Here is a 72,089-nt window from a genome sequence, read left to right on the forward strand (position 1 = left end):
GTCTGACTTTGAAGCTGGGGAGCCAGGTTCAAGTCTGGCAAGAGGCTCAAACATCCTGTGATTCTGGGCAAATCTCTTAATTTCCCAGTGGTGGCTGGCTTGTCAGGAGGGCGGTGTGACAAAAATAAAAGTAAAAAACAAGTAAAAAAATGTAAAAAATCCCACTAACCTTCCTGGCGCGATGTCCTCCTCCTCGCTCGGGTCTTCTCTAGGCTGGCAGGCAGGCTCCAGGAAACTACAGTAACCAATCCTAGTGCTGCTCTCATGCTGCATAAGAGCAGCGCCAGGGTTGGAGGAAGCAGCCTCTCTCCCGCCCCCGAGGACACTGAGCCGTATGCTGTCTCTAACTGGGTTATAGAAGTTTAAAATGCGCATATCTGGTTGGCCGTCATAAGACGGCCGGCCAAAAAGACATGCGCACTTTAAACTTTAAGTGCCCTGCCCATCACTGCTTTCTACTGCTGCCTGACTGGCAGTGGCAGAAATCAGAAAGCCCCGCCCCGGTCCTGCGGCTGGACTGGGGATGGGATTTTGAAAAATAAAATGGTAATGAAATAACTTTTCTTACCATTTTATTTTTCCATCTCTGGAGGCAATTTTTTAATGGGGCGACGCTCCTCCGCCTTAACGGAGGAGCAGCCCCTGTAATTTCCCCGTGCCTAAAAATGAATGTGTCTGTTTGTAATGCAACTGGTGCTTATGTAATGCACTGTGATACCTTCAGTTCCAATTCCCGCTATATAAATCTGCAAAAAAAAAGCAAAAAACGTTCTTTCTGCTTCTATTGGTTTAATTGATACTTATATTGTCAGTGTGGAGGAAAGACTTGTGGCACACAATGTGCAGTCAGTGAGGCTCAATTGATTAACAAGCAACACTTCAGAAGGACCAAGTAAGTCTCCCGAAATCACATACCCCGAAATTATAAAATCAAAGGCCAGCGATAATCCTCGTGCTATAACTGCCCCATTGGATGATATCACATACTCCCCTCGGGACGGCCATCATGAAGTTTGGTTCCATAGAAACTAACCGCACGCAGTAAGTTATCGAGTGGTTTACTTCCTCTAGTTTTTAGAGTCCTGGGAAGTTGGTGCATTGTGCTCTTGCTGGATCTCTGGTGCAAGCTGGATTGAGCATACATGGAGACTTCTGATGAGGGGGAAGGCCCTTTTACCAACCCTCTATGGAATACATTCAGGCTAAGATTGAAGCTGTGGTGGGGGTAGCGTTTAGGGGTCAAGATGGACAGCCCCCACCTAAGGTTCCAAGGCACAATTGAGATGATCCTGGGGCTGACACTGTTAAAGATAACAGTAGTCGTTATATTCAGGGGTCCAGTGCTTTAAATGGAAAAAAAGAAGTGGAGGTACTCACCAAAAATAAACAGTGGATTGGGGGTGGAGTTTGGGGCGAGGCAAGGGGCGGGGCTATGTTTTTTACCTTTCTAAGCTTTGTATGCAAAAAATATGCATACATTGTAAAAATGTCTAACCATTTACATAGTACTTACCTAAGTTTATGGTTATAAAACAAATGTTCATCAATAAATGGCACACTGACGAAACAGTACTAGTGCTGCAGTTTAAAACAAAAAAAAGCATGAATGCATTGATTTAATCTAGAGGGCAGGGATTTTGTTTCATGCAAATCCCTTTCATTTAAATTGTTGATGGGCGAAGATTTGCGGGCGTTTAAAAGAGTGGGCATGCTAACAAGCTGCATGCCTTGAACAATGTGGCCCACACTCGCACCTTGTTGCCCCGCTTGTCTGATGGAGTGGATTCTCCAACTGTTTTGTTGCTCGTGGAGCAGCAGGTATGTTTTCTTTTGGATTTGTCGTTTAACAATCTGTGTGCATCAGCAGTGACATCTGGGGTCGTTGTTGCTGTGCATCGACGTTTCTGGACGCGTTCCTGGAAGGCGGATGCTGCTCAAAGGGCATTCATATGAAGCTGCTCTTTGAGGGTTCCAAAGTCTTTGGCCAGCAGTTAGAGCAAGAAATCGGTGGAGAGTAAAAAATTGCGACTCAAGCTCGTCCCTTTCCTGGGGTAAAGGTTTTGCTTATAAAAAAACTTTTCCTCCCAGGCATCCAAGTGGTATGTCCCAGCCCTTTCGGGGTAGGGTTTGGGGCTGGAGCACCCCAAATTTTGACAAATACTGGTTCCAACTCTCCACCACGGCCCTCACCCCTCCTACTCCAAAAGCATGATTATCATGGGTCTTCTCCAGTTGGGGGGTGCCTTTGGTAGCTTCAGGACCAGTGGCGACAGGACATCTTGGATGACTGGGCGATTCAAGTAGTCCAATGGGTGTCGTTTGGAATTTTTGGAACACCAGGGTAGTCTTTCCGAAGCTCTCTTTCTAAGAGATCCAGTGTGGCTCTTTTCAACGACATTCAGCAACTGCTTGACAAGCAAGCAATTCTCCTGTCCCTCAGTGGAAGCAGGGGCAAGTGTCTTATTCTAGTCTATTCCTGGTGAAAAAGGTGTTGGGGGGCTATTGTCCAGTGTTGTACTTAAAAGTATTATATTGATTCCCTGTTCATCTCTCTCGTTCAAGATGGTCACGCTATAAAGTATCTTTTCTTTGTTGACACAGGGACAGTACCTGGCATCTTTGGACATGTTTAATGCGTATTGCATGCCTCAAATTTTCCTCTCCAACTGCAGGTTCTGAGTTTTTCAGTGGCCAGCCAGCATTTCCAGTTTCAGCTCTTCCGCTTGGCCTTGCTTGGCACCCAGAATCTTTGGAAAACGTCTGACTCCGTTGGTGTATATTTTACATTCTCAGGGTATTCAGGTGTTTCTTTATCTCAATGACGGGTTAATTGCTTCTTCTTCTCTCTCCAAGGCTTTCCAGGACATCAGGAGTTCTGTACCCTCCTTTTCAAGCATCTCTTTCTGCTAAACTACGCCAAGTCCAACCTGCATCCTTCCCTGTCTCTACAATTCATGGGAGCCCTGTTCAGGATGGACTTGGGAGAGGTCTTTCTGGCCCCCACTTGGACATACAGACTGATGCTTCATTTATCTGTTCTTTTGCCGCTTCCGGAGGCTGCGTAATATTTTCGCTCAGAAGTCAGTCATTGCAACATACGTTTAATAAGAATCTTAGTGTAGCACTAAGTCTCTCGCATTGCATGATAGTGATGGAGCAAGGACTCGTAGAAAAAAGACTTGCTCGGAAGCAATCCGCTCCTTTAACTCACTAATAAGTTATTAAATTCGTTTTGTGTAAAACTAATACGCACCACATAAATACGGGGTTAGTGAAGCTTGCTTATGTGTTTACTAATAAGGATAACATGAACGAAGGACTAAAACCGTTTTAATGGGGAAACTTTTACTGCGCTTGCGTCAACTGCATCTACGCAATATGACGAGTTAACGTTTGGAGGGAAATTCATGCGCATGAGCAGAAGGCACTAAAATGGAGTCTTGAAGACTCGCGTGCATTGCACCTGCTTAGCTGAAGCGAAAATGAGCTCTTTTTCTAATGCTTATGCGGGGAAAGTATTAATAAGTAAAGGGGGACAGAGTAGAGATGGGTGGTAAACAGTACGATCATTTATTTGTGAAAGTAACATTTGTTCTTTTGACTTTATTACTAGTGCACATTTGGGCCTCTCATGTATAACTGAAGTAAGCTGAGTCATGTAACGACTGCGCATTTCTACTGAAAGTGAACCCGGTAAGGTGACTCGGAGTTTGAACAAAAGCCAAGGTCGCAAAGTTTCCTAGCCTGAGAACGGATGGTGAAGAGTTCAACAGAGTGGACTTACATATTGGACTATTAACAAATGTTTCAAATGAAATATGAATGTGGGTGGGAAATAAAATTATGAATAAAAATTAAGGGGATGGGTTTGTGAACAACGGTTTAACTGAATTAGATGACATTTAAGCATGGTGTGATGATCTCCCCCCCTTGCCTGACCAATTAGATTTCGTATTTTTAAGATATTGAAACTTTAGTGGGTGGAACATGAAGAACGAAAGGTATAATTGAGATAGCTTTAGTGAGTTAGTTAGTCCAGATGCTGTGAGCTTGGAGCGGGAGATGCTGATGCGGGAGAGATGCTGATGAAGAAGGTGAATGCAGAACCTTTTTATCCTAATTTAATTGGGTTAGATAAGAAGATCGCGGAAGAATCTTGAGGAGGAAGAGAGTGTCAGAGAGGGGTGCGACGCAACCGTCGGTATTTAGAGAGGTCATCTATCCGGTCCTGATTCCTGTCCTGAAGTCTTTGTCTCCTGACCTTTCCCGGGGGACCCTTACCAGCCCTTTGGCCAGGGGGTTGGTCTTCACACCATTCCTGGTAATTATATTTTCTCGTTATTTGCGAATTATCTTTTCTCTCTATCCTCTCCTTTCTGAGCATTGATCTTTGTGCGAGTCCATAGTATATGTTTTAATGATTAATCAAATGAATTTTCTCTTCTACGAATGATGGTGATTGTACTGTGTATTTGAGATGGTTCACATGCACTTGATATTTAGCTAAATATTTTAAACCTTCCTGAGTCTGTGATTATTTGTTTCAGAATTAAAGGTAAGAATTAAGGGTTAAGTTAATTTTCACCATCATCTAGTTCAACTAATGGTCCATCGACCAGAGGAAAGAACTTTTTGATCAGTGAAAGGTTAGTTAGGACTATTGAATAACTAATCCTGGATATTGTGATCACACACATATAAACTTTGACTCCAGCGGTTTACTAAATTTTGTGTGTTTATGGGCCCAGGTGAGTATATGATAGTAGAGCATCTGTTGTTGGTTCGCCCCTGGATCAATAGCACTTTTAAAATCTTGGATTCATGCCCACTTGAGGTTATTCTTAAAAAATCTGATTCCACAAATAAGCCACGATCTTGATGTCAAACACTGCTCCCAATTAAAGCATTACACACAATATGCAGAAACTGGAGAATATAAATTCCAGCAAGGCTATTTAAGTTTTATTTTAGTCCACTGGGTCCAACATTGTATTATCTTAATGTGGTTATGGATTTTACCATGAAACGTTTTGACTCCTAAATGGAATATATCATGCAGGTATGTGCGATCTGTGTGACGGAGGAGTGCAAGATTTATTACATGTACTGTTTGTATGTCCAAATTCGAACAGACGTCAGTATTTAAGTCCTATCTGTTTCAGATATAATATTACCACAATACATGGGCTTTTAATGCTTTGTAAATAACCACCTGATTAATATGTCTGTCATAATCTGTATACATTTTTAAAGAGTTTCTTTAAAAAAAAGACAAGTGGATGTAGTATAACTGTTTTTTAACAAATTGTATTTTCAATTATTTGTTGACCTCAGCAGAGGTCTAAATCAAATGAAATAAAATACTTTGAAAATACTCTCCACACATCCCCTAGGCCAAGAGCGAATGTGATTTGCGCCGGGCTTGTAGGTGCAGGTAGTTTTTCGGTATGGGGTATAGATCTATCTTTCCCTCTATCTAAGACATCAATGAAACCACCCCCCATTATGTGTCTCTCCGCACCAGATTGCAACAATTTGGGGCCTATGGCATTGAGAACCCTCTGCTGTAGTCTCCGGGAGGCATATACATTTAGGATCAGTATCTATTGCCAGCCCTATCTGGCCTGGAATCTGACATAACAGGGAGCCAGGCCCCCGAAACAGAGGACTCTCCCTCATTACAATTTCTACTGCTCTAGATCACTTGGTGAATCAAGTATGGGCCAGAGTCATAGGGATCCCGTTGGAGGCATTTTCAATTTGACACATGTCTCTTGCAGCAACAACATGTCCAGTGCCTGTCTACTGAGGTATTGGCCTATGACCCCTCTCCTATTTCTATGTACCAGGCCATTGACATTCCAGGAAAGGATCCTTGGTGCAGTGGGTTCTACCCCTTCCCTCAACATGGGACTATAAGTCTGACCAGGGCACATGGGGTCTTTGCCAGATCCTTCTATTGTGCTGTGAATGATATATGGATGACACCAAACTAAAAAAAACAACTACAACTGCACCCCATCCCCACATGTCCTACTTGTGGGCTCAAAACTACCCACTTCCTCAACTTTGGAAAGGTCTGTTGCCCACTCATGTTCCTCCCGCCTACCCCTCTCAACTATGTGCACAACTTAAATTATACCTATTGCAAATCCCTAGAAGCAAATCAAAGTAATAATGTATGGACCTCCTCTAACATTAGGATGCAGACTAACAATTAACAAGCAACATCCCACTGCTAATCATAATCCCTCTCCCTCCTCCCCCGCTGTAAAGGTGGATGCATTCTGTAGTTTGGCTTGCCATCATCTCCCAGGGTCCCTCTGCTCCTGCTTCACAGAGGACTATCCATCTCAGGGGTCCGAGGCCGTCAAGCAGCCGCCTCTGTCGTTCCCACAGGTGAACCCCTGCCGGCTCCATGCTCAACATGAGGGTGACTTTTATCAATCTCAGATGACTCCGTGGAGCCTTCAGGTTGCCCTCTGGCTTTGCGTGCATGGATCCATCATCGACTAGACCGGAGCCTACGACCCATGGGAGGGCTGTACTGTGGGCCACTGAGGGACAGCAGCAGGTATCATAGCATTTCAGCTCCCTCTTCTCAGACGTCCACTCCCATGCCACTTCCAGACTATCAAAAAAGTTAGCTTGGGCCCATAAACCACTCTGTGCTTATCAGGGCAGAGCAGTATGTAGGAAAGATTCATTTCACAGAGTTTCCGTTTCACTGCCTCAAATGATTTCAGCTGGTTCTGGACCTGACTAGTGTAGTCTGGGAAAATCATTATGGGGAAGATTGGTAAAGAAGTTCTCCTTTCTTATGCTCCTCTCTTAGAATCGTGAATCTGTCATGAATGTTAAATAAGCAGGTAATCAAGTTTTTGGCGTTTGCCTTGTTGGTGCACATTCAATGCATGGAGATACCTCTGCAGGGGTGAGTCCAGCGCTTTATAAATCTCAAATCAAATCAATGCGGGCACCCATTAGCAAAGCAGAGGAGTCGTGTACCCATCAATCAGTGTCTGCATTGTCAGGCTGGGACCTTTGGTTTTCCCCATCTGGCAGCCTGGTAGTCACGTGTATACAGTTCTAGGTCCCTGCCCTCCCTTGTTAGGCTTAACAGGTCACAAAGGCCAACCACTGGGTACAGGAACAGTCTCTAGTGCCCAGCAACTCAGGAGAGAAAGGTTTTGGTCCAATTCGCTTTCTCACAAGGTCACCAGGATGCAGTAGGCAGTGGCCGGCTGTCGAGAAGCCCAATACCCCGGGTCAGGATCCGAGATGAGTGACTGAGGTACCGTATTGACAGCCTGGCCCACTTGTGCCATCCACATGCTCCGGGACGGGCAGCATGAGCAAGCATGGGGTGGCCAGTAAGTCCAGTCCTAGGAAACAACCTTCAAAGTGAGTCATGCCTCTGCCACGACCCCTGCAGAACCCCGCAGCCCCAGTGTTCCCCAATAATACCAGCAAAATGCTACTGTGGGGTTCAGAGGGCAGCTTGAAATGTCACCATCTGCCTCTCAATCCCCTGGGAGGTGCAGTGTCAGCAGTCTGTCCTCATGCCAAGGGGTGGTTCTCTCAGCTGGCGCAACCTGCTGAGTCACGCTGCTGAAGTGTCCATTGTAGACCTCAGGACAGGGAGGTTGGTCACCGCTCCACCCACTAGGCCCCATGCCCGGGGAATGGTATGCCTGCAGAGGCTGACACCCTCTGCCTTTGTCGCATTGGCGAGTGGAGCCCCACCCGGTGTAGAATCTACATGGCCCCCTCGACAGGCGCAGAACATTGGTAGCTTTGAGTGGCCTCCAAAATGGGGCTTTGGTCTGGAACCTCTCAGAATGGAGGAATCGTCCTCTCGTCTTGCCGGAAATCACTGGTTCGCCCCATCAGCCCACAAATCACCGACTGGGGCTTTACTGGCAGCAGGGTGTCAAAGCATTCGTTCGGGAGAAGGTCCAGAAGTGCAATCACAGTGCACCCGCCATCTTGGCCGGTTCGAACACACCCTAGGGGCTTGTGGGTTACCCATAGAGGCGGGTTTTGAGCCCATTTTGCTATGTTTTTATAACCCCTAGCTTGGTACTCAGGTGGTCTGGATCTTGATCCTTTCCTTTAGAAACAGATAAAAGAATATGAATTTATGATAATCAATGATCCAAAGGGCAGTGATTTAAAGCATCTTATTTAATTATAAATCACTTTTGAGTTTGAATATCGTTTTACATTAATTCATTACCTATAGTAATACATATTACAAAGGACAGGTGATCTCTAGCTCAGGCTTCTTTAACGAGTAGCTCCCCAGCTACCGGTAAGTAGCTTTCCTGTGTCCAGCTCAGACTACTAAAGTACAGCCCGCCTCTTGGACAGGACTCCTAGGTACCTTCTTTGGCCACAGCCCTTTTAGAGAGAGACACCTCCCGTTGCCTATCTTCCGGTTCTGCTCTTTGCTTTCCGGTTTCCCGCGTCGCCTGTCTTCCTGTCCGGTCTGCCTAAAGTTCTCTTTTTCTTGCGGCCGGGGAGCGGCGGAATCAGTTGTTTACATGCATTAAACCCCCCCCCAATCCCCCGGCCGTCCTGACATAGCTGCCGAGAGAACCTGCGTATGGGTTTCAAGATTGGATATCAGAAAACAAATCCGTGAAGGACAAGACCAGAGAACTGGAGGGCCAAAGCGGTCCCTCCGTGACTGATCCCTTGTTGCAAGTGCCGGATTCAATTCTGACCAGGCTCTGTGATTCCTGATTTCCTGCGTGAGTGGTGTTTCCCGTACCTGGTGACTTCAAACTGGGGCTGGCGAGTTTCCACTGCGGCACCTGCTTCTTCCTTCCCGCTGTCGCAGAGGCATACACGGCGACCGCTGGGTGGAAGGATTGGTGGACTTCATTACCCAGGCTCCCCCACTGCAGAGACCGGAACCGGACACCCGCCGGCATTTCGCGCCCGAAGGCGCTTGAAAAATAATCCCGCCCTTGGTTGAGCGGGCTCTGTGATTCCTGATTTCCTGCGTGAGTGGTGTTTCCCGTACCTGGTGACTTCAAACTGGGGCTGGCGAGTTTCCACTGCGGCACCTGCTTTTTCCTTCCCGCTGTCGCAGAGGCATACACGGCGACCGCTGGGTGGAAGGATTGGTGGACTTCATTACCCAGGCTCCCCCACTGCAGAGACCGGAACCGGACACCCGGCATTTCGCGCCCGAAGGCGCTTGAAAAATAATCCCGCCCTCCGCATCGTGGGACCGAGCGCGGGCAGCGCCGGGCTAAGCCCGGGCAAAGGGCGGGCCGTCTGTGGCCGTCCGGGGCTGGCAGAGGCTGGGCCGGGCCCTCCCTCTTAAATTTGGCACCAGTGCACCTGCCCCATACCAGGTATTGTTGTTAATTTTTGTCGCTCATTGCTTAATGTTGTGGACTTGGACTGTGTTTGCGTATATTGGACCTAATCTGGACATCGTTTGCGGTTGCTGCCCTATTCTTCTTCGCCTGCCTGTGGCTGGGACCCCCTTTTGATATTTGCTTATTTCTTCTTATTCTTATTTTTCCTTCGCAACTTGTTGCCCTATTTTCTGTCAGGGGGTTGGTCTGATTTCACTAAAGGCCTGGTCTTGTACCAGCGATGTCAACTTGCTCAGGTAAAAGTCTGAGGGGGAGGGTGGGGGGTATGGCTGGCACTATGGACCAGTTCATTACCCGTGTGGCCAACGTTATCGACAAAGAAATCTCCATGGCCGAGCGGCGGCTATCTCAAAACCCATTTGGCGATAGACGATCTTCAATGGGCCCGATAGCCTTGATACCCTCTCCGGAGCGAGCATTGGACCGCTCCTCCCTGTCTCCCCCTCCTTGGATCACCCTCGTGTGGCGGCCTTGAGAGCTAACATAGAAGGGCTGGAGAATTTGACGGCTACGGCACTCAATGGCCAAAATTATGTGGCCCCTGTCCCAGGAGCAACCAAGTCAGTCATTTCTATTTCGCATCCGGCTGACCTTATTACTCACCCAATGCCGCCTTCCCCGCCGGCTTTTGTGTTGCAGGCGGAAATCCATCCAGCCCCCCCAAAGAGGAGAAGATCTGCCACAATACGGAAAAGCAGACTGCCTAAAAAACAACAGAGGCAGTCGGGTGTTAAGAGGGATGATTTTAATAATGCAGCAGGGGGGGACTCTAGCCTAGTGCAGGAAGAGGAAGAAGAGTGCACTACTGAGGGGCTTGTGACCTCTGTTACCAACAATCAGACTGCTGATAGTGTAGCGATTCTTTCCGCGGATTCTCACCTAATTACAAAAATGGAGAATCTGATGAAATCTCTGCTCCTTCCAGTAATAGATAAAATTAGAGGGCTAACTGAGCGAGTAGACAAAATGGAGCAGACAACTCTAGATAATTTCTTCTCTTTAAAATCATTTATAAAACTGCAGCTAAAAACGAAGGATGATGATTTAGGGGGTGGACTAGCTAGCAGGGTAACGCCTACCGTCCAGAACAGTTCAGCCACCATAGTTGATAATTCAACAGTTGCATTAGAAGCGACCAATCGAAGCTTGCACTCCACTGTCCTGGCGGTAGGTACTTCAAGTAACCCTGCTCACTCTTTTTCTAAACCTGCAGAGAATCCCAAGACCCCTAAGACCACCACCAACAATCCAAGCAAAAAGAAGGCATGCCCCCCCGCCCCGGTCTCTACAAGCGAGGAAAATCCTACTACAATAGCCATCCCTCCAGCAGCCCATAGTGCACTTGAGATCCCAACTTTTAAATCAGCCGAAACTGCAAAGGTCCACGTATTGCAGTCAGATGAGGGCCTTATTCGTGGGAGGGAAAATAATATAAATCTCCCCCCTGATTGTCAGCCCTATGTAGTTGTGTTGACTGGGGTACCTGTCCTTAGCCCAGGCAAGTGTGAGACTTATACTGAATTGTTTAACAAGACTCTATTTTGGCTCAAAGAGAACAGACCTTTGCCTGAGTTTTGGCCAGGCCGGATCATCCACGTACGTAGAGTCGGATGGATTGGCACTAGGCAAAAATCTATAAGTGGGGACTGTATTATAGTGAACTTCGAAGATCCAAGGATCGTTAGCTATATATGTACAGGACCTATGAACAATCATAGCTCAATAGATAGCAGGGGTTCAATTGGCACTTGTGACCTCAGTTATTTTAATCCCCAAATTCCCCCTGCAAGGCAAGCCGGAATCGATATGTGGGAGGGTTGGGATGGCAGAACCCGCGGTTGTATCTCTAAATTTAGTCTATTTAACAATATCCCGAGCCAGCTGCAGGGTCGATCTTGGCAAGGTTGTTGACAGGAAATTTGTCCTGTACGGAAGCCGCATATTGTAGCTTCCGGGGAGTTCCAAACTGATAGCTCACCCCCTAGGGAGCAGCAGGTGAGCCCTTCCATTACCACCCTTTCCTCTTTATTCACCTCTAGGGGACGCGTACAGGTGCTGCCTCAGCCTAGTAGGGACTTGCCTGTTGGAGGCTTTCAAACCTTTCATGCTGCGGCAACACCTGTCGCTGAAATGGACATTGCCATTGATAATACCCCTGCTAAAAGGGTCTTAACAGTGGGGCAGGGAAGGGTTCCCAGTACGCCTCTGAAGGTAGCTAGCTGGAATATAGCCGGTCTAGCTCGGAATATAAGTATCCCCGATTGGAACACATTTATCGAATCTTTTGGAATTTGCTTACTCCAGGAAACTTGGTGTTTGGAACCACAGCATAAGTTGGGTTATACTACCTACTTTGTACCAGCGGTTCGTCCGAACGGAGGCAAGGGGCGTCCCTCTGGAGGTTTGTTAATTTGGGTAAACATCTCCCTGCGATACTCCATCAAATGTATAGCCACCAACTCACCGGACCTCCAGAGACTATCTATGAGAGGCTCGTCAGGAGGAAGAGTGCTCAAAATATTTAATATATATGTTAGAGGTACTAGGGGCGGTCCATCCACTCTTTCCCTAACCGGTATTGACGAGGAACTCAAGAGTTGTGGTCCAGATTCCCTCGTCTTATTAGCCGGGGATTTTAACTGCACATTCGAACCGCTTGCTGCGGATGATGTCCTGGGCACGAGGGAAGATGACGCAAGGAGAGGCATTCCGCCGTTGTCCATTGCCCCAATTAGGAGATGGACCCAAAATGCAATTGACTTTAATGTCCTCTGTCTGGAGCATGGTCTTAGAGCAACCAATGGCAGATCTAAATCAGACCCAAAGGGGGCACACACGTTCAATAGAATAGGCCATTCCTCCAGGATTGACTACATTATGTTGAACTTTCGTTTGTGGTCTTTCCTAGTGGACATGGAGGTCTGCCCATCCATTGACAGTGACCACAACCCTCTATCTCTGTCCTTGTCCCCTTTGTGGAAGGATAGCTCCCCTCCTCCAACCCCACATGTGTGGAAATTAACACATGAAGTGTGTCCATCCAACTGTGGTAGGCACCTGAAATGGAAGAACATCATTGGTAACGAGGGTAAGATGCTGGAGGTGCAATCTATTATGGCCAATACCACTCCTCGCATCGATTCTCCATCTTTCAGTGCGCAGGAGGTCTCCGCACTTTTTGCACAAATTACGAAGGCTTTAGGCGAGCTATTTGTTACCCACAATCTGGGAAAAGGGGACAACAAGAGAGGCGGTAGGAAGGGCTCTGCTGGGTGGTTCTCTCCTGCGTGCAGAGCGGCTAAACGGGAACTACTAAAGGCAGTAAAATCTAAGAATAGAGTCCTGGTTTGTGCTGCAAGGGGAAATTATAGGAGGGCCCTAACAAAGGCAAAAGCAGAGTGGGATGACCAGTTCTGGTGTGACCTGAAGGCCGCTAGCTCTAGAAAGGATGCGAAGGGTTTTTGGGACCTATTAAGAAATAGGGAGAAACCTGTGGACACAATGAGAGTGTGCGTGGGTTGACCATTTCTCCAAACTTTATTCAATGGTCCCGGTTGAGGGGGAAAGTTTGTTCATACGACACCCCTTTGCATCTACCCAGTACAAAGATGAGCTTCTGTTTACACCTAAGGAAGTGGTGGGGGCAATTAATAGTCTTGTGCCCAACAAAGCAGCAGGTCCAGACGGCATACCAGGAGATTTGCTACGTATTAACCCGGAAGAATGGGGAAAACTTATTTCCGCCTTATTGAACTCCAGTCTTGAAGGGGCTACTTTCCCGAGCTCATGGAAGGGGGCTGAGGTCGTTCCAATCTTCAAGAAAGGTTGTCGGAATGACCCAGCCAATTACCGCCCAATAAGTCTCTTAGACACTTCACAAAAGGTGGCTGGTAAAGTGGTCTTGACCAGGATATTGCAGTGGGTAGAGGAAAAGGGTATTCTTTCAGACTATCAGGCTGGGTTTAGATCAGGCACGGGGACTATAGAGCAATCCTTTCGACTCATGATGCTATACTGGAAAGTGGTTGTACTGGGCAAAGGCAGTCTGTACCTTGCTTTCATAGACTTGCGGACTGCCTTTGACCTAGTTCCACGTAGCCAATTATGGAGTGTGCTTGACGAACAGGGTATTCCACCCTATTTGCTAAGCATGTTGATAAAACTCCATGCTGATAATTTTGCACAGATCAGGTGGGGTAACCAGGGGCAAAAAACAGCACGTATACCTGTAAATAGAGGGGTGCGCCAGGGTTGTGTCCTTGCCCCCACTCTATTCTCATTGTATGTCAATGGAGTGGTGGAGCACCTGCTACAACATCCTGCAGATGCACCAACCCTGGCTGGCAGAAGAATACCCACCCTTCTATTTGCTGATGATACCCTCCTGATCTCCAAAACCCCGGCAGGTCTGCAGAGTCTTTTGGCTAACTTTAAGTCTTTTTGTGATGCAAGAGGGTTAGTCATTAACACAGCGAAGACCAAGTATTTGGTCCTTAACCCTCCGAGTAAATTGGCCAAACCGCCAACTCTAGATTCTGTTGCCCTTGAGAGGGTCTCAGAGTTCGACTACCTTGGCATTCGTCTCTGCGACTCCATGAGCTGGAATTGCCACCACCAAAAGATGTTGCTGACCCATAAGAGGGTGGTGGGTGACCTCCTTAAGGAACATCGTGCTTCATCCCTTAAACCCATAGCTCCTGTTCTAGACATCTACAGGGCAAGGGGTGTTAGCGCTGCACTCTATGGGGCTGAACTTTGGGGGGTCTACAGGGTGGACCACCTATCCCGCTCCGAAAGCAAATTTCACAAAGATCTAATGGGTCTCCCCCATAGTACCCCAACCCTCCCACTGCTTTTAGATATGGGTACTCGGCCAATTAGTGACCAGGCTAAGCTCCGCCCTCTTCTCCTATGGGCAAGAATTTGGAGAACACCAGAATTGTCTAGTTATGCGGACGGCCTAACCGACGTGTTGGGGTCACCAGGCTGGTCCAAGATCCATTGGTTGAGGGAAGTCAAGCGTCTTCTCGTCAGCCTTGGTCTCGGTGAGGCCTGGAATAATAGATCTGTGCCTCCTAAGTCTGAGCTAAAAAAGATATATTGGAGCTGGGTTGTCGATACCAGAAGCAGCAACGCCAACTTGTGTAGGTCCACTATGGATTTTCTTTTGATTAAGGAAGTGCACTTCTGTGAACCATATCTGGATGTCATCACAAACCGCAAGGATAGGGCTCTTTATTTCCAATTTAGAATAGGCTTACTTCCTGTTGGAGAATTAACCTCCAGGTGGAAAGCACCGACCCAGACAATCTCTTCTTGTCCATTGTGTGTTGAGAGGTCCGAGTCTGTTCCACACCTCCTGTTCGAATGCCCGGCCTATGCAGCACCTCGGAGCAAATGGTTAAAGCCATTATGCAGAGAACTTGGAACTAGACACTATTTGGAGGCCCTACGAATACTGAAAAATGACCCACGGCCCCTCTTTGCTTGTGGCTTAGCCAAATTCCTAGGGTGGGCATGGCGTATCAGATCAACTAGGCTTTCGTATCTTGTTTAATCTGTTTTTTTAACTAATCAAATAATGGTTTTTAGTTAATTTATTGGTTCCAGTAGCAGCATGAAATGTCTTTCCATCTTTTTATGTTCTGGTTCCTTTTTACTATTTTACTGATTATTCTTGTATGCTTGCTTTTTAAGATATATTTGTATCGAAATAGAGCCTATTTGACTGACTGACTAAAGTACAAGCTTTTGTTTTGCTTATTTATGTATATTAAAATTACAAATTGTGTATTCAATAAGAAAATCAGTGGATTGTCAGAAATCAAAAGCTGACTGTAAAAAATGGTTGGCATCCCAAAATATATTTAAAGTTTAGTGATAGTATTACCTTGGTGCAGGGTCATTCAAGCTATAGGTATTATGTATTACCTCTGTGAAGGTATTCTAAACTGGCCAACCCTTTTTACATTACAGCTGGCTACCCTGCCTGATGCGCTGAGGTGATCATGGCTAGCAATCTTGAATGGTGTGGCTTCTAAAGTAATCTTGCCTGATGGGGTCACTGTTACAACACTAATACTGTTAGTTGCTCTGGATGATTGTCATTGATCATAAGTAGCTCTTATTACAGAAAAGGTTGGAGACCCCTGATCTAGCTCTTAGAAAACATGTAAATTCCAGGTAGTCAATGTAATCAAAGCCTGTGCTAGAGAGCAGAGTACAAAGCTATAACGGTCAGCCGTTGGAAATGTTGATAGTCGTTTTTGACCCTGTTAGACTAATCATTTCTGCGCTGATTTACAAAACTGCTCCCAGTCATATATTACAAATACAACCAGAAACTATTGCTTTTATGGTTCAGAAGTCCAATTCTTAATTTACAGATTTAGGGCCCGATTCACAGAACTAACTTAAGACAAAATCCTAAACTTACTACCATTTTGGTATTCACAGAAGGCACTTACTCATTTTGGTATTCACAGAAGGCACTTACTCATTTCGGTATTCACAGAAGTTAGGAGTCCTAACTTTAGGACTCCTAAATGCCTTCTGTGAATACCGAAAGTCTTAAAGTTAGGATTTTTCTCAGTTTAGGAGTAGTAAAGTTAGGAGTCCTAACTTTAGAACTCCTAAATGCCTTCTGTGAATACCGAAAGTCTTAAAGTTAGGATTTTTCTCAGTTTAGGAGTAGTAAAGTTAGGACTCCTAACTTTAGGACTCCTAACTTCTGTGAATACCGAAATGAGTAAGTGCCTTCTGTGAATACCAAAATGAGTAAGTGCCTTCTGTGAATACCAAAATGGTAGTAAGTTTAGGATTTTGTCTTAAGTTAGTTCTGTGAATTGGGCCCATAGAACTTGGGGAATTTTTTACTCTGAATTGTGCTGTATAAAAAGAGAAAACTGGCTAGTAGGCAATGCTTAATTTGTAAAATATTAAGTGCCGGGGCTCTGACCAGGAGGCCACTGCAGCTTGCATCACCCATCGCCCTTGTCATCGCTGCCAAAACAACTACTAATCGTCTCTTTCGCCTGCAAGTGTGACAGTGCAGATTATTCCAGGTCCTCGGGAATGACTGGGGAGGCAGGTATTAGTAATTTGTAAAGTATATTGTATTAATGAACAATCGATGTTCTGCTCATCTCTAAATTTGATGAGCTGTGCCACCGTGTGGCAGACTGTCAGAGGTGGGGTGTTGGCAATTAAGTGCGGTGCCGAGCACCGGAAACCAAGGTGCCATGTACTGGAAACTACAGGTTCAAATTAAGCTCTGCCAGTTGGATAGATTTACACCTCTCATAAATATGAGGTTACGCGTGAAAAAACTGGTAGCTCCAGAGGAGGGGCTTGGAGTTGGCCAATGGGACTGTAGTGAGCACCCACAAAGTTTTAACTTTGTGGGAATTCACATAATTTGTGCACTCATCCTCGACAGCAATATATGCTGGAGTAGGTGTACAAGTTGGGTGAGAACGTTGGGGTTGGTCAATTGGTTCCTTCAGATGTTATTTGCTACAAAGTAAGCAACCCATCTCTGTGGTGTTTAGCCTTGGGCACTGATTTCAAGCTTGAACGCGCTATATAGGATGGACTTGTCGGCCAACGTCAGAGATTTAAACTTATTCGCAAAACAATTTGTCTGGGATGTTTCATACAGAATAGAGTCGAGAGGTATCTTGCAGAGAAGGTTCCAGTTAGGGACTTCCTTCCCTGAACCTTCTCTCAGAATCAGGCTTTAGGAAAGCTGCTTGTACAGAACTATGAAAGTCCTCGCTATTAGCAGGTAGGGCCACTTTGATGACAAAGAAGATCTATACCGTCTATTTGAAATTAGATCATGTGGAAAGCTGGCTCAAGTTCTCGCACTACTAGCGGCACAGGAAATATATTGTGTTTGGGCTAGAAATATTTTCAATTTTTTGCTTAGTGCGGATTTGGTAGGGTCCACCGACTGCTAGTCGTCTATGGAGGTTATGCAAGGAAGAGACAGTGAGTAACACTCACCACCTTTTGGCTGCACAAGGACATTTGAAGTCTGAGAATTATATATATACAAGCTGGTGTATAGTGATCGTCGGAGAAGTATGACATGCTATAAGTCGTAATCGTGTAACATGGCATCAGTTAATAAAATATTGTAAGTAAGAAAGATAGTAGTTGCCTGGTATGTGTTAATGACAAAAGTATGAATCTAGGTGATATACTAGTATTACAGATTAGTTCAGACATTATGTGATAATATTTGTATTTGATATGTCTATTGTACTTTCCGCTGTATATTTTATATGTTTTCCTAAACTTGATCAAATAAAAAAAGACTTCCTCATCGGAACAGGAGATGCAGCAAGTGAAAATTCCAGTCCATCCATCAGGGAATGAGGGATGCTTTGGAATCTTTGCCTGGCAACCCCACATGGTCATCTTTTGGGAGGGTGGGCAGATGCCTGCATGTAAACCAGTTGTGCTCAAATGCACAAACTATTTTTGTGGTTTGGTCGGAGCCGACTCTTGCTCCAGTAGCGCCCTGGGCGGAAAGAAATATGCTGCCCTCGCCACTACTGGTGAATAAAAGGAGGCAGTATTCCCTTTTCACAGGGCAGTCCGTGGCTGGCTATATTAAGGCAGGGACTTGCCTCGGAACCAGTGCTTAATTTGAGCCGGTGGTTTCCGGTGCTGCAACCAGCACTTAATTGTCAACACCGTTGTTTGTGGCAGTCTGCCACAAGTTGGCGCTGTCGGAGATGACCACAACAGTCAATTATTAATTCAGTATACACATTTTTATGCGGCCAATTGTAGTAACAACACAATTATTAACCATCACCTTCCTACAAGTGTGCGAATACGGACTATTCCAGGATCCCAAAACAATGTGTAAAAGTGCCGCCCAAGCCATTGTTTTGGGATCTTGGAATAGTCCGTATTCGCACACTTGTAGGAAGGCCATGGTTGATAATTGTATTGTTACTACAATTGGCAGCATGGCAGGGGCCATGCGTGGTGCAAGCTGCAGTGGCCTCCTGACAAGAGCCCTGGCACTTATTTTTTTTACAAATTAAGCACTGCTCTAAACACTCATCCCAGCTCCTCCCCCAGTTTACCTTAATCACCCACAATTGAGTGACTTCAGACTGATTTCAACTTGTTTGTTGGGAAGGCAAGTAGGTGTTGATGTGTGATGGCAGGGGGTGAGAGATAGATGGGAGGGCAAAGTAGGGGGCTGATAGGGTGCTAAAAACAAAGGGGCTTATTTACCAGCCCTTTGCGCCGCCACTGCGTCACTTTCAATATGGGAGAAAGTGCGGTAGAGGCGGCGCAAGGAGCTTGTAAATAAGCCCCAGAGAGTGTAGCACGTTAAAAACGACTGAATGCACTTTAAACGGATCACTGGAGTATGGGTAGGGGGCGCTGCAGTTTACAGGACCTCTATACAGACAGTTCTTTTGTCAGCTCACGTGACAGCTTTAGATGAAATAGTAAACAACGCAGGCTTCCATTTTAAGCTCCCCGAGTGATCTTGAAGGTTGTGTTGTAAAATTTATGTAGAGGATTATTTACACATAACACTCGGTGCTTCTAACGCACGTAGTTCACAAGAGTTCTTCCTCTTGAAGACATGCAGTAGCAAAGCATGTGGAAACGAGTCTGGAGTGGAGTTCAGGAGGTGGTAAACGTGGGCCTCATCATCAGCAGCTGTTGCTGCAGAAATAGAAACATACTACACGTTCTAAATATATACATATGAAGGAGTGTTATGTTGACTCCCACCAGTGTGCACTGATTGAACACAAGAATCACATGAATTTATGAACACTTTTTATGAATTTCTTCAAAAGCATATTCCAAAACATTCTTAGAAATTGGAGAAGATTTTATCTAGTATCTCAAATCGGTGGACTGTATAAGCTGAAGTTCCAATCTCAGCTTCCCCACTTATCCACTAATGCTGTGATTCTGGGCAACTCACTTGATCCCCAGGCACCTCAGCTGTCATACTGACCAATTTTAAGAGAGCAGAGAAAAGAGATTTGCGCCAGTGTTAAGCGCTATATTAAAATCGAAATGTGCACTAGTGTTAAGCGCTATATTCAAATGAACAAAAATGTCAATGGAATGTAGAAGGATTTGAATATTTTCTAAATGCAAAACTTTGTATTTCGTACTTAGTGTTTTAGATAAAAAATCCTTCCACATCGGTGTGAAAAGTCACTGTAATCTAAAAATGTATCCAAGATTACGTGTTCTCGTTAGCGTTGTACAACCTTTGTACATGCTGATAAATACACAGGGGTAAATGATTTTCAAACATTCTATAGAAAACCACGCCGAAGGGCTGTGTGGTCAACTTCCTAGAATGGACCAAAACATGTCCTAATGTAGCAGACCGTCACTGAAAAAAAGTCCTGCTTGGTGGAACTGAGAGGATTTGAGCAGGTGGCAGGAAAGCTGCCAGACACACTCAGGGCTTTTAAATCAGCCCAGTGTGGACAGCAGCCTGTAAATCTTCAGAGTTTAGTAAATCATATCTCAGTAGTGTGCGTTGCATTACTTCAACCTTGTATTTGTCTCAACAACATTTGAGGGAGATCAATGCTTCAGCTCATGCCCGTTTCAAAGTCAGAGCAGGCAGAGAGCCAAGAGGCAGTGCTTTATGATAAAAATGCAAGATGAGTGAGCTCTTAAAGGCCTGTAACCATTACAGCCCTATTACGACTGCCAGGGATTGGGCGGTGGTAATGAAATACCCCCAGAGTTACGAATACTTGGTGCAACGGTAACTTTGAGGGTTCTGAATTACCAGGGTTCACAGATGGAACCTTGAGATTCCTTTGACACCTGAGGACTGATTGGGTGAATCTGTAATCCAGGGCCCGATTTCCCTGATTATTATTCCGAGCATTACCCGGAAATTCAGCCGCTTTTAGAAGATGAAATCTGAGGGTGAAACAAAATGGATCCTCTGTATTCCTGTAAATGTTGAAAAATTACAACTGGGTGGGTAACTCCCTCTCTAAGTCCCATCTACTATAAGGTTATGTATATTAAAGCGTGTTGCCATATACCCTTCGATTCGAATACACACATCTAATTTAGAAAAAAAGTTTTTTTTCTATTGTTAGAGTCTTAATGCCTATATGGCCTGTTGAGCAATATCTTAATGGTAACTACATTGTTTTCTCCTAACTCTGTGCTCCCGGTGCTGTCTAGGTTTCTTCTTCCAGTGTTTCTGTCGGTGTTCTTTGCTGGTCCTCAGTCTTATGAGGTGGTGGCTCATCCTTCACGTCCTGTGCGGAGGGCGATGTTGATCTTCCTGAAGCGGGTGCAGGAGTTTCGTTCTCCTCCGCTTTGCTTCTATGTTATGGTCCCGCTTGTGTGTGGGTCTGCCTTGGACTCCAGCTTGTGCCGGTGTTTCTGGTTGAGTTGCTGCTTGCCTGTCAGCAGTTTAGTCTATCTTCTCCTATGAGGATCCAGGGGGAGTCTACTTGGGGCCTGTCTGCAACCCTGGCTGGGGTACTAGGTGCTTCTTTGCTGGTTTTCTGTCGGACTGCCGCTTGGGTAGTTTATTCTCCTTTGGGTGTCGTTATTGGAGGGGGTCCAGGATCCGGTGAATTCTGATTTGTTGTGTTCCATTGTGTTGACTTCTGTGTTGTCCACAGTTTTTTGTCGGTGGCTTAAGCTTTGCATTTTCTGTGCAGCTGTCCTGGCCCGCATTTTGGCTTGAGTACATCTCCCTGAGTGAGCCATCACCGCCAGAGGGACGAAGGGGTAATACTGCGATTACTTACCGGTGATAGCATTACTCTGAGTCCTTCTTTCACCCTGTTGACTCATGCCCTCCCTCCCGCCCTTTTCGGCTAGTCCAACTGTGTGGTGTTTGAGCTTGGTACGGAACAGGAAGTAAGGAAGAGGGGATTTTTTTATATGTGGGGAAGAATTGTGATTGGAGGCACAAGGGTCTCACTGAGTGAGTCATCACAGCAAGACAAGAACTCAGAGTAATGCTGTTACCGGTAATTAATTGCAGCATTTCCTTTCACCCACCCATGGGTTTTGACGGAAATCCCTATCTACAGTGAATTGTAGTCGAGAATTTGCTTCAAATTCTGTAGCCTCCTCTAGGAAGGGGCAACGAGGAGAAATGTGTTAAATTCTCTTTGTTTTTCCTACTTTGCATTTGTGCTGCATTATACAGCAAACATACAAAGTATGAAAAGCCTTAAACCATAGTTTTTGTACTGTAAGACACCTCTTCCAGTACAAAACCTATGCTTTAGAGAACGCAGACACCCTTATACAATGGGGCAAGGCACATGGTTGCCAAAAGTACCAATGCAGGGAGAGGAGAACAGTGCCACAACTTAGTAGATATGGTGCTGTTCTCAGTAGCAGCCCGTCCCCTGCCAAAGTGGCAGAGCGGTTCAGGGAGGGCCGGAGGAGGCAGGTGCGTAAGCATGGGGGTTCGCTGGACTTATCTGAACAATGCCGCCACCGCATCGGACTCTTCCTCTGGGCACAGGCTCCCAGACTGCACTGCGACCAAACCTGGTGCTGCATGAAAGCAGCGTCGGGATTGGTCTAAGCGCCGGTAACTTGCGCTCCTAGGCAAGCTGGGAGCCTGTGCCTGCTCTCTCCAGCCCCAACAACGCAGCTGGGGCTGGAGAGAGATTCACTGCGCATGAGGGTTTGGCCAGCCTGAGACGGCCGGCCAAACCCTCATGTGCAGGTGAGGGAGTGCCCACCACTCCCCACCAGCAGGACCCACCCCCAAGACTCCTCAGAGTTAAAATAAAACGATAATAAAACGGGTTTAAAACCTGTTTTATTATTGTTTTATTTTCTGGTGGTGGCGGGGGGGGGGGGCGGCGCTCCTCTGCTCTAATGGAGCAGCCACCGCTGGCTGTTGTGCTCCCTCCATTTCACGCAACGCATTATAGCAACTTTGGTTGTTGTGTTGCGTTGCATGACTTCTTAGTAAATCTAGCCCTGCTTGCTGTCACCTTCATCTGAAGCCCACTACAATGGCACTGCCTCTCTTGTCTGGGCTGTCACCAGTAATGGTGCTGTGTCCCCACCCTGGTTGCCCCCTCTTTGTTTTCAAGCATGGTGTGGAGGTCTTGGTGGAGGAGGGGTGTCCATGAAGCAAGTGAGGCCTGTTTCAAGTCCTGTTTTGTTACATTTGGTTTTACAGGAGGGCTGATTGCCTTTCGGGGTGTTTTCATCTGTCATGGATTGGAGATGTTGCAGGGTTGTGGACTGTGCCTCAGGTTCACAGTGGAATAAGGTTTCAATGTTTGAACTTTGGCAGTATTTCATTCACTTCCAGGACTACTGCCTGTGCCTTTTTGTTCATTAATGTTTCCCTCTTCTTTACACCTTAGTTTTTCTTTGGTCAAAAGCGCCACAGTAAATTTCAATAAATAAGTTAATAGTCATCTTGAAATTCAGAAAATAAAAATCACGTATTGCAGTCAATATCCCTGGTATGTGGAACATTAATGAGAGTAAAACAGTGGTTGCAAACTGAACGCAGAGTCAAAGGCTTGCCTCGTGCATGAAAGGGGACTCAATCACATTTCTTGGCATACAACATACATGTATAGAAATCACATGTATTGCCCGTGGTTGAAATGAACTGTCTTTTGTCTCCGCCCTACAGCTTACCATTCACATTAATATACGGCATGTGCGCTGCCGCGGTCGCTTTGCAATGGTGTTTGCTCTGTTTGTATTTCAAGACCAAGGCGTGGTACTAAATGTGTCAAAGGGAAGTGAAGGTGAACAGCCAGACCCGAAGTGTGCAAACACTACAACAACTGAAATCTGGCCTGGAAATCTTCCTAGCACGGCTGCGTGGCAACCTAATGGCTTGTGTGGCCACTTCCGCCAGCTAATCATGAATACCTTCGGCCCCGAGTTAAAAGAAAACAGATAATGCGGGCGCTCGACTAATGCAAACATTACTCAATATTCCCACTCTCACCCACAACGAATATACAAGCTGGAAGTTTCCTATGATCTTTCTACAACTATAAACCTTTTGGATTTAATACTGTAATACTTTAACCAGTAGACTCCTAGAGAAATATAGGAAAACCCCCAAATACCTTACAAACAAACTGACCTTACCTAGAGGAAGCAAAGATCTAAGTGGAAAGCGTACATTGGGGAATGCTCCTAAAATGTGGAACTCCCTCTAAGATTCACATTGAAACCCCCTTTACAGGGCTCAAGAGTAAGACCGGCCGGAAGTATCGCCTAATGGCTACATGCTGACTGTCAAAACTTCCGGTAAGATTGTAATCCAATCAGTCACAGGGGCGGTCCCTGAAGCCTTGGATTCTCGGTGCTTATATTAGCAACTCAAGCACTTGCAAGGTCCAGGGGAAATAGGGAAGAATGGGGTGGGAGGGGAAAAACACTCTAATATGTGATGTTCTGAACTCTGGGCTAGAATGGGAACTTAAAACAGCCTAGGCAAAAATGATAAATTCAGCTCCCATATCATGCAGACGTGCTAATGCGTGCTAGAGCCAGAGCAACTCTTTCAAGTTGCCACCCGGCTTGCGTAACGTGTACCACCGGTCCTGGAGGCCAAAACCGGACTCCAAGTGTTGAAATCGGCCTCCTGGGGCTCCAGCCTCCAGGGGGATTGCCCGCTTGCCCGGATGGCCAGTCCGGCCATGCCTGTCATAACAAATGGTGAGCGAAAAACAAGATTATAAATAAATCACACTTAATACTGGGTTGAATAATCCAATCAAATGTTATATACCAATATCATTCATAATATATTAAATGTTCCTAGAGTTTATTCTATAGTGGTTGCTCTAAAAAGAGTGAAGAGAAAGGTCATTATAGAAGTGCTCATGTGCGTAGTGATCAGAAGGGAAAGTAAACAAGAATTAATAACTTGTTCACAAGATAATCATAGTTCAATAAACATGGCCACGAGAAACTGGAGTTAGCCAAGGCTAAGAAGCCTGTCCAAGTGATTTATACACTTTTATTTTTCCTCATCTTCAAAAAATGGGTGGTGATTTGATCAAATCCATACCAGTCAAGGGTATATACATAATCAATCCAGGCTGGGACAGTCAATATTGTCGACGTTTCGACCTGACTTTTGCATTAGGTAAATTGGATCCTTGCATGTGGGTCTGCATCAGGACAATAAAGAATGGGGTGATTTTATAGGGCAACCACACTGCGGTGCAGCCCCACCGTGTGTTGGGGAAGTTGTTCCTAGATTGCACACCCTTCCCTCTTGATCAAAAAACGATTAATAGAGTCTTCAACGTCTCAATATCATCATGTTGGCGATCCCTTGAGGATTCAGTTCAATAACCATCAAATGTATATTAATTTCAGCCAGTGATTCAGAACACTTCAGGGAAAAAACACAATTTCGAAAGTGACAGCACAGGTTACAGGAAATGCATTCCAAAACAGCAGCGTATCGACGAGTGTATCGTGGTGATACCTGAAAATAAAAAATGGGGGAACATTCCTCAAGGAGAGTTTTAAAAAGAAAGAGAGGCACAAGTCAGTTGACGGATTCAGAGCACAGTATTCGCTTGAGTGCTTACCTTTTTTGAATTACGTGCCAGTAGGACCATATTGTTGTACGTACCATATGCTACCCAGGTCCTATGGTCTTCTTGGGTTACCCCAGTACTTTGTAACAATGCCTGTAATCAAAGGCATCACGCAATTAAATTAGGATAGGTTTTAGGGTTATGAGCAATCTTGCTTTGTTAGTAGATTTAGACATACAGCTTTCACAATGCAACTCACCACATGGAGGATCAGGGTAGCTTCATCACAGGGGGAATCCAGTGATACCTCAATGAATGGAACTTCCCACGGGAATGCAAGAAAACAACTAAAGTTAAATAGTAGGAAAGGCGGGATGTGAAAGAGAATGAAGAATGAGTGTGCCCACCAAAATGCACAGCTGCTAGGCTAGGTCCATTGAAAGTGCAGCCTTCTGTGACTCACAAAAGGAATTATGTTGCCATCTTGGATAGGTGTGACCCCTATTCTCTTAACAGTGAACCTTCACTAAGATGGTAAAATGTCAGTATTTCCATCCAAGAAATCCCAACCTCCATCTCCTAGGCTGTCACAGAGGTCATTTTACCTTCCAAGTTTGTGATTTACCATTGATTCTTCCACGTATCCCAATCACGTTGAGTCTGAAGTGCGACCTTTGAAGCTTGTTCTCCTGAATGCAGGGGACGCTCCTCCGTCAACCATGTCCACGCCGCCTGGGGCGAGTCAAAGAAGTGGATGTTGTTTTGGAAGGTGACGCGCTGGCGTGTGGGGAACTGTAGTTGGTATTGTAGGCCCAGGGCTCGCAGCTTCTTTTTAATGTCTGTGTAGGAGCGCCAGAGGTCTTGTACTTCTCTTGTGTAGTCGGGAAATACCATGACAGTGTGGTTCTGGAATTTAAGTGGTCCGTGAGCATGGGCTTCACTCAGAATGGCATCTCGGTCTTTGAAGTTGATAATTTTAAGTATGATGGGGTGAGGTGAGGCCCCGTGTGGTGGCCTGGGAGCGAGGGATCGGTGCACTCTCTCAACCACGAACCACGTGGAAAGTGCGTCCTTGGGCATCCTCGATACAAACCAGTCCTCGACAAAGGTGGATACCAGATTCGTCTCAACCCCTTCAGGAACCCCCACCAGGCGGAGGTTGTTGCGGTGTGCACAATTTTCGGCATCCTCCACGCGCCGATGCAGTTCCTTGGTATGCGAGCAGAGGTGCGCCACTTGTTCTTTCAGTTGTAGGATATCATCCTCCGCCGTGGACAGGCGATATTCAGCCTCCGCGATGCGTGCCATAGCATTACGGAGGTCCTGTCGGAGGAGGGATACATCCACCTTGACCTCCCCAATCTTCCCTTCAACTGACGCCTGCGAGGTGCTGATTGCCTGCCAGATGGTACTTAAGTACTTGTCCGGGGGATGGGAGGCCTCCGTTGCCTGCCCCGAGGGGTCGTGGTCGGAGGTGGTGAACTGGTCCATCTTCGTTTGCATAGGAGCCGGCGTAGACTTAGAAGCCTTGTCTCTCCCCATAGTTGACGGCAGGTCACGTCTCCGCAGAGAGTCCGAGGGCCAGGTGGAGGAGACCGGGAACCGTTGAACCCCCCAGTCGAGGTCGTGCAACCCCACCCTGAATGAAGGCTGCAAGGCCCAGGTATAGGTTCTGTGTTCCGGGCAGACAGGGGCCGGGTCAGTCTTGCTGGGTCCCAGGGACACCCCACAGTGCAGAGTGGAGACCAGAGCCGCGAGGAGGGGGGCAGAGGTTTTCACCACAGTGGGTGTCTGTGCCAGGTCAGGCTGGAATGGAAGTGCCTCGATGAGGAGTTTGGGGGGACAGTAGTTCCTGGGGTCTACACCCCACAGGCCCGCAAGGAAGGGAGGGAGGGGCCCGGCCACCGGGTCCCTGGCTGAGCGTGCAGCGCAGCCGATTCTGCCCAGTCCATGTGGTGAATGTCACCCCTCGGTCGCTGCTGTTGTGTGCAGGGATGCCTCACCATTCCAGCCTCGCCCACCCGTCACGGCGATGGCGGGGAGATCCACGGCAGCAATCGGGCGCCTCCGACACACCGCCACCAAATCCGATGGCTGAAAGAGGAGGGTGGAGGACCGAGCCTTAGCTGCCCCGTGGCAAATGCAGCTCGCCTAACCCCACGGTCACGCAACCCAAAGGGCAGGGATGGCCCCTGTCAGGAGAGGCTGGAAGCAGCCACGCCGCTGCTGGATGAGCCCAATTCCGAAACAGCCCCAGCACCATGGATCCAAGGGGCCGCGGGCTCCCAACCTCACCAGACCTCAGGAGGAGGGGGCGACCTCCCGTGCCGCTGCCCGATCTGACAGCCGGTCTTCGGGCCCAACCCCACTCACCGGATGACCCCGCTGCCGCATTGCACTCCTCCGGTGTGCCGCCCACCGTCCCAGAGAGCGAGCCCTCGGCGCTGCGGCGTCTGCACACCAGCCGAACCCCGCGGGTCGAATCATGGAGGTAGGAGCCCACAGGTGGGAGTCTGTTTCAGTCGGCTCGTTGGCCAAGGGTGCAGGGGGCCGCCACTTTGTGGATGAGAGGCACCAGAGAACTGTCCCACCGGACCCACCGGCAGACACCAAGGTCGCTCCCCAGGGCCAGGGGACATGACAGAGGCACCGCTGGCAGGGTAGTAAACTGCGCTGGCCGGCACTGGTAGCTGGAGTGCGCCGCGGTCACCACCGGCGCACTGTGAGGGCCGCCATGTTGCAGTCTCGGGGCCTCTACGAAGCGGGAGCTCAGCACGGTGCCCCGAGGCCGGAGTCAGTCTACCAGACACGTCGGGACGACAGCGCTGCTCCGGGGGTTCCTGGCGGGAAGGTAGGGAGTGTGGATGGCTGCTGCAGACAGTGGGATGCAAGGCGGATGACGGAGGGGTCCGGAGCACTCTTTTAGTGCGACCGCCATCTTGACGCCTCAAGAAATATGTATTTTAAAACCCCTCCTGATATGAATTTATTTAAATCTTCAAAAAATAAATGTGAACATATCTTTCAGAAAAATATTGTGTTCCATACAGATTAGAATATAGACCCACACTTACATTAGAAAAACATACTACTTTCTTGATTGTGCAATAATGCCCTGTCAATTTTATTGCTATGCTACGAAACATAACATTTGTTTAGTGCTTTGCCTTCTACACTCTTAAAACATCTTACCACCTCCGCCCCAACTCCTTAAGAGAGCTCTAACCAAATGCTAACATACCCATAACTCAATCAAAACACACTATGCATAAGTGATGGGCAAAACGACGCCTCTGTGTTTATTTCCTTGTCAGTCATACTGTTTTGGAATGTGGGGTTCCACATTTATGCCACACAACTTCAAACCCAGAGGGGCACTGCCACATTGATGAGCCACCGCTGAAGTAATGCACGCTAATGGAACACTCATTGCACCATTCTGAAACATAAAATACATATATTTGTTAAATGCAATTAACTAAATCAAAGCATGATCTGAATGCATAGATTATATGCTTGGTGCTCTTTTGAATAATACTTTGGTCCAGAATGATGTGTTTACCGAATGTCATAGATTTGAAACTCCAATCTAAAATCATAGAACTATCCAATACTTCGGACAGTTAAGGTAGAATCAGGCATACTATTGTAAATTGTTATTTTTTTTAAACCTCTTTAGATGTGTGAATTTGTGCTTAAAGTTGTACTGATGAATTTTACCTGTACATTCTGTTTTATTCTTGTGCTTTCCTTTTTCCTTGACTGGAATACTTTCTGTGAATGTGCCCCTCAGTTTCAGGTGCTGCTTTACAGTTCCATCTCAATAAACATTTGTTTACATTGCCCAGCATGCATGTCCTCCACTTGCAGATGTTATAATTTGTCCCGAAGCTGCGGACTTTTACTCATTTTATTTCCCATAAACATGGGTCATTTTTATTGGCATCCCTTAGATCTCAGATTGTTTTAAAACAACGTTTTATTGTGTGTTTAGGGAACACCATTAGTTTTGTGCCAGCTGAAGATGCCAGGGACATTCCTGTGTGATACCCATTGCCAGGTCACCTATAAAAGGAGCCTCTTATTAAGAAAAAAAGTGGTGTAACCTAAGCCACAGAATTGGGTCAGTAAGGTTGCCAGAATCTGGGGTGCACTTAGAAAGATCTTTTGTGTGTAAGTGAACGGGATACGTTACAAAATGCGACTCTGGGAGCAGAACGGTACCTTCAAAGAGGTTATTATGACTCTAAAACAGGAACACCTGCTGGGCCGCAGAGTATCATGAGAATGACATTTTATCACTGATTTAATATATGATTTGCTTTCAGCAGTTGTGGTGTTAATACCACTATGCATTAAGATGGAGCATGAAAACAACAGTCACTGTGTGTGTCAAGGACTAGGATTGGGCTGCTTGACTCAATAATCCCATAGGCACTCCGGGTGGGAGATTTACAAAGATTTTACTCCGTGTTTGCGTCAAATCAGCGCCAAATCTTTCTTTTCCAATTTACTTTCCAGCGCTAAACTTGTTTAGCACAGGAAATAACGTAACAGTAATGCAAAGCAGCGCATAGAACTGCTTAGCAATACTTAGCGCCGAGGAGGCGTACCATGGGTGGAGCATGGGCGTTCCCATGCAACCACCCATGGTTTCTGACGCTAAACCCAATTTACTAAATAAAGTAGACAGGGTTTAGCATCAGAAAATTGCGCCCTTTTGAAGTAGGCACAACAAAGGAGAAATACTTTCATTTCTCCTTCCTTTTCTGACTTTGTGTGTATGCTGCACTTTACAGCCCTCATACAAAGAGGGAAAAGGGATAAAGTCAGTCTATGTACAGTATTGTTTACTGGAAGGCTATACTTCTAGTACCAAACCGATTCTAGACTCATGGAGACCCTCTTGCACTATGGTGTAAAGGTGTCTCCGTGGCGCACGGCAGCTGATTTCAGCGTCGGCGCTAGCAAATGGGGAGGAGAGAACCATTATTCAGTAAATTTGGCACTCTCCTCCTCTCTCCTTTTCATGCAGCACAGCGCAGCATTTGTGGCTGCTGCACTGCGCTGCATGAAAAAGCGGTAAATCTGCCCCTAGGTATGTACCTGGAGTGCCGGTACCGACTGCCAGAAGCTCTCTGCAACCCCCCTCTCCCTCCCTCCAAATGCTGTGATGAGCAGCGGTTTACTGGAACTGTAATGTCTCTGCTCGGAAAGATCAGGGAATGAGAGTGTAGTATAAAGATAACACCTTCATATAGTGCATAACTATCCTTTATTCTCAACTCTGCAGTGAAGGCAGGTCAGCATAGAAACAGCACCTCCTTGTCCAAGACTCCCCTCAAACTACCACCCTCCAGAACCCTCAAGCCCCACGTTCTAACATACATCATAGTGACTCCCTGCACATTCTAAAGCTGGAGAGCAGCAACACCACGCACACTCCCTCTTTGTATGCTAATAAGTAAAACAGTAATTGCTGCAATGAGAACATGATAAACAATAAGTCTAAACAGAATACTAATTTCCAAATATAAAAAAAGCATTTTCATACACAGCATCAAAGAGTCAAGTGGACTATAATATAAGGTCACAGCAAAATGTCCATCACAGAATTTCAATTAGCTTAATAGAAAATCCTTACGCCTGGACGGAGTGCGGATGATCCTTCCAACCTGCCCATTCTCGTCATACCGACTTCATCACCCTCATGAGTCTCGACTACATCATCAAAAGTCTCCTGTTCACCTTGCTCACCTAATCGCTCCATATCCACATCATAGTCCCACAACCACCCATTCTGTGTGGTGACTTCATCCTCAACCTCTTCTCTTTCTCTTTTTTCGACTGCCTTAAATTTAGCTAAGCGACTAATGTCCCACACACGATTATCACTCAATGTAGCTGAGTTGTTTAAGCATTACATCACTCTCAATGGTTCAGTATATCCACTTTGCCCTTTTGGTACCTTTCCAACCCTTTTCACTTTAGCCCAATCACCTTCTTGCAACTTCTCCTCGTTTGTCGCTTTCTTTACATCATAATACCTTTTGTAAGCACACTGCTCTTTAACAATATTTCGTTTTACAATTTCTGGTGACCACTGAACTCTTCCTACAGTATCCATCCCAAATTGTCTTTGATGAAAGGCTCCCTTCTTTGCATCAAAACAAAAGGACTATACCCTGTGAGTGAAGGTGTCAATCTGTAAGTCCACAACATTTTCTTCACCTCCACCTCCCATCTCTTCTTATTTTCACAAGTGTAGGATGCTGGCTCTCTATATAGTGCACTAAAACAAAGTAAACTGTTGCAGATTTACAAGCCCCTTGCAGCACACATAGAAAGAGGAAATTACCTCTGGTGATTGTTTATGTACATGAAGGTGTCGCTTCCTGCACATAACCAATCATTAAAACAATGACGTTTTGCAAGTTCTATGTGTGCTAATGCAGCACACATGAAGGCTGTAAAACACCATTCTGATTGTTTATGTGCAGGAAGGGACCCTTCCTGCACACGAACAATCATCCCTGTGACGCAGGCATCCTTGCACCATGGTGCAAGTGTGCCTGCGTCGGCGCATGGCAGCAGTTTGTGCGCCACCGCAGGGGGAAGCACAGAGATGCGACATATTGTTGTAAATATGTTGCATCCCTGTGCTTCCAAACTAACGCAGCGCAGCAAAATGACTTGCTGCACCGCGCTGCTTTAGTTTATTGTAAATCTGCCCCACTGTGTAGAGAGTCCAGTGAGACCCAAATTGGTACACAGAGATGTAGATAATACAAATGCTCTATTTGCAGCAGTATGGGTGAGCAGTTAGGCTTATCAGAGGGTAGTGCAAAACATTTGTTGTACTCCCAGAGGCAATAAATGAGACAAACACTCATGAATGAATCCGAGACCATTTTCCAAAAATAACACCAATTATTATGTCCTTTTTTCATGTAGTACTTTTTAAGATATGTATTTTTTAAGTTCCCAAAATAAATATATTTTGTGCGCTATCACGCACCATTGAAATCAATGGGAGAAAATAGAAAAATGCATGTAAAATCACACAGTTGGATCTGAAGGTTCACCTTCGGGATTTAGGTAAGTAGCAACACCAGGCCCAATGTTCCACTAGCGGATTCTCAGGAGTGTACCAGATTTGGCCAGGGAGCAGAGTGCTGAGGTCGTTGGTAGCTGGTGCGCTACGAAGAAGGGGGCCACTTGAAAACACACTCACTGCACAAGGGGACTTAAAGGTAAGTCCGAGAGGTCCCGCTCAAGGGAGCTGATTGCAAGGGCCTCAGGACCACGGGACCACAAGCTGGTTCATCGGTACCCACACCTGGCAGGCTGGGTGCCCAGCAGATAGGTCAAAATGTCTTTGCGGTCAGAAACTTGCAGAGGTGATTCTGGGACAGCTGGGCCACTCATGAAGTAGGTATCAGGGGTCTCAAAGTCCCTTGATGGGTGCTTGCTTCCTGGGCAGTTGGAGTCCGGATTGGACTCTTCGTATTGGTGAATGCAGCAGAGGGTCTGGCACCCTGGGTATTGGTACGTCACGGCTCAGGTAGATCCTGGTGTCTCCACACTTGAAGGGGATACAGATTTTATCCCCGGGGCTGATGTACCCCTTTTGCGTCAGGTGCTGTATCGGAGTCGCCGGCAAGCAGAAAATCAGTAAAAACAGATTCTGCAGTTCTGTGCCTGCGGCTGCAGGGGAGCAGTACCTCCATTCCAAGGGAGTTCTTTGGTGATTTGTAGAAGGTAGGCGAAGATCAAGGGTTATTGGAGGCCTCACAGTTGCAAGACGAGACAGCACACCATGATTGTCTAGTCCTTAAGGCAGCAGGCAGGGTTTGCACCAATTTTCTGCAGCAGGGCTTCAGACCTCGGATCAGCAGCTCTTCTTTGTCCTTTTCTTCTCTGTGTCTGTCAAATCCAAGTTCAGGGTCCAGGGATGCCACATAAATACACATTTTAGGGGTGTTAAAGGGGTGACAGGTAGGCCAAATGGCTACCAACCTTTAGGATGCCTACACCCTCTAAGTGACCACTTCCTGTGGTGAGGGGCACTACCCTGACTCTAAATGGCCAATTCCCTCACAAATCAAGATGGAGGGAAATTAAAAGTGGACTCCACATCACCTGCCCACCTTAGACATGGTGCATGTCGAACGGGGACCCACCTCCGAATTTAACAATTTTTCCCGCCTGTCCTTCTGCCAAATGTGGAGCAGGAAAAGGGGGTTGGCATTCTCCACTATCTGGAGATAACTTGGTAGCATTTCAAATGTGGCATCGCAATTGAAGCTTTCAGCCTTGGAAGGCCATCCTGGCCTGCGGGAGGTATGAAGCACCCCGCCCAGAGCAGGCTTTGTTCCTGGCCTTTGAGAGCGCTGGCTCTCAACCCATGAGGTCAGAAACATGCCTGGTGGTGGCAGGCTGGCGAAGATTAGTCAGAGACCACACCAGTGCTTGGTAGATTGTCAGGGGGACCTCTAAGGTGTCCCCTGTGTGCATTTATTAATAAATCCAACACTGGGATCAGTGAGGGTGTATTAAGACAAGATGTTGGGTATCTAGCTCATGTACTCTGTATAGCTTGCCTGTGCACTTACAATATCTAAGGATGGCTCAGATATTGCAGGGTCATATCTGCTTATTCAGATATGTCACACATGGGAGCTAGTGCACCCTGCCCTAAGGTAAGGCCTGAAATGGGGGTGAATTATCTAAACCTCATGCAGTGTAAGGGGGCATCGCACACAGGGCTGTGTGCCATGTCGACTCTTCGGTTTTCTCTGCACCAAGACACGTAGACTGCAATTGCAGCTTGCATGGTCTTGGTGAGGGGTCCCCAGGGTGGAACAATTCTTGCTGCAGCCCTAGAGGACCCTCTTCAGTCCTAATGCCCTAGGTACCAGGGGTATCATGTTCTCAGGGACTTATAAGGGTTGATGAAGTTGTGCCAATTAGGGTACAGTTTTAGGGAAAGAACACTGGTACTGGGAAACAGGTTAGCAGGGACACAGTACACCTCAGTCAAAGTTGCATCAAAACCAAGCAAAACGTGTTGGGGTACTGCAACAAGAACCCGGTTTCTCACAACAAGCTATCTGGATGATACCCCTAAATTACCTGATTACATCACTCAACTGAACCATTTTCTGCAGGTTGATAGACAGAGGTATTTACATGTGTTACTCCATTTCTTTTTAAAAACTGTTCAACATTTCAAGCTGTAAAAAGTGCTTCATTGTCACTCAATACCAAAAATAGTGAATCCAAAAAAGTAACCACTGTGTCGGCATCTACATTGCACAATGTCCAACTCCACCCATTTGCTAAAGTCATCTATGAAGACAATAATGTATCTATGTTCCCCCATCATAGTCTGTTCTGGACTCTGACAAAATCCACTGCCAACATTTCCCATACCATCTTTGGACACTCAACAGGTCTCATGGTATGCAACCATTGTCCAAGTTGACACATTGTTCACAATATCTCACTCTTCTCTCGATATCTAAATCCATTCCAGACCACCAATAAAATGACTTAACCTTCCATTTTGTCCTAACTATTCTGTAATGTGCTTCATGACATATTGTAGCGATCACCCACGCGATAGCGCAAACCTCGGCCCAACAGCGTGGAGTGCAAGAGTCCCGTTCCAGGCTCCCACAGCACAAACAAAGAAGAAACTACACTTCCCTACATGCACTGGGGCGCAATCCCCGGAAGACGCTACATAAGCACTTCCGCTGGAAGCGGAAGGTGCTTGTCAATTGTATTCGCTGGAGAAGAATGGCGGACGGTGTTCCCCGCCGGATTTCAGCTTGAAGAATTGCCGCAAGTCGTCCAGTGTCGAGAACCGTATTTCCTAGAAGGCCACGACAAGACGAAGAAACCCTCGGAACAGACCAGGTAACCCGGGAGAGACGCCCGGGAGTTCCTCTCCTTGCCCGCATCCTGCTTTGTTTTCTTGTAGCACAGAGACGGGCACAGGCGTGCTGATCTGTGCAGTCGGATTATCTTTTTGTTTCAGAATTCTTTAGAGGCGCCCAGTATTCGTAGGCTTCTTTCTTGACACCCTTTGAATCTAGTGGGACCTGGGTCAAGAATACTTCCCCTTCCTTGAGAATTCACGCATTCGAGTGTGACGTAACACTCCACCAGACAGTACTTGTCGAGACAGTGTGAAAAGTACCAGACTATCTATTTTTCCTGAGATACTGGGGGGAAAGCATTCCGTTATTTCCGCTGTGAGGCGCTACCACGGACTTGTGTATAGCAGAGGAGGATATCGCTGTGTTGATATATCATTACATACACTCTTGCACCACGCCGGAGGGTATGTTCCAGGGCTACTACGAGACAATTCAGAGAGAGTAGCACGAAGGGACTAATTTCTCTCGGTGATACCCGCAACTACTGTGTCGTAACAGGTGGGTATAGTTAGGGAGCGTGAAGCTTCAGTACTTGAGTGTCGAGAGTATCTCTACATCCTTGACTCTCGCCTTCTCATCCCTGCAGGTTGCAAGCCTCCCAGGAACTCTCAACCTCCCAGCCACTGCTTCGAAAGGATTCTCCTCCTCCCAGTCCTTTATTTTTGTTCTTCCTTTCCCGGGGTCCAGTCTCCGGCAGTTGAGTTTCCATTCCCTGCCTGGGTTGTACTCTGGGGAATTGGGGATATTGTCTGCATTCATCGTCCCCGCTGAGATCAAGACAACAGGTCAGTGGTGCGCTCTAAGTGTGTGCGACTGACAGTCTGACAAACCTGACAGATTGACAAGCCCACGTTTGCACCCAGCCTGGACGATGGATACTAACGTGGTGCTGACCTCGTTGTTAGAAAGCCTGACGGCTCTGCAGCAAGAGGTGCAGACCACCCGATTAGAGAACCAGAACGTACAGAGAGAGGTGAGCTCGTTACGTAGGGAGGTAGCGGGTCTTACGCGGAGGGGTCAGGGAGAAGGTTCGTACATAAGGCCAGCTACTCTACCTCCTCCTGGGTCTGCTACATCTCAAGTAAATCCCGTTACTACCGGAGGGGGATTTTTCACGCCCACCACATATCCCCCCACAACCACAGACACGGTGCCCACGGTCCACGTATTGCAAAACACAGGTATCCCTTTAGCTCCCCCAGAGCGCTTTTATGGGGACCCCAAGAAGTTTGAAACCTTCCTGAACCAATGCAGACTGCACTTTTTATGCAAACCAGCTGTGTTTCAAGGAGAAGCCGCAAAGGCGGCATTCATGATGTCCTACATGGGGGGTAACGCCGCAAGTTGGACCATCCCCTTAATGGAAAGAAACGATCCTGTTTTGCACCATTTTCCGGATCTTTGCCTCGCCTTAAGGAAATTGTTCGATCGGAAGTCCCACATGCTGTCCTTGGATCGGGAATTACTCACCTTGAGACAGGGATCCCAAGACTTGCTGACGTACATTACCACCTTCAATCGGTTGGTAATGGAAACGGAGTGGCCCCCTGAAAAAAGCATCACCCTGTTCTAACAAGGGCTGAGGGGAGAACTCAAGGACGTTCTCGCCCAAGTGGTGCAACTGCCACAAACATGTGAAGAACTTATAGACCTAACCGTACAGCTGGACCATCGCCTCCTGGAGAGAAAAGGTGACAAGAGCCGAGGCGAGACTAGGTTGTCATACAATCGACCCAAAGACTCAGTGGGAGAACACCCAAAAACAAGCGAGGGACCAGAGCCGATGCAGTTGGGTGGAATCCGAGGCCCTCTTACTTCCGAAGAAAGAGACAAACGCCGAAGAATGAAGTTGTGCCTTTATTGCGGCAAAGGAGGGAACTTCATTAGAGAATGCCGGGCCCGGACTCCGGTAAGCAGCCGGCCTTCTATTTCCCGGGTACAAGCCACATCAAGAAGCGACGAGCCGGCGGAAAACTAAGAAGCCCAAGTCAGGAGGAGGTCTCTGATTTGGGTCATTCATGCGAGATGATCTCCTCCGTATTAGCAAATACCCAGCAACCTGCTGTGGCTCATCTGAATATTGGAGTGTCTCTATGGCTCACTTCTCGGGATGTGTTAGAAGTGGATGCTCTGTTGGACTCTGGAGCAACGGGAAATTATACCGATCAGGAATATGCCCTCCAACTTGGACTACCCTGCGAAAAGAAAGAGAGCCCTGAACTTGTAAAAGCGGTAGATGGAACGATCCTCTCTTCTGGGCCAGTGAAGTACCGGACTCGGGCTCTTCAGATGGCGGTAGGTCCTGATCATCACGAACATATCCAATTTGACCTTATCGACGCCCCCCAGTTCCGGCTCATCCTGGGCATGCCCTGGTTGACGTTATACGACCCCGTAATCAGCTGGACAGATCGCACGGTTACTATGGCTTCGGTCTACTCCCAAGAACACTGTAAACACCACGAAGCCGGTACAGAACACGAGGAAACGCCAGTCACGCACTTAGCTGCAGACTGTACTCAAGAGCGTTATTGCTGTGCCATCACCCTGCCTGTTCAATATCGAGAGTATCACGAGATATTTGATAAACAAAAGGCGACCAGGTTGCCTCCTCATCGGGAGTATGACTGCCGGATCGAGCTTATCGCCGGAGCAAACATCTCATGCAGCCGAGTGTACGCCTTGACGGAACCTGAAACGCTATATCTAAAGAAATACCTAGAAGACAATATGGCTTCTGGATTTATCAGACACTCTTCCTCACCGGCGTCCTCTCCTCTTTTCTTCATTCCGAAGAAAGACTGCGAAGACTTGAGGACAAATGTATCGACTACCGCGCCCTTAATAGGAACACTATATAAAATCATTACCCTCTTCCCCTCATACCGGTACTTTTGGATCAATTAAAAGGAGCACGCTACTTCACCAAACTCGACCTCCGTGGAGCATATCACCTCGTGCGAGTCCGAAAAGGCGACGAGTGGAAGACCGCCTTCCGAACTAAGTTCAGACTGTTCGAATATCGAGTAATGCCTTTCGGACTCTGCAACGCCCCGGCGGCCTTCCAATTCTTCATGGATGAAGTGCTGCGTGGATATCTGGATGTTTTCTGTGTGGTATACATTGATGATATCTTAATCTATTCTGCTACTCTACAAGAACACATCACCCACGTACAAGCCATTCTGAGAGCGACTGCAACGACATTCTTTGTACGCCAAACTCGAAAAATGCCTCTTCCATGTTCAGGAGGTTGCGTTTTTGGGCTACATCATTAATTCCCAGGGTTTCCAAATGGAAACGAGTAAGGTGGAAGCCATCACCCAGTGGAAAACCCCTCAGAACGTCAAGGCCGTGCAAAGCTTTCTCGGTTTTGCCAATTTTTACCGGTGATTTATTCAGGACTTTTCAAAGATAATACGCCCTATCTCCCAACTGTTGCGAAAAAACGTCCCGTTCAAGTGGGGAGAGGAAGCAGCCCGCTCATTCCAGATGCTGAAGGATAAATTCACTCATGCCCCCATCCTGCGCCATCCGGATCCACAACTCCCGTTCGTTCTCGAAACAGATGCATCACAGCACGCTCTGGGAGGGGTACTATCACAACGACATCCTGTAAACGGACAGCTCCACCCTGTCGCGTTCTATTCCAAGAAACTTACACCCAGTGAGATCAATTACACCATTTCTGACAAGGAATTGCTGGCCATCAAGAGGGCGTGCGAAGAATGGCGATACTACCTTTTAGGAGCCTTGCACACAGTCGAAATCTACACCGACCATAGAAACCTCCTGTTTTTTAAAACCGCTAAGGCGCTGACCCCCCGTCAGTTGCGATGGACCTTATTCTTTTCGGATTATGATTTTGTCATCAAATATCGGCCAGGACCTCAAAACGGGAAGGTGGATGCCCTTTCTCGTATAGGTGAATGGAAGAACGATACTTCCATAACCCCGCAGAATCCACCGCTTATACTTACAGAAGCTCAACCACCTAGATCTGCCATCGCTCTAATTACCTCCCAAGACTTTCTAGAAGATGTGAGAATAACCTTAACGGACCTGGACGTACAGGCCTGGATCAAGGAAGAACCTGAGCACCGGTCAGAAGAGGATGGGTTAGCCTATCACTATCATGCACTGTATATACCACACACAACCCAGCAACAACAAGTCTTGACGTGGAGCCACGATTCGGTTTTAGGAGGACACCTAGGGATCCATAAGACTATTGCCTGTGTAGAACGCTCCTTTTGGTGGCCCGGACTGCGGAAGGATGTTAAGGACTACATCAAGGACTGTGCAATCTGTATGCAGGGAAAAGCCATTCATACTAAACCTGTGGGCCTCCTACAATCTTTGCCCACTCCCCCACGGCCATGGCACACCATATCCATGGACTTTATAGTAGAAATGCCCCCCTGTGAAGGTAAAACAGTAATACTAGTGTTGGTCGATCACTTAACGAAAATGGGCCATTTCATATCACTAAGAAGGCTACCCACATCATCAGAGCTCGCCTTAGTTTTCCTCCAACATGTAATCCGTGCCCATGGAATTCCAAACGTCTTGATCACAGATAGGGGTACACAGTTCACGTCGCGCTTTTGGAAATCCCTTTGCAAAACTCTCCACATTGAGGCACAACTCTCTTCCAGTTACCACCCACAAACAGATGGAAAAACTGAACGCCTGAATCAAACCCTTGAACAATACCTACGCTGCTTTACTCTGCAAAACCCCTTACACTGGCCCACCTTGTTATGGCTAGCAGAATTTACCTATAATAATGCGAAACATGCCACACTAGGCTGCTCTCCATTTTATTGCACTTATGGGTATCACCCCAACATGCTCCCGTTTGAATGGCCAGTTCACTCCCCCATACCCAGCATCCACGAGCACCATGCACACCTTAGGGCAGTCTTACTAGAAGTCAAACAGAGTCTAGCAATGGCACAAGCAATGCAAAAGACCATTGCAGACAGGAAAAGAAACAAAGAACCAGAGTATCAAGTTGGGGACAAGTTATGGCTTTCTACAAAAAAATCTACATTTAAAGGGGGTTGATAAATTAAAACCAAGATACGTAGGTCCCTATAGCATTGAGGAGATTATCAACCCAGTGGCTTTGCGACTGTCGTTGCCTAGTTCCTGGAAAATCCACCCTGTCTTCCATGTGTCCCTACTCCAGCCATGTCCAATCAGTACCCGGTTACCGACAAAACTGCAGCCTCTAGATATAGATGGGCAGGAAGAATATGAAGTACAGGAGATTCTCGATTCCCGGCTGGTGCGGGGAAGGGTTCAATATCTGGTTGACTGGAAGGGGTTCGGGGTGGAAGATAGGACATGGGAACCCGAGGAAAATCTACATTGCCCAGAGTTGTTGGAGCAGTTTCATGAGGGACACCCAGGTAAACCAGGACGACCGCCGAGTCGTCGGTCTTTGAGAAGGGGTACTGTAGCGATCACCCGAGCGATAGCGCAAACCTCGGCCCAACAGCGTGGGGTGCAAGAGCCCCGTTCCAGGCTCCCACAGCACATATAAAGAAGAAACTACACTTCCCTACATGCACTGGGGCGCAATCCCCGGAAGACGCTACATAAGCACTTCCGCTGGAAGCGGAAGGCGCTTGTCAATTGTATTCGCTGGAGAAGAATGGCAGACGGTGTTCCCCGCCGGATTTCAGCTTGAAGAATTGCCGCAAGTCGTCCAGTGTCGAGAACCGTATTTCCTAGAAGGCCACGACAAGACGAAGAAACCCTCGGAACAGACCAGGTAACCCGGGAGAGACGCCCGGGAGTTCCTCTCCTTGCCTGCATCCTGCTTTGTTTTCTTGTAGCACAGAGACGGGCACAGGCGTGCTGATCTGTGCAGTCGGATTATCTTTTTGTTTCAGAATTCTTTAGAGGCGCCCAGTATTCGTACGCTTCTTTCTTGACACCCTTTGAATCTAGTGGGACCTGGGTCAAGAATACTTCCCCTTCCTTGAGAATTCACGCATTCGAGTGTGACGTAACACTCCACCAGACAGTACTTGTCGAGACAGTGTGAAAAGTACCAGACTATCTATTTTTCCTGAGATACTGGGGGGAAAGCATTCCGTTATTTCCGCTCTGAGGCGCTACCACGGACTTGTGTATAGCAGAGGAGGATATCGCTGTGTTGATATATCATTACATACACTCTTGCACCACGCCGGAGGGTATGTTCCAGGGCTACTACGAGACAATTCAGAGAGAGTAGCACGAAGGGACTAATTTCTCTCGGTGATACCCGCAACTACTGTGTCGTAACAGGTGGGTATAGTTAGGGAGCGTGAAGCTTCAGTACTTGAGTGTCGAGAGTATCTCTACATCCTTGACTCTCGCCTTCTCGTCCCTGCAGGTTGCAAGCCTCCCAGGAACTCTCAACCTCCCAGCCACTGCTTCGAAAGGATTCTCCTCCTCCCAGTCCTTTATTTTTGTTCTTCCTTTCCCCGGGGTCCAGTCTCCGGCAGTTGAGTTTCCATTCCCTGCCTGGGTTGTACTCTGGGGAATTGGGGATATTGTCTGCATTCATCGTCCCCGCTGAGATCAAGACACCAGGTCAGTGGTGCGCTCTAAGTGTGTGCGACTGACAGTCTAACAAACCTGACACATATATCCAAAACCTTCTCTTTGAGACTCTGCGGTAGCACAATCCTTCCTACCCTCATACCAAAACCTGACTCGACTCCTAGCTCATTCCTTACTTCTCAAAATCCTTTTAAATCCATCTGATCACTCTTCTTGGCCACCAATCTTTTTAAGATGCACTGTTTCACTTTCTCTAGAAGCCCATCATTCTCATATGCAGTCTTCCATTCTTCTTTCTTAATGGTGTCCATGCCTTCTTCATCCACACAAGCAACTTGAAAGTCATGCCACTCACTTTTTGGCAGCTCTCTAATTGGCAAAGACAGACGGCTTAAACAATCAGTAACAATATTCTGTAGACCCAGAGCATATTGAATCTGATAATTATAATACTATAGCCACATAGAAAGCCTGGCAGTTTGTTACATTCCTTTCATCTTACGTTTCTTTTCCCCTTTCTTCCTTTCCCTCGTGGTCGCTCTCCTCTTGGAACATGGAACCACGTACCTGCGTGTACGCTTTGGATTCCATGCTCCAGAGTTTTAGGTTTGTCAGTTACTGCCTGATTCCTGCATTGTGCGGATGCGCTGTGCCGATGTTACAATAAAGTTCATTCTTCACCTACCACCTGGATGTTCACTTTTTAACAAGTGGCGACGATTTATTGAAGACTTTGCTTGCTGCACACCATATTTTACTATACTATGAATTTGAACAATCCTTACTCAGTCTGTTTATTTACGGTGACAGGCACACCTTGACTTTTATACAACTTTTATGCAAGTTATCAACATTAACCCTTTTATTTCTAAGTTTATTAGTGTTTTCCTCTACTTATTTTCTTTTTTTGACTGTTATTTATTTATTCTTTGCATTTATTGCCATCTTTATTACTTTGATATTATATTTCAGGTATTTTTGCCTAATATATTTGTACCATGCAGTTTGACCCACCAAGTAAGTTTCTGCAAAGCAAAGGTGAACCACCTATTCTGTGGTCAAGGTGGAAAGAAGAGTTTATCACTTATCTAAAATCTATTGATGGTGAGCGCATGTCTGCTGAGAGAAAGAAGAACATTTTCCTTCATTGTTTTGGCTCTAAGGGTCGAATGGTTTACAGGACTCTCCCTCCTGTAAGGTCTGGGGGTGATTATAATGTTTACGATGAACCTATTTTATGCATTGAAAATAGATTTAAACCTACTACTAGTGTTGTGTTAAATAGGTTTACATTTTACACTAGAGCCCAAGAAGATGGAGAGTGTTTTGATGATTTCCTTACTGCCATTCGTGCATTATCTTTGCATTGTAACTTTGGTTTGATCACTGATGAGATGATCAGTGGCCAAATCATTGTTCATGTGAGAAGTAAAACAGTCCAAGAACAACTTTGGATTTAGGGTGACCCTAATTTGGAGACAGCCATCAGCACTGCCAAGGCCTTAGAACAGTAGGAAAAGTGGATGAAGTCCATCAACAAAGAAAATAAGCCTTCAGTTTCAAGTGAAGTAAATAGTGTCACGCCTGGCGCTTCTAAAGGTCCATACAATACCAACTTGAGGGGTAACTCCAATTCTAAAAGTTTTTACTGTTATAGATGTGGTAATCCTGTTCGCATAGCTTCTTTTCCATGATGTCCTGCCATTGGGAAAGAGTGTAGTAAATGTGGACGTATGGGGCATTTTTCCAAGATGTGCAAGGATACTAATACCAAGAAAAGTACTTCTTCTGTTTCGTCTTCCAATTACTCCAAAGGGAAAATTTCTTGTATTTCTCATGATTTACTCTTGGGTGAAGGTATTCAGTCTGAATCAGAATCCGGAATTGTTGTTTCCATTCGAGACTCATTTGATGTTTCAAAAGCTGACAAGGTTGGTCCCCCTAAATGTATGGTTTGTATTCTTGGAAGGAATCTTGAGCTTATGGCGGACTCTGGGTCACCTTGGACTATTATCACAAGGCAATAGAGTTTGGAATCTTCTGGGAACCTAATTGACCTGAGATCTTTATGCAAACCTGATATTGTAGCACAGAATTATGATGGTTCTAATATTGACTTTATAGGTTTCAAAAAAGTACTCATTGAATTAAAAAAAGCAGTGCTTTTATTAAAGCTTTATGTAGCTTTTAAGGGTGTAAATGTGCTGGGGTGGCGTGACCAGGCCAAACCTGGGATTGTGTTAAATCCCAGGGAGAAAGAACCTGTATCTATTCTTGCTATTACTGCTTCCTGTGCTGATGACTTTATTATATTATTTCCTGATGTGTTTTCTGAAAAGCTCAGTCATAGAATAAATTAAGAGAAGGATCGGTACCCATCAAGCAAAAGCTTAGAGGGGTCCCCATCAGCATCAGAGCTGAGTTGAAATCTATGTTGGATGATATGGTTAATGGTGGAATAATTGAAGAGATTGAGCCATCTGAATGGGTTTCTCCCATTGTTTTGACACAGAAGCCTGACAAAAGCCTTAGGTTATGTGTTGATATGAGAGCGTTGAATGCCAACTTGGTTGCTGATTGCCACCCGCTTCCCAATATCAAAGAGATGGTGTGTATGTTAGATGGTGCCTGCATTTTCTCCACTCTTGATCTTCGCTCTGCGTACCACCAAATTGAGGGAATGTAACACAGTTCTTGCAGATGCCTTCCCAAATCCTTCAGTTGTAAGCAAATTTGCCAAAGGTGTGTGGTCTGTTATTACATTGAACTCAGTGCCCCACACAAAGACCCTGAAATGCTCCACACCTCATACACAGGCAAGCGTCTCTCTCTCTCTCTCTAACTAAATATTCTTCCTCTGCTGGTGTAAGACTTCTATAAGTAAACTCAATTACAACTGCTCTTTCTCCACCCTCCTTTTGAGTGAGCACCGAACCCAAACCTTTCCCACTGGCATCTATAGTAATGCTGCGTAAATCTGTATCAAATCCTTGAATGGGTGCCGTATTACAAATGCCATTCTTTATATTCTGAAATGATCTCACACAATTTTCACCCCACTTAAATTTGCTTCACAACTTCAATAACTTTCTGAGATCATATGACTTTTCCGCAAAGTTATTTACAAATTTGGAGTAGGACTCTGCAAGTTCCAGAAAAAAGCATAGTTCCTCTTTATTACAAGCTTCCGGAGCTTTCTTTAGCACCTCAAGTAACTCTTTTTGAGGCGATATACCTTCTCTTCCAATTACATGTCCCAAATATGTTATTTGATTTTGAGCAAACAAACACTTTGAAAACTCGACTGTCAACCCTTTCATTTTGAACACCATCATAAAAATGTTCGATCTTTCATCATGCTCCCTTCTGTTCTTGCCCATTATCAATACATTGTCCTGAAAATACAGAACCTCCTCAATATCCCTCAAAATTTCACCCATCAGCCTTTGAAAAACTGAGGCTGCAGACGCCATCCCAAATGGCATCCTCACATATTGAAAACATCCATACGATGTAATGAAAGTTGTTATTTTTCTGCTCTGCTCATGTAGGAGAACCTGATAGTAAGTCGACAACAAATCTACAGTTGAAAACCATTTCATGTTCTTTGTTTTGACCAGTAACCCACACATTTTTGGGTAAAGGAAATTTGTCCACTTGAATTTGTCGATTTACACCTCTTAAATTCACTTACAATCTGATTTTGTCGTTTGACTTTCTGGCCACGAGTACTGGAGACATCCATTCTGACGGCTCTATGCGTTCTTTTATTCCTGTCTCCTCCAGCCTTGTTAATTCTTTCTCCATTTTGCTCCTCAAAATGGAACATTCCTTACTTTGTAATTTACTGGAACAGCCTTTTCCTTAAGTATAATCTTGTGTTTAAATCGTTTCAGCATGCCAGTCTTTTCAGAAAATATTTCACCGAATTCCTTGCATGTTATCTCACCCACAAAGTCCCTTTTATTCATCACTAACACTAGGTCTTCAGTGCTCAGGTTTAAGATAATATCTAAACTTCTTTGGTATCTCCAACCTAGTACATACGATCCATACCCTTCCACATGCACCCTTACTTGTGCCTTCGACTTCGAAATTTAAAAGAAACATCTCTAAAACCCACCATAGGTGTTGGTTCCCTTGTAAACCTTTCTGGTTTTATATCAGATTTCTTAAATTCCTCACCTATCTTCTTTTCAAATGTTTCCTGACCTCAAATCTGCTACCAGAACAACTGGTATGCCTGCCACTTCACATCTGGGTTTACTTCTGTCACTATTATCAACAAGACTACATCTTTCACCAATACAATACAATCCTCTACTCCAGACTGAATATCTTCCGAGGTACACTCTCTTCGAGAATCGGACACACACTGTAGTCTTTCCCTCCTGTCTCTTTTCCTACATGAACATGCATAGTGCCCTATCAATACACAAATCGAGCACTGCTGATCTCTCTTCCTACACTTCTTACTGTTTGCCAAATGCTCTCAACTTCCACATTTGTAGCAACACAAACCACCTTGATCCTCACCATTACTGAAGTTTCTTGAAGGCAAAACAAAAGGCTTTTGCTCTTTCTTCTCTGTACCTTTTCTGCTTTCCAAATTTTAAAAAAAAGTTTTACTACTTTTCTGCCCACTCACAACATCTGTGCCTTCTTTACATTCTTCTAAAGCAGCCTTCACACATCTGTAAGAAATTTCTGCTTTCCTCACTACTGCCAACACTACTTTTAAAGTTCCATCCCTGCTAGCCCACAAACTCTCCTGGACCCTCCTATTGTTAGTATGCATGATAACTTGGTCCCTAAATAATTCCTCTTGAAGTGCTCCAAATCTGCACAAAATTGCTATTTTTTTATGTGGCGACATGTAATCATCAATGGATTCACTCTGTTCCTGTTTACAGTGGTAAAACTTATATCTGTCAATAGCAATACATACAGCTGGTGCATAATATCTTTCTAAATCATCCAGTGCATTAGCATAAAAATTCATTTCTTCCTCACTTCTTAGTGTTTTTTCTCCATTTGATGATACCGCCTTATACCGTCTGGCCCCAAAGAATGTAACAATACTCCTCTCTGCTAGGCAACCTCTTCCCCCACCTTCTCCCACCCAGCTCACCCCTCTGCTGCCCACAACTCATACAATGCACTGACCCCATCTTACACAGTTATCACCTGCACAGTGCAGACAGTAAAGGTGTGCATTAAACCCATGGAATTGGAAATTCCAACCGGTAAGAACACGTCCGCAGAGTTATTCCTGATTCCTTGTTTTTTATGGAGGATAGATGTGTGAAGCTACTATCCGTAAATGCCAATTGTATCCATCTGGCATCCTGCACATGAAGCCTTTTAAATTTTAACCAGGCCCACAGAGAACATACTTCTCATTGGCAACATTGTGGAGGTACTTGTCCAATTCTCAAGTCAACATTCCTCTCCGTTATGACCCCAAGCCAAAGAGTATCCATGTGTGTGGGCCTTAAGGGGACTAGCTTCTACCTATGTGGTCACGTTTTCAGCAAATGCATAATACTGTGGCACAGGGGGTCCAAAACAGTCCAGTCATTTAACCATACTCCCGATGCAAGAAGCTGCCCCTGTAGATATCTCCAAAACGGTGTTGAAAGATAAGATGTTGAGCTCTCGCTTGAAGGTGTCGAAAGAAGTAATCGTTACAATGGAGTGTAGGATGGAGTTTCCCATTCTAGGTGTGCTCCCTTTGAAAGCTTGGCTGAGTGCTGTTGCTTTCGTGAAGGCTAGAGTTTTCAAGAAGAGAGAGTTCGCGTTTCACACTCGATTTCAAACAAGTCTAGCAATAGCGGAATGAGACATGGACCAGGAGAAGTATACCCACACTTTCTGACAGTATGGGGCAGACCCCAGGACAGGTTAACATGTATCTTAAAACAGCAGAACACAGCTGCTGGGATAGGGATCCACTGGGGCAAGAAAATGCAGACACTGGGACCAGGATGCACATGCACTGGGACTGAATGACAAAAACACAGGGACAAGTCACATGGACATGGGGCCATGGAGATGGGGACATTAATATTTGGCAGGAATGTGCTGACACTGGGGCAGAAAGACACTGACACTGGGACATGGACACATGGATGCTCAGACAGGGAGACACAAATACTGAGATAGGAAGATCCAGAAACCAGAAGTGGGATTACAGGAACAAACAAACATGAGCTCTACAAGAGGATGGCAACAAAATCAGGTAGGGGTTCACAGATACTCACACCAGGAGATATCTCCACTGGCAACTGGGAGACAGAAACTCTTCGACAGCAAGACGTGGACAGTGGGAGTGGGGTAGAGAGGCTGGGGCAATGAGGCTGGGAGACATTAACACCTTCTGATTAAGAGTGGGCAGAGGGGCAATGAGACACATTACCTGGTAGACAGTGAAATGATACTGGGACAGGAAGATACAGACACTGGGAAAGAGGAACCACTGACCTCAAGACCTGGGCCCAGAGTGTGGATACACTGACACTCACACTCAAATAGGGAAAAGGCTGTCATGCACACATGGACAGAGAGAAGATAACATGTAATGCAATGCAAAAACACTCTAGCACTAAAATCAGAAACTGGTTGCATTTAACAAGGTCACTGAGTGTCTCTATGATGAGCTACCATTAATCAGTCTTGGTTTTTCATTTTTCATCTTGTTGCCTTCTGGGCCTATAGTTTTATTTTTAAAAACTGTTAATAATTTGCCATAAATGCCAACATGCAGAGATGTTGCCTAAAAAGCCATGATAGGCTGATGGCGTGCGGCATAAGCCAGAGCCTTCTGGCGGTTTGGTTTTAACATTTTACTAAGAGATCTGGTTCATTTAAAAACTGGGCTAATTTCAGTTGCAAATGAAAGCACTAGTACAGCATGCACTGCAGCAGTGGAACCTTGCCCAGCAAGGAATCGGGGGCCCAATTCACAAAAGTAATCTGAGACAAAATCCTAACTATACAACTTTCGGTATTCACAAAGGGCATTTAGGAGTAGTATAGTTAGGATTTTGTCTCAGTTAAACTTAAGTTTTACTTAAGTTAAACTTAAGACCAAAACCTAAGTTTAACTGAGACAAAATCCTAACTTTATTACTCCTAAATGCCCTTTGTGAATACCGAAAGTCGTAAAGTTAGGATTTTGTCTCAGATTTATTTTGTGAATCGGGCCCAGGGACAAGACAGGCAGCGGCTTCAAGAAGAACAGTTTCAGACTCTGTCACACACATTATAGGTATAACAGAGGGCAACAGTACAACCTTCTCTTCCACATGAAATAGGTTCAACTTAAGCATCAACCATGTAGCTTTACCCCCTCAGATGGCACGTACAGGGGTGGCATCAGAGCAGTAGAAATGATCCTTCTTCATTGAAAAGGTGCAGGCAGTGCACTGGCAGTTACCATGTTTCACAGAACTGGCACAGCTTGGGTATCAACAGTGCATGCTTCTCCTCCTCAAAGGATAGGCACAAATTGGGCAGCAGCAATGCAAGCTCCACTCACTCACAGAACAGGTGCAGCACAACAGCAGCAACATAAGCTTCCATTTGCCATAGAGGCATGTGCAGGGCAAGCTGGCCATCCCTTCGGAACATGCACAGTTAAGGCATCAGCGGCATGTAATTTGCTCATGCATCTCTGGAGCGGGTGCTTAATCCACTGAGATGAGTGTACAGGTGGATGAGTGAGTGCATATCCGAGCTCTGCCACCACTTTCACATGGATAAAACTCCATGTGAGCACCCTTGCCGTCACTCTTTCACATCTCCTGGTTGCACTCATGACGATGTCTGTAATGTTTCTGTCATAGCTTAGCCGGCTGCACCATTTATAGATATGTTTGTGCCCACTAATGAGGTCTATAGATCAATCTTATGCAGGATTGTGGAGTGATGATTTCATGATGAAATGTGGAGAGGTAGGGGCCTGTTCACGAACTGAATTTTGCAGGACGTTTAGTTGTACTAACATAGTACTGCTCACATACTACAAAGTCCTATTCATTAACCTATGCGCAGAGACCTCCGCCTTGCCTCTCCTATCTTTTCTATGCAGAGATCTTCCAAATTGTGTAGGTCTCTGCACATGCATGGATACATTTTAGTAGTAAATGTGGGGAGAACATGAATAGTGGCTGGAAAATTGAGAATACTTACTACAAAATGGGAGTTCAGAGACAGGCAAGGAGGGGTGAAGGGAGGGTTAAGGAGGGATTTAGGGTAGAAGAAATACCCACCCACGAAAGAGTAAGCCCACTGATATTCACAAACTGCACTTTTAAAGTTGCTGTAGTCAAAAAGGACCCAAACAGTTGTAAATGAATTCTAGCTCAGCCTAGGAGTAAATCCACACCACACACATGGACGCTCATAAGTACTGCAACACACACCCCAAAAACACATAATCAAGACAGGGACTTCAAAAAACCCACCCTAAGAAATAAATGTTAAAATAAATGATCTTATTTCTACAATGAAAAAATATACATTTTTTTAATGTCAAAAATAACCAATATGTTATTTTAATATTTTTAAATCAACTTTTTACAATTTTAAATCAAATTAAATGTAGCTTTCAATTAAAAAAAAATAATTAATTGTATACATAACTTTTAGTAATTTTATGACATATTAAATACAAATAAAACGTACCATTGTGGGTCGGATTTTTTCAAATAAATCTATAAATACATAATTATATATCACTTAAATATATTTTTAAATGAATTACTTTTTGATACTATTAAGATGATGTCAATTTAAGGTAAACAGCTGGACTCTGTTGATTACTTGATTCTACATGTATTGATTAGTAGCTCTGACTTATTAGGTCAGGACACTTGCAACTCCTGAATCGCAGGAGGGCCTCCACCAATTAGGGAGCCACCGTCCAGCCGAAGGCCTAATAAATAAGTAGGATACAGGAGTCTCTGGGGACCCTCATCATACTCTGAAGGTGTGCTATTTGCTTCCCGGGAACAAACACAAACCTGTACAAAGGGAAAAGAGTATCCTAGCACACATGCACCTGGAGATGGAAAAACATACACAAACATAGACACACAAACACAACCTGATTTACCTATCTGGCTAAAGAAATACCCACCTGTACACCAAGATGTGAACACAAATATGCAAACTGGAACCAGGGAAACAGTCATGTGCATCACAACAGAAATACATTACCATCAGAATGTAAGGTAGCCAAAAGGCAATATCAGTGTGTGCCAGCATGACCCTACAATACCATCCCCACTTTTAACACTTTCCATCTGGGCAATTCCCACTAACACAAAACCCATATAGAGTGCCTCGAATATTCCCAGCGACGTACAACCACACACATCCTTGACTACCCCCAAACGTACACTACCAGGTCATAACAATATCAAATGTGCCCTATATGAAATCTGGTCCATTTGGCACCTTGGGACTCAAGCTACATTTTGCTTTCTTAAAATGAGAACCACAAAGTGCAGCTTTTCCTGGTTGGATATCTCTACGTGGGCCAACATTGCTTCACATTACCCCAAAGGTGGGTGTTTAGAAGTAGCTTAAACAGAATGGAATTTGTAAAATTTTGAGCCTGTTACGAAAGGTCACCTGTTTCAGTATTTTAGAAATTGGAACTACTAGACGGGGGTGATGCTCACACACTGTGTGCACAAGAACTTTCAAACAAAGAGCTTCATTTAAGTCATTTTGGCGTAGGGCAGCGCAGCAAGGCACATTGCTGCGTTGCCCTTCGTCAAAGTGAAATCGCTGGAAAGCACTGTATTTAAGCAATATGGTGCATTCCTGTCCTTTCTGCCTGAGCTGGCGCCATTTGACAGCCTAGCGCTAATGTAGGCACCCTTGCAAAATGGTGCAAGGGTGCCTCCAATGCAAGCAGGATTGCTTTTGTGCAGGAAGGGGCATCTTCATGCACAAAAGCGATCCTAGGCGTTTTCCCCTTTCTATGTGTGCTGCATAATGCAGTACACATGGAAAAAGGAAAAAACTAGGAGAAATTAACATATTTCTTCTCGTTACCCCTCACCTCAGGAGACATACGGATTTGATGCTTCCCCAGATTTACATCACTTTGTAAATCTGGGGCAGTGCCAAATTTCATTGGTGTTGCGTAGTACAACCCATGCAATGCCCATGCAACGCTTCTCGGGCGCATAGTAAGGTGACGCAGCAAATTGCGCTGTGTCACCTTACTCATGATTGAAGAGGCCAATCAAAGCCATGCAGGGGGGCTTTGCATGCCTTCATAAATCTTTATGAGAGCCCTGGGTGACTTTACGTGGTGCAAAAGTGACGCAGAGCTCTCAATAAGCCCTGTAATTCTTTTCTTTCTAGTTTCCCTCTCTGATTAAGTTTGCACACATCCAGATTTATCAGTGGCTAGAAACTGCACACAATATGAATGTCACTAATAGCTTCAAACAATATACTTGTCAGCTATGTTTTCTAGCTCTTCTCTAAAAGGCTACTTTCAAACCAAGAAATAATCTTTGGCCACTAGGTGGTGCCCTTTATCTACACTTCTACAACTCGATCAAAGTATAGGACCACGCATACAAATGTTTTAAGTACGAATTAATGGGTTTCTTGACTACAAGAAAGAAGCGAACAGGATCGGCCTTGGTGTGTGACTAAAATAAGCCCGGGCACTAAAATAAAAGGGGCACCTATTAGTGAATTAGATGGATAAAAACGTGGCCCATATTTTCAAACTGGGACAATTTTGAACGTGTAAAAGCAAGCTGTGATACATGCCAATAGGCCCGAATCAGACTGGAGACTCAGAAATGGCTTAATTTTAACTGTTTTATGCCGCCCTGGTCTAAAAGGTTGGCATGTATGCGCTTTAGTGTATGTGTTTTGCAAGGTATGGAAGACTGGATGTATTTGAGCTTGCTGAAGGCAATGTTTGTTTTAGTAAACTGGAAATAAACAGTGACAAGCATTTGCAATGCAATAGGTCTCGCATTTACGTGATTTTCGTAAATGCGACACCTATTGCAAAATAAATGTTAGTTTGTAAAAACGCCCATGCGGCACTTTAACTTTAATATCGGCCCCGCCCCTTTCTTTAGACAAGCCGAGTTTAAAGAAAGGGGCGTGTCCGCCATTAAAGTGAAAGCACAGTATGGGGCGCTTTTACAAAAAAAAGTATTTGTTTGTCAAGTTGACAAACAAATGCTTTTTTTTGTAAAAGTGCCCCACTTTAATGGCAGCCACGCCCCTTTGCTTAGACTGGGCTAGTTTAAGGAAAGGGGCGGGCCAACATTAAAGTGTAAGTGCGGCATGGGGCAAATAAAAAAATAAATAAAACATGCGGCTGCGTATGGGGTGGCAAGTAAAGCAAAGGCACGGCCGCCACTATCAGCGTGGCATGCCGTGCTATGTAAAAATAAAATAATAAAGCTGCTGCGAGTGAGCGTGTCATGCCTGCAACAGCAGGCATGCGAAAACCATTAAATGAAATAGTGCTCGGAGGCTGTAATTAAAGCCTACTGAGCAACAAAACAAGTAAAAGGGGGTGTCCTCACAGGAGGTTATGTTATGTTATGTTATGTTATTGGGTCTTGTAAAGCGCCTGGTTACACTAAAACAGTGTGTCCCCGCGCTGCGGTGGGGTAGCAAGAGCAGATACTGAGGTCTATGTGTGGGGGAACAGGAGAGTCTTCAGCTTCTTCCTAAAGATACCTTCAACTGGTTCCAGTCGGAGGCACACCGGTAATTTATTCCAGGATTGGGCCGCCAGAAGTCGAAAAGAGCGGCCTCCCATTCTGGCTCTTTTTATCATAGGAACACATATTAGACCCAGTCCCTCAGATCTGAGGCGACGGTGGGGGTGTAGGGAGTGAGAAGGTTACGCAGGTAGGCAGGAGCGGTTCCCGCCATAATGCGGTAGCACATTGTTCTGCTCGATTTTCCCGGCCTTCTTGTGAGGAGAGGTGATCGAATGTGACTTCAGTCTCTTACCATTCAAGTCTAAGGGTTAGAGTAGTGAATGGAGCCTATTTACTAGGCACTTCGACATGCTCCTGTGCTCTTCCCCATAGATCAGGGCTTGCACACATAGCCTAGGGGATAGATTCGTTAGTATTAGGGATAACCTGTCCTGTAGTGAGGGTATTTCATGGAGCCGTGCTGAATTCAGGCCTGGTAGGCCTCAAACGGGAGAGACTCCATCTTTCTTTCTGCTCCGGCAGCTTGGGATGCTTCTAGGTCAAATGTAATGTTTTAGTTATGAGGTGTTATTCGCTTGGAGAGAACCGGTTCAGGCCGGCCCTTATCGAAGGATTGTATTTTTCTTCATGCCGAAGACACTACATCAGGCCGGCCGGCTGGGAAAGTGTCCTTGGTACGGGGAGGTACAAGAATTTGGTGGGCGGCAGGTTACGGGCCGGAATTTTCCATGAGGAAATGCACCTCTATATTAGTGAAAGTCTGAGGCAGTTACATGTTCAGTCCGTAGGCGGCATCTAGCCGTTAGCAGTAAAGCTACTACTTATTCCAGGGAAGACAGACGCCATCTTGAAGGCGGAGAAAAACCGAGGGACAGATACTCTCCTAGCAGAATAGCCAGAGAGGAGAGAGTAGCCGATAAGGAAGAGGTCCCAGTGACTCGGAGAAGGGTGAAGGGAACAGATCCGTGACTGCGGAGGTGTGACTTCCAGACGAGCCGAGGCACAGACGAGAAGGGAACCTAGATGACCACGGAGTGCAGGCTACACACTACTAAGGTGATGTCGACCCTTTCTTATTAGAGTGTACAACATAATCTTTCACTTTTCTTTGCAGGTTATGTGTTATATGGTAATGTTATGTGATTGCGTATGTAATGAGTAATAAAGTACCCAGTTTGTAGTGAACCAACATGTGCTGCGTGTTCTTGTATGAGAGGGTAGCCTATTTTTTATAGTCAGCTGCGGCTACATGAACAGATGTTAACCCTGATCAGGTAAGTGGTAACTGAATAAGGGAGAGAGGAGCCCCTCGAATCGGAGAATAGGCTATGCTCGAACTGGCAGTCCTTGTGTGATCTGATGAATAGTGAGACTGATTCCCTTCTTGTATGTTATGGTGATCATAGGATGAACTGCCGTCTGGGTAGAGAGGTCTGGATTCGTATGGGATCGCGAGGCCGCCATTTGTGCTGAGACTGTCGTATGGGCAGAGAGGTCTGGATTCGTATGGGATCGCGAGGCCGCCACTTGTGCTGAGACTGCCGTCTGGGTAGAGAGGTCTGGATTCGTATGGGATCGCGAGGCCGCCATTTGTGCTGAGACTGTCGTATGGGCAGAGAGGTCTGGATTCGTATGGGATCGCGAGGCCGCCACTTGTGCTGAGACTGCCGTCTGGGTAGAGAGGTCTGGATTCGTATGGGATCGCGAGGCCGCCACTTGTGCTGAGACTGCCGTCTGGGTAGAGAGGTCTGGATTCGAATGGGATCGCGAGGCCGCCATTTGTGCTGAGACTGCCGTCTGGGTAGAGAGGTCTGGATTCGTATGGGATCGCGAGGCCGCCATTTGTGCTGAGACTGTCGTATGGGCAGAGAGGTCTGGATTCGTATGGGATCGCGAGGCCGCCACTTGTGCTGAGACTGCCGTCTGGGTAGAGAGGTCTGGATTCGTATGGGATCGCGAGGCCGCCATTTGTGCTGAGACTGTCGTATGGGCAGAGAGGTCTGGATTCGTATGGGATCGCGAGGCCGCCACTTGTGCTGAGACTGCCGTCTGGGTAGAGAGGTCTGGATTCGTATGGGATCGCGAGGCCGCCATTTGTGCTGAGACTGTCGTATGGGCAGAGAGGTCTGGATTCGTATGGGATCGCGAGGCCGCCACTTGTGCTGAGACTGCCATATGGGCAGAGAGGTCTGGATCCGTATGGGATCGCGAGGCCGCCGATTATAAGAGGTCTTGGTATGTATGAGTAGGAATTCCCTGTCCTTAGGTGGTAGATATATGTGGTTACCTATAGGAAATAGGCCCTAGGTACGGGGAGGGGGTAACGTTCTGGCTGGGTTAGTGAGGCTCTGATGAGCGGGTTCTATCTGATCCGAAAACCCAAGCAGAACACACATACATAGGGCTTTAAAGCGTGCTCGTTCCCGGATAGGGAGCCAGTGTAAGGAGGCAAGAGCCGGCTTAGAGGGAGCTCTCCTAGGGCGCTTCAGGACTAGACGGGCCGCTGCGTTCTGAACGCATTGGAGTCTCTGCAAGCACTTTCCTGTGGCCCCCAGGAGGAGAACATTCCCATAATCAAGACGGGAAGTTACAAGTGCGTGGATCATGGTCTTCCTGGCCGCAGTGGGTAGTATGTCGAGTGTTTTCCTGAGCCTTTTAAGAACTCCATAACATGTGCCGGCAACCCGTCTGGTGTAATAGTCAAACGAGAGGTGGGTGTCAATCCAAACCCCGAGGTTTTTACTTGGGCACAAGGTATGGGAGTGAGGCCCAAATCTTGCGGCCACCACGCAGACGACCAGACAGAAGGGGCTTTCCCCACAATCAACACTTCGGTCTTGTTGCCGTTGAGTTTTAAACAATTAATATCCATCCAGGCTGCAAGTTCTTGGAGGCACGCCACCAGGTTGGGAGCTGCCGATTGTTGGTCTTGAGTCAAGGACACAACCAACTGGGTGTCATCGGCATAGGACACCACTCCAACCCCAAAACCTTCAGCAATATCAGCCAAGGGAGCTACATAAAGATTAAAAAGGGTGGGGCTTAGGATTGAGCCCTGAGGGACTCCCTGCTGCAGTGCCACTACTTTAGAGGTTACAAATGAAGACAAGGCGGTACTAAGGAGCACAATGACACAAGACAAATATTGGCGGAGAGTGGGCGGGGCTTCAAGTGCATACTCCAATACAGCATACCTCACAGAGCAGCGAGGCTCGACCTAAAAACCTGCCAGGCAGACCATGAAACAGTCAAGAAACCAATTCACACAGTGACCTGTAAGAAGAGCACTTTGGGCCCTGCCTGTAGGCCAGCCACACCATGGAAACAAATATCTCTAATTTTTCATTTATCTTTCAAAGATTTTTTATTGGGCAAGTTGCAGATTATCCCACAATCAGAAAGTCAAAACGAATGCAAGACTACACGGGCAGCAGTACCTGCTACGTTTTCCACCTACACACAGGTCTCATAGAAACATAACTGCTGGATTGACCTGGAACATCTCCATCACAAAAAGGATTAACCCTGCAAGTCAATCAATTGGTTATTGTAAAATCTAATTTCCAATGAGCCCTGAAAAGATTTTAAAAAGCACTGGGCTTTCAATAGTTGCATGTTTGCTAAAAGCTTGTGTTGTTTCCACAATATGGCACCTGGTGTGGGTATACAAACATATTCTACCAAACATAAGTTAAGGCCATTCATTAGGAGATACCTTGTACAACCCTCAGTGAGGCGGCAATCCAGCAAAGCACCAGGAGCGGTAACACCGCTTTGCATGATCATAAATAAAGCCTGGGGCTCATTACGAGCAGCGGTGGCTCCTCCGCTAAGGTGGAGGAGCGCCGCCCACTGCTCTTTGAGGAGCGGAAAAAGGAAAAATAAAATGAATATAACACTGTTACTATAATTTTATTTTTCCGTAGTGACGCAGGTTTGCAGGGCGGAGCTGCTGTCACAGCCAGCAGGGAAGGAGTGGTTGGGGCACTTAAGTGCGCATGACGGTTTGGACGGCCGCCTTGGGCCGGCCAAACAGTTATGAGCACTTTTGCATGTTCTCCACCGGCTGTATTGTACAAACTGGGTGGAGAACATGCACAGGCTCATAGTCCCAGACGAAACCACGGTGCTCAGACTAATCACGATGCTGCTGTTGTGGTGAAAGCAGCGTCGTTATTGGCTTAGGGGAGCCTGTTTGTGCTTCCTACCTCTGGCAGTAACAGAAGAGGACAGAGGCGAGGTGAGGCAGCAGCTGGCAGCAAGGTGTGTCACTTTTAATGTATTTTTCATACCACCTGTCCCGCCCGTACTACTCTGTGGCAGCCACCACTGATTTAAGAGTGAGGCTGAGTGGTAATAAGGGTGGAATACCACCTCTTCTGAATTCAAGTCATCCAGAGATTACTGTGTGGAACTCCAGGCCCGATTAAATAAGATGCCTACAATAGGAGGTAAGTCTGACCAGATATGTCACTGGGTTTCCTGGGTGTGCATGGTTACTCACCATCCCTGATACAAAATGTTGTGATGACTCGATTTAGGTCCGCAGATACTAATTAGGATCGGTAATTCCAGCGACGGTATCTCCTTAACCCACATCCAGCCAAAATTCAACCTACATTTTGTAATAGTCCCCTGGTTTGGAAGCAATCAGACATTTTGTAATGGACCACTAGTTTGGTATTATTCAGACATTTTGTAATGGGACGCTAGTTTGGTACTATTCAGACATTTTGTAATGGCCTCTGGTTTGGTAGTATTCAGACATTTTGTAAAGGACCGCTAGTTTGGTATTCTTTAGACATTTTTTAATGGGCCCCTGGTTTGGTAGTATTCAGATATTTTGTATTGGACCGCTAGTTTGGTATTATTCAGACATTTTGTAATGGACCGCTGTTTAGGTATTATTCAGACATTTTGAAATGAGCCCCTGGTTTGATATTATTCAGACATTTTGTAATGGGCCCTTGGTTTGGTAGTATTCAGAAATTTTGTAATGGACCGCTAGTTTGGTATTATTTAGACATTATGTAATGGACCGCTAGTTTGGTATTATTCAGACATTTTGTAATGGACCGCTAGTTTGGTTTTGTTCAGACATTTTTGTAATGGGTCCTTGGTTTGGTATTATTTAGACATTTTGTAATGGATTTGTTTGGTATTATTCAGGCATTTTGTAATGGGCCCTTGGTTTGGTATTATTTAGACATTTTGTAATGGATTTGTTTGGTATTATTCAGACATTTTGTAATGGACCGCTGTTTAGGTATTATTCAGACATTTTGGAATGGGCCCCTGGTTTGGTATATTCAGACATTTTGTAATGGGCCCTTGGTTTGGTAGTATTCAGAAATTTTGTAATTGACCGCTAGTTTGGTATTATTTAGACATTATGTAATGGACCGCTAGTTTGGTATTATTCAGACATTTTGTAATGGGCCCTTGGTGTGGTATTATTTAGACATTTGGTAATGGATTTGTTTGGTATTATTCAGACATTTTGTAAAGGACAGCTAGTTTGGTATTATTCAGACATTTCGTAATGGGCCTGGGTTTAGTAGTATTCAGTTATTTTTTAATGGACCGCTAGTTTGGTATTATTCAGACATTTTGTAATGGACCGCTAGTTTGGTATTATTCGGACATTTTGTAATGGGCCCTTGGTTTGGTATTATTTAGACATTGCGTTGGAGAGATCCCAAAGCTAGGTGGAGTGTTTGCATCTCCCCTATGGCACAGGAGGAGCCGCGGCAAGGGCCTAGTGCTGCTTCTGCCTGCGGTGAGAGCAGCTATGAAGACAGGCCTGATGTCTCTCTGGGCCCAGTCTTACTCGAGCTGGTACTTGTGGACCCAGTAATTCCAGGCATTGGGTGAGTGGCCAGTTGTAATGATGACCCTGGTATTAAAACTTGCTTTTCTGGTCACAAATTCTACCTCCTCAGAACACGTGGAAACTGTGAGCGTAAAAACGCCCCTCAATTCAGTAAAGCCATCCCGTCAAAACGACGTTTCAATTTTTTGCTACATTGGGTTCCTGAGGTAAACACAGCTTTTACACCCTTTTATGGTTACCCAAGTATTCTAGAACTGGAGTTAGAATAGTAAATGTGCCTGCCGGGTGTGCACAAAAACACACTGCTCCCATGAGGGTGCAACTGAAGGCAACAAACTCAAACACCCCAGTAATTCTGGATCCCACATCTTATTTCCCTTTCAGGCCTCGTACTTACAATTTCCTGTAAATGGGCTGGTAATATCACCCAGCAATGGTAATACTGCACCCGGAATTACCATCCCCTTTTATCAGGCAACTCTTAATAAGGCCCTAAGTGTACCAAAATTACACATTCTGCAAACCTCACCATGGCATAACAACATATCTTCTTAAAGGAAGCCTTATGCAACACTTGGCCCGTCTACACCCTATATACTCAATTGAAAGTATGCATTACCGAAAAATCTATCTATTTGCTCCACAGCAATTGCTCGTATCCAGCTGAACTTCCTATCCTCTGTTCAACCACGCCAGCATGGGGGGTAGATTCACCAAAATGCGAAGGGTAGCAGGAGTGACATCACATACCCTTTGACAATAATGACATCGCAGGAATTGACATCATATGACCCTTGACCCTAATTTTTCCTGGAAGGCATATCAAATGACCCTAACATCACATACACACTCTCCTACACCCTCTCACACTCATTCCTATTCTTTCTCACCCACTTCCATTCACTCTTAATCTGGCACATACTCACACATATATATGGACGTTAAGGCCCAGATTTACTAATGTTTTGCACTTCTGTGATACAAACCGGGCACCGGGTGTTAGAGTGGGATTTACTATCCAAAGTAAATCCTGATTTGCAATGGACAGTATCCCAAAGTTACGCAAAACTGTTTTATGTTCTGCTTTGCATTACTGTGCGTGAAGTGGGTGTTCTAGGGGTGGTTCATGGGCTTTCCCATGCAAACATGCATTGGGTTGTGACACAAATACCTATCTACAAATATTGGGGAGAGGAATTTATGGCAAAATCTTATGACTTCTTGAGGCAGGTATAGCGAGCAGAAATATTTTCATTTCTCTTTATTTTTCCGACTTTGGATGTGTGCTGTATTGTACAGCACCCATGCAACGTGGGAACAGGCTTAAAGCATAGTTTGTGAACTAGAAGGGGCTCCAAAAGCCCTATTCAAGCTAAGTGTGCTCCGTTTTCTATTTCGCTAATAGTAAATAATATATGGGAGAAAGCACCCTCTGCTGTACATTATAAGGGTATTGCAAGTCACTGAGGAGTTTCATTACCATATAAAGGAACTAGGCTGAAGGCTGAGTTCCTTTATAAGGTTAGGGAACTTCGACTTGCATTATCCTCATAATGTATTGGAGGGGGTACTTTATTCCTTATAATAATATGTGGTCATACCATCGCCTTTCCCACAAAACACTTCAATCCTTGTTGCATAGCACGTTTGTAAACATGAAGAATATAAATAGAATCATAGAATCTCTAGTGCAAAATTACACACATAAAAAACTGCTAGATAATTGTAGCAAAAAAGATATTAAAATCAGTTTAATATAAGTAATTTAACAAAAAAAACGCAAAGTAGAAAGATTATAACTTTTCTAGTACCACCTTAGGAGTGTAAAAAAGAAACATGTTGCCATGAATCTTCCCTTTCGGATTTTCATTGTACAAATAGAAAAACAGAACAGAAGAAGAGCAACATTTTATTTTGATTTCTGACGTGATTTCTTTATAATTACCAACTGAGTGCGTCACATAAAAGAAATTGGAGACAGGCTGCTTTTCTTACAGGAACTACAGAATTCCATGCATTATAGAATACTATTCATTGAAAGTATAAAAGAAAATGGCCTGAAAATAAGTGATAAGGAGCCTCCCCTTTGTTCTTGGCACTGATTTTGCAACCTCAGAGGCCACAGGTTGCAAAGCCAGTGCTAGGGGTCTCAAGGTCCTGTGACCTCTGGCAACCCCTAAATGACACCCATCCACAGCAAGTACAATTGACATTCGGAACAAATTAATCTGAAAATGCGAATGGGCTAACACCTGTTGGGCTACCTCTCAGAGTATATAATTTCATGCAAATTTCAGGCAGTCTTGACCCTGTGCCTCATGGGAACAGTCCAGCCTGAACGGCCAAGCCAGTCTTCCCTGGACCGGAAACAAGCATCCTGGGACTGTTTTTCTGTTTTCCAACCCTTGTTAGGGCCTTGTTTCTGGTTCAGATATGTCAATCGCCACCATCCACAAAGCCCTATTTTAATTGTAAGTCGTTGGTAACAAACTTGACAACAAGTGCACAAGCTATCCCATTGACATTTTACCTGTGAAGGAAAGAGGTCACGTTAGTCAAATACGTACAGTAAATAACTACATTTACTCCACCTGTCTTCATCCCCCTTCTCCTCTCCCCTGTCACTGACTGGTTTCTGGTCATAGAGAAAAAGGGCAACAAAAAAAAAGAGGTTAGTGGCCCTTCTGCCCCACCCCCCCCAGGTAAGGGCAGGAGGACCCCTTGGGTCCTCAGCTGTCATCGTCTGCTTTGTTGCCTGAGCCTTCCAGGGCCCCCTTGTGTGAGGGTACAAGGGGACCCCTTTGGCTCCTCAGATTTCGTCGTCGCTGTCTTCATCTGATCCGTCCAGTGATGTGTAGTAAGCTGTGGATCATCTTACGGCATGCCAAGGTCATTGTCTCCTTCTTCCCTACTACCAGACAGTGTCTGGAAGATAGAAGAACATCTTTAAAACAGCACAGGACCCTTCAACAGTTCTGGAGTTCACTAAGTGCGTGTGTCCCTGGGAACAAACCATACATCACAGAGTCCGCGGTGATGCAGGGCATAGGTATCCAGGCCCTAAGCTCCGTACCTAGGGTCTTCAGCAGGTCCTGTGCATACACGCACTCCCAGAAGAGATGGTATGTCGTCTCGTCTGAGGTGCACCCTCTCAGGCAGGACTTGTATTGATTGAGTCCTCAGACATGGGTCCCTTGCTCACTTTGCCAATGGAAGCAAGCTATCCTGGCTGATGAGGGGTGTTACCCAGAAACTGGTCCCAGGATGCTTTTTTCTGGTTCAAGAAAGACTTGGCTTGGCAGTTCGGGCAGAACTGTTCCCATGAGGCACAGGGTCAAGACTGATTTGCATATGGCTGGGTCTGAACTGAGGTGGTGAAGTGAGCTAAAGAACGATGATGGATTCAATCCAGATCTGAGACTGGGGGTGAGTGTCTGAAAAGTTTCAGCGCCCCGTCCATTATCTCCTTGTGTTTGCTTTGCTACTATCCTGTAGGGTCATAATTATTTTTCAATTGCCCCCTCTCCATGCAAAACCACTAGTACTTTAGGATTGCAAACTATCCTTTGCTAAGCAATTTGTTGTTTCAACTAACCTCTTAGCTTTTGAATAGGACAATTGTATGCACAACTGAGCTTTCTTTAAATATTTTGTTTAAAAAATTGCAAACTACAACCCATTATCACATCGTTTGTCTCCCAAGTTATAGTTCTTACAATATGAGATAAGTCCTCATCCGAAAGACAAATAATTAACTTGCCCCCTTAGAATAGGAAAACAATCTCTCAAAAAGGTCATTTTGTTTTAACTTTGGCTCCTCCTCTTCCTGTTACCATAAGAACTTTAAGGGCTTTGCAGACATCCTGTCCACTACCAAGCAACATGTAATCCAGGTGAGGACAATAATAGCTTTTGGGGATGAGAGGGGATCCAAGGACTGCGACAAGAAAGACTTGAACTCAGACTAATGAAGATTACCAGTAAGGAAACTGGACATTATTTGTTACTAATTCTGCTAGAAATCACTTTTTTCTTAATATACCGTGATAACAGGTAATTCCTTCTGCTGTTATATACTATTGGACATGGCTCTTCTGAGGGGATTTACCTAAACCTTTTTGCTTTTTCTCCTCCTGGTTGGTTTTTACTGATTGTCTTTCCGTGGCCTTAGGACTCTGGGGACTTTCCCACTGTAATGCAATGTGAAAGCGCATGCACCCTTCCTGCACATGCTAGGAAGTGATACTTACTTGATTGGTTTAGGTGTTGTACCTCCTGTGACTGCCCTGTAAAAAGCTACACTACATACCCATGGCAGGTACTGCACTGGCTAATGGTGGGACGCAGCACTGATTGTGCCACACACCAGAATAGCCTTTCAAACATATATCAAGCCTACCATTGCAGGCCTGTGGGTGCACAGAAGCGCCTATGCTCAGGTTGGCATTTTTAACTCATTAACAACCCAGATTGGGCCTTCCACTACCACTAGGGCACCGAGGGTAAGCAATTGGTAGGCGAAGTGCAGGACAGGTACACAAGTGTTCCCTGCCCAGGTAGTAAAGAACCCCCATCTGGGGTTTTCCTACCTAGGAGGTCAGCTCTTCCCATGGGACAACACCTGGGGTTTGCTGATTCTCTTTTAGTGGCCTTAGAGCCCTGGGCACTTTCCCATTGTAAATGCAGTGTGAAAGTGTGTGCACCCTTCCTGCACACATTAGGAAGTGGTGCTTACCTCGAGCAAGATGGCGGCCGAGAAGTCGGCCGAGTGAGTCGATTTTCTCCTCTCCCCCGATGAAGCAGCGTTAGGGCCTGAAAGACTGATGTGACCCCCTGCACTGCGAATGCGTTGGAGAGCTTTTTTGCTGGGAGGCTGGAGAGACCACGGAGGCTTACCTCTTCGGCTTCTCGTGGGTAGCCAGCCGTGTTGCGCATCTATTTGGCCGATGATGGCGTCTAAGGCTGCTTCTCGAGCTCAACGGGTGAAGTGTCCTACATTGCCTGCGGGGACTCCGGTCAAAACAAGGAACGCCGCGGCGTTGGCGGGAACCAAGGCTTCGAGTAAACTGAACTCTAAAAGCGCCATTACTCCTGGTACTCGAAGGGGTTCGCTGTCATTGATCCCGCCATCTACGGGGGGTGATTCCGGCTCAGCTTTGCTCGGGGGCTCAGCTGGGAAGCAGACGGGGATGCGCAGTGCATCTGCACTGGTGCCGGCAATTTTTTCGGGGCCCCGCACAAGGGGCGCGTCGTGGAGTTGGTGCCTGCCCCCGTGGAAGAAGGTGACGGGGGAAGCAGTGAGCCAAACGCTGGTGTGGAAAGCGTAGCTGGTGAGTTTGTAACTCTCCCCCGGCCCAGTCAATAACTGTTAACGGTTCCCAGGGTCTTTTGGGGTTGGATGAAGCAATTGCTTTCTCGCCTGTCGGACTTGCTCCGGAGAATCCGAGTGACTACTTACCAAAGCAATGCATTTTGGGAACTGTAGGCATTCTCGAGGAATCTCCTCAGCTTCGAGAACGACCACTTGACTCGGGCCCACCTCAGCAGGAGTTGATTCTCCCAATGGACATGCAGACAGCCAGTCATGATATTGAGCAGAGAATTCCCAATAATTTTGATATTCCAGATAAAGCTTCTAATGCTGATGATTTTTTTTCTTTATCCGAACATTCCTCGGTGGAAAGTCTAGCTAAAGAATGGTTGGAAGACTCTAATCCAGACGAGGAGGAAGGGGGCTCGGACAAGCCAAACCTTGCCACAATAGAGGATCGGGTGGTTTGCAATAGGAGAACTCTAGTGCCGAATCAACAACACGGATCTGATGCTTCGCTATCCTGGGAATATCAGCACTCCCCGAACATAGACATTAACGCTGAAGGGGTCGAGACTATTCCTGCTGGGAATGTAGGTGGGAATGTGGGGCCCGGTGTAGGTTCGGTGGGCATTACGCTTGCTACTATTTATGACCTCATAATGGTACATAGAGCCGAAACCCAGGCTGAGAGTGATCGTGTTCAGAGCGCATGCAAGCGGCTTCAGAATGCTATACGAAGGGTCTCCAAGTCATGTGCCGAGATTACAACACGGGTTGGAGAGACCGAAACCAGGATCTCAACTTTAGAAGATGATCTAGCTGCTCAAAAAGAAGCTACAGCTTCTTTGGCGTCTCAGAGAGAAGATATTCAATGGAAACTGACAGACCTAGAAAACAGGGCTAGACGCAACAAACTTCGCATTTTAGGGGTCCCGGAGGGGAGTGAGGGCCCCGATGTAAGGAAATTTGTGATCGAGCTCTTCAGTGAGGCATTCCCAGGCTTGGATGAGTGGGATTGGCAAAAGGAGGTGTTGAGGGCACATCGCTTCCCTTTTAAGCAAAGGAAAGGGAAGGGGCAGGTAGCTGCTACACCACGCGCCATTCTCATTTCACTTAACAATTTCTTAGCAAGAGAGGCTCTTTACGATCTGGCACGGCCTCAAAAAAAAGCTTATGGGAAGAGCTGTGAATTTTTTGTAAGACCGGATTTTTGTCAGGCTACGGTTGAGACCCGCTGGAGAATGCGGCAGATGATTCCACTCTTCCAGGCCAAGGGGGCGCACATTTTTTTACAAAATCCAGCCAGATTAAAAGTAATCTTTAGGGTCATACACAGTTCTTCTTCTCTGAGACCAAAGCCAATGAGTTTCTCCAAACTATGGGCTCCTAACGGTATTTCTAGTGTGGACTTCTCGGCAGGGGGTTCTAATTGTGTGTTATAAAGCTATATACATACCTCTACATGTCATTGTAGGGCTTACTTTGAGTTAGATATGATTTTGTTTCTGCTCGTTTATTTTAAGTAGAGGCCTACGCTGGATCATCGTGGGGGGAGATCGTGAGAGATTGATTCTACATCAAAGGGGACTCTTGTCCCCAAGCTCCATGGGGTTGGTGGTGGGGGTGATGGGGTGGGTGTCGGTGCGGGAGGCTCTGAGGGGGACCTGGTCTCCTCAGCTGGGGATGTGGGTGCTGGTGTGGGTGCTGGCAGAGGGGGGCGGTGTGGGGGGGAGGGGTAAAAAGGAAAAAATGTATCCATGAACTTTTTGTCTATGATTATTATGTCTTTTGTATATTTTATTCAGCAATACGTGCCGCTAACACTATCTTTGTGCCCTTGGTTGCATATCAGTGCTCCTATATATATCTATATTCAAATAGGTTCGGCTATAAGAAAATCCTATTATTAAAATGAGGAAATTGATATTGTGTACTCTCAATATTTCTGGGCTAAACAACCCTAAAAAGTGGCAGGTTCTAGCAGGGCTGATGAAGTCTCAGAGCTGGGATTTGGTGTGTCTCCAAGAGAACCATATTCCATGGGCCCATAGAGGTTGGTTGGGTATGCTCAGGATGGAGCTATTGGGCTGCTCAAGGCAAACTACAAACATTCGGGGGGTTGCTATATTGGCGAGAAAAGGACTATGTGAATGTATAAGGAAAAGGGAGGATCCATGGGGAAGGTGGGTGATAGTCGAGGTGAGGTTGAAGGGGGAGCATCTTACAGTTTGTAGCCTTTATGGTTCTAACTTAGATGATGCCGAATTGCTCGATTTAATCAATAATGAATTAGCACTCTGGCCTCAACCCTTAGTATTATGTGGTGACCTAAACATTCACTTGGAGACTGGATTCAATGTCGATACTGGTCAGCCCTATGTGGGGAGAAAACCTAGGGTTTTTAAAAGCCTACAGATACTAATGCAGGATCAGGGTTTATGTGATGCCTGGGCTAAATTAAGGCCTAACCAACCCGGGTTTACATTCCTCTCGGCACCTCACAGGAAGCTGGTACGTCTAGATTATTTTATGGTTTCTTACTCCTTGTTGTCGAGGGTATTTGGGAAAATGCTACCGAGAATTATCTCAGACCATAACCCTCTTATCTTGGAAATTTGGGGTGTTGACTCCCCGGTTCTTATCAACAACTGGTCGTTTGATAGGAAACTTCTCCTGGATCAAGATTATTGTATTCATATGGAAGAGTGGATTACAATGTTTTTTTCTATCAACAAACGGTCCGCTCTGGATTCCATAGTCTGGGATGCCTTTAATGCTGGGGTTTGTGGGGAAACATTGAGTTTTGCGACGCAAAAAAGGAAAAAAAGTAGAGACGAACTTGAAAAGGGCTTGAGTACTCTTGCGGAAGCAGAGAAAGAATTGACATATAAAATCAAATATAAACTAGATCTAGCAGAATCCCAGACAAAATTGGCTGCTAAACGATCAATAGTCTGTCAGCACTTTGCAGAGGAAGCGGCTCTAAAATTTGAGACTTATAAGAGGGAATGCTACGAATTTGGGGAGCAAACAGGCAAGATGCTAGCCAGTAGACTGCGCCAGAGGGAGTCTCAGAATAAAATCTTGGAGATTAAAGATATTCATGGCGAGCTACAGACATCTCCCTCGAGAATTAGACAGGCATTTAGGGAATTCTATAAGCATAAAATGCGTGCGATGCAGCGTGCGCTACGAAATTCGTTTTATTTATTTAACTGTTTACTTACCTCCAATTATCCATATTCCGGTGTTTAGTACCCCCCACCCTGCCCCTCCCCCGCCCCGCCTTTCCGCCCCACGGAACTCCCTCCACGGACCGCTGCTGCTCCCAACCATATGCTCTAATAGGAAAGTGAATCTTTTTGGGTGACCAACTGGCATGGGTGCAAATTCAGGACGGTGAGTGTAAAAATTCCAGACAAAGGGTCATTTAGTACAGAAATTAAGGACAGGAGGTCAAAATTCAGGACAAATGATAAGTTTTACAGACACATCAGAGGAGGTCGCGGAATAGTATATAAGTAAGCCCATCCATATCCAACCATATTCAACCATTTGCAAACCTATCCATCATGTATCCTTCCATCCATCATTTCACTCATCCATCAATCAATCAATCAAAGACATTTCTAGAGCGCGCTACATACCCGTAGGGTCTCAAGGCGCTGGGGGGGGGGGTGCCGCTACTGCTCGAACAGCCAGGTCTTCAGCTTCTTCCTGAAGGAGAGGTGGTCTTGGGTCAGGCGCAGGTCGGTCGGGAGGGAGTTCCAGGTCTTGGCGGCCAGGTAGGAGAAGGACCTTCCTCCTGTAGTCGCTCTTCGGATGCGGGGGACGGCGGCGAGGGCGTGGCTGGCAGATCGGAGGTGGCGTTTGGGAGCGTAGAAGTTGACTCGGCTGTTGAGGTAGCTCGGGCCTTGGTCGTGTAGGGCTTTGTGTGCGTGGGTGAGGAGGCGGAAGGTGACTCTCTTGCTGACGGGGAGCCAGTGGAGGTCTCTCAGATGTCCGGAGATGTGGCTGGTTCGTGGGATGTCGAGGATGAGTCTGGCTGAGGCGTTTTGGATCCGCTGGAGTCTCTTCTGGAGCTTGGCGGTGGTGCCGGCGTAGAGGGCGTTGCCGTAGTCCAGTCGGCTGGTGACGAGGGCCTGGGTGACGGTCTTCCTGGTCTCTGTGGGGATCCACCAGAAGATCTTCCGTAGCATGCGTAGGATGTTGAAGCATGACGAGGAGACGGCGTTGACTTGCCTGGTCATGGAGAGGGAGGAGTCCAGGATGAAGCCCAGGTTGCGTGCATGGTCTGTCGGTTTGGGTGCGGTGCCCAGGGCGGGAGGCCACCAGGAGTCGTCCCAGGCGGAGGGTGAGGAGCCCAGGATGAGGACCTCCGTCTTGTCTGAGTTCAGCTTCAGGCGGCTGGTCGTCATCCACTCGGCTACCTCTTTCATCCCTTCTTGTAGGTTGGCTTTGGCGGCGGCGGGGTCGTTGGTCAGGGAGAGGATCAGCTGGGTGTCGTCGGCGTAGGAGATTATGCTGAGGTTGTGTTTGCGTACGATGGCCGCGAGGGGGCTCATGTAGACGTTGAAGAGGGTGGGGCTCAGAGAAGATCCTTGGGGGACGCCGCAGATGACTTCGGAGGCCTCTGACTTGTATGGTGGTAGGCGGACTCTCTGTGTTCTACCGCCGAGGAAGGAGATGATCCATTCTAGCGCCTTGTCCTGGATTCCGACGTTGCTGAGGCGCCGTACTAGGGTGCGGTGGCAGACCGTGTCGAAAGCCGCGGAGAGGTCTAGGAGGATGAGGGCCGCTGTTTCTCCATTGTCCATCAGGGCTCGGATGTCATCGGTGGCGGCGATGAGGGCGGTCTCGGTGCTGTGATTGGCTCGGAAGCCGGACTGAGAGGGGTCGAGGGATCCGTTTGTCTCGAGGAAGGCGGCCATCTGCTTGTTGACGGTCTTCTCGATGACTTTGGCTGGAAACGGGAGAAGCGAGATGGGGCGGTAATTCTTGAGGTCGGTGGGGTCCGCTGTTGGTTTCTTGAGTAGGGCGCTGAGTTCGGCGTGCTTCCAGCTCTCCGGGAAGGTGGCGGTGTTGAAGGATGTGTTGATGATGTCTCGCAGGTGGGGTGCGATGACAGCGTCGGCCTTGTTGAAGACGTGGTGAGGGCAGGGGTCAGTCGGTGATCCGGAGTGGATGGAGTTCATCGTGCGGATGGTGTCTTCGGTACTGATCGGGGTCCAGGCGTGGAGGGTGGTGGTGGGGGGTGGTTGTTCGGTCATGCTGTGCGTTGGTTGGTTGTCGAAGCTGCTGTGTATGTCTGTGATCTTGTTGTGGAAGTATGAGGCGAGGGAGTTGCAGAGGTCTTGCGATGGGGTGATGTCGTTGTTTCCTGCGCTGGGGTTGGAAAGCTCTTTCACGATGTTGAAGAGTTCCTTGCAGTTGTGTGCGTTGTTGTCCAACCGGTCCTTGAATGCTGTTTTCTTGGCGGCGCGGATCAGCTGGTGGTGCTTCCGGGTAGCAAGCTTGAAGGAGGTCCTGTTGTCCGGTGTCGGTTCCCTTTTCCAGACTTTCTCGAGGGCTCGGCAGTTCTTCTTGGAGCTCTTGAGTTCGTCGGTGAACCATGGGGCCTTCTTGCTGCCGGGTCTGCTGGGCGCGGTCCTCAGTGGGGCGAGTTCGTCCGCGCAGTTGCTGATCCACTTCGTGAGGTTGTCGGCGGCCTGGCTGGGGTTCGCTGAGCTGGCAGGAGGGTGCTGGCTCAGGGAGGTGGCGAGCTGGTCTGCTGTGATCTTGTTCCAGCTTCTGCGGGCGGCCTGTTGTTGGTGATGGTGGGTCGGCGTTCTCTTGAAGGTGAAGTAGACGCAGCTGTGGTCCGTCCAGTGAAGCTCTGTGGCGTGGCTGAAGTCGATGTCTGTGCTGGATGAGAAGACGGCGTCGAGAGTGTGTCCGGCAAGGTGGGTGGGGGTGGACACCAGTTGCTTGAGTCCCAGGTTGGCGAGGTTGTCGAGCAGGGTGCTGGTGTTGCGGTCGTTGTTGTTCTCCAGGTGGAAGTTGAGGTCTCCCAGGAGGATGTAGTCAGCGGAGGGGAGGGCAAGCGGGCTGACGAAGTCGGCGATGTCCTCGCTGAATTGGGTGCGTGGTCCAGGGGGTCGGTAGATCAGGGTGCCTCTGAGGGTGGTGGTCGGGTTGGTGTGGATCTGGAAGTGCAGGTGTTCGGCGCTGGTCAGGGTGTTGTCGGTGCTGGTCGTGAGACGTATGGTGTTCTTGTGGATGATGGCGATGCCTCCTCCCATCTGGTTGGCGTTTCGGTCCCTCCGGACGATCTTGTAGCCCTCTGGGATGGCGATGGCGATGTCGGGAGCTGAAGAGGCGTTCATCCAGGTCTCCGTGAGGAAGGCAACGTCAGGGGCTGTGGCGTCGAGGAGGTTCCAGAGTTCGATGGCGTGTCTGTGGACGGAGCGGGTGTTGAGCAGGATGCACTTGAGGTGGGTACTGCTGGTGTTCGGCTTGGTGGGTGCGGGGCAGGATCGGATGCATGAGAACTTGCAGGCGTGGCAGCTGAAAGGTCCGTTGGTACGTCCAGGAGTGGCTTGATGGCATTCTGGGTGTCGGCCGGTGTTGAGAGCGCTGAGGGTGGCGGCTGAGTACGTCAGGCGGGTCGGTCGGGGTCTTCGAGGGCCAGGGGTCCTGGCACTGGGCGCGGTCCAGGCGCGGACGGGCGTAGACGGGCTTACCTTTGGCGCGCCTTCGGCGCACAATCGGCGCGCCCGCTGCGCGTGACCGCTGCGCGTTCGCACGGTCGCCATATAAGGCGAAGTGCGCGGGTGGGCGGGGCAGCTGGGAGGCGGGAGCGGGGAGGGAACAGAAAGAAAAAAGGGGCGTGGTCAGCGGTGGTGGCGGGAAGCGGGGAGCGGGGAGGGAAGACGGCGCGGTGGGCGGGCAGGCAGGCAGGAGGGCGCGAAGGGCTGAAATAGACACGAACAAAATGCAGGCACAAATGTCAGGAGAAAAGAAAACAGTTGACACGGGGAGAAAAGCAGTTTAAGCAAGCACAAATTTTAGACAAAACAAGCGAGAACAGACGCTACGAAAAACAAATAGTTAACACGGGGAGAAGAGCGGTTAAGCAAGCACAAATTTTCGACAAAACAGGCGAAAACAGACGCCAGCGGCGTCAGCCGGCAGCGAGGCAGAGGGCAGGCAAGGGGGCACACACAGCAGTTGGTGGCCGTGCGGCGCGGGGGTGTCCCACAAGTGGGTCACACTCACCTGTGTCGCACGGTCGCCATATAAGGCCAAGTGCGCGGGTGGGCGGGGCAGCTGGGAGGCGGGAGCGGGGAGGGAACAGAAAGAAAAAAGGGGCGTGGTCAGCGGAGGTGGCGGGAAGCGGGGAGCGGGGAGGGAAGACGGCGCGGTGGGCGGGCAGGCAGGCAGGAGGGCGCGAAGGGCTGAAATAGACACGAACAAAATGCAGGCACAAATGTCAGGAGAAAAGAAAACAGTTGACACGGGGAGAAAAGCAGTTTAAGCAAGCACAAATTTTAGACAAAACAAGCGAGAACAGACGCTACGAAAAACAAATAGTTAACACGGGGAGAAGAGCGGTTAAGCAAGCACAAATTTTCGACAAAACAGGCGAAAACAGACGCCAGCGGCGTCAGCCGGCAGCGAGGCAGAGGGCAGGCAAGGGGGCACACACAGCAGTTGGTGGCCGTGCGGCGCGGGGGTGTCCCACAAGTGGGTCCATCCCTCCATCCACCCTTTCTCTCATCCATCCATCCACCCTTTC

This window comes from Triturus cristatus, chromosome 10 (genome assembly GCF_964204655.1).
Source record: "Triturus cristatus chromosome 10, aTriCri1.1, whole genome shotgun sequence".
Taxonomy (NCBI): Eukaryota; Metazoa; Chordata; class Amphibia; order Caudata; family Salamandridae; genus Triturus; species Triturus cristatus.